General features: G+C 53.6%; 2 protein-coding genes across 2 annotated transcripts; one reads left to right on the forward strand and one right to left on the reverse strand.

The window, feature by feature from the left end:
• The first annotated feature begins 20,661 nt into the window (after window positions 1-20,661).
• FAM240C (family with sequence similarity 240 member C) lies at window positions 20,662-26,666 on the forward strand. Its single transcript, XM_060301542.1, has 3 exons — window positions 20,662-20,709; window positions 24,390-24,574; window positions 26,552-26,666. The coding sequence occupies exons 2-3, from the start codon at window positions 24,429-24,431 to the stop codon at window positions 26,664-26,666; spliced, it is 261 nt and encodes an 86-aa protein (XP_060157525.1). The 5' UTR covers window positions 20,662-20,709; window positions 24,390-24,428.
• Window positions 26,667-39,249: 12,583 nt separating this feature from the next.
• On the reverse strand, window positions 39,250-43,538 carry RTP5 (receptor transporter protein 5 (putative)). Its single transcript, XM_030851890.2, is given in 6 exon segments — window positions 39,250-40,913; window positions 40,916-41,174; window positions 41,177-41,256; window positions 41,259-41,594; window positions 41,597-41,730; window positions 43,336-43,538. Coding segments are annotated over 6 exon segments (1,620 nt in total). The 5' UTR covers window positions 43,488-43,538; the 3' UTR covers window positions 39,250-40,254.
• Window positions 43,539-52,672: the final 9,134 nt, after the last annotated feature.

Genomic DNA, 52,672 nt, shown 5'->3' on the forward strand with positions numbered 1-52,672 from the left:
GGTCCTGATTAAGGCCCTGATGCTCTCAGTAACCAATGTCTTCATGCTATCCCTAGCTCATTTCCTGACACTATCCCTGGCCTGGAAGCTGACTCTGTCCCGAGCTAATTTCTTGCCTCTTATCCTCCCTGAAGCCCTAATGGTCTCCCTAACTAAGGCCCTGACTACTCCTAACTAAGGCCCTGACACTGTCTCTGACTAAGGCCCGGAATCTGTACCTAATATAGGCCCTGCTGCTGGCAATAACTAAAATCTGGACAGTATCCTGAGCTAATATCCTGACCCATTCCTAACCAAGGTCCTGACACTGTCCCTAAGAAAGCCCTGTCGCTGTCCCTAAGTGAAGACCTGAGGCTGTGCCTAACTCAGGCCCTGAAGCTATGCCTACCTGAGGCCTTGTCACTGTGACTACCTCAGGCCCTCATCATGTCTTTAACTAAGACCCTATTGCTGATCCAACAAAGGCCCTGATGCTGTTCCTACACCATGCCCTGACAGTGTTCCCAGCCAAGGGCCTGACGCTAGGCCTCACTCAGGCCCTGTCACTCTCCCTAAGTCAGGCACTGACGCTGTCCCTACCTGAAGCCATGATACTGGTTTTAAATAAGGCCCTGATACTCTCAGTGACTAAGATCTTGACACTATCCCTAGGTCATTTCCTGACACGATCCCTAAACTTTACCCTAACCCTGTCCCTAGCAAATGTCCTGCCTCTTATGCTAACTGAAGCCCTTACACTGTGCCTAACACTGACCCTGAATTTAGGCCCAAGGCCCTGACACTGTCCCTAACTAAGGCCTAGATGCTCGTCCTAAATCCGGCCCAGAACTGTCCCTCACTAATGCCCTAACACTATTCCTAACTCAGGCCCTGACATGGTAGCTAACAGAGGCTCTGATGCTAGTCCTAAAGCTGGCCCTGACACTGTCTCTAACTAAGGCCCTGCTGCCATCAATATCTAATGTCCTGACACTATCCTGAACTAATTTCCTGACCAATCTCTTACCAAGTTCCTGAAACTGTCCCTAAGTAAGCCCTGATGCTGTCCCTCAGTGAGACCCTGAGGTTGTCCCTAACAGAGGCCCTGATAATGGCTTTAGCAAAGCCCCTGAGGCTGATCCTACCGAGGCCCTTATGCTGCTCCTAAGTCATGCCCTGACACTATCCTTAGCTAAGGCCCTGACACTAGGCCTCACTCAAGCTCTGTCACTCTTCCTAAGTCTGGCTGTGAGGCTGTCCCTACCTGAAGCCCTGACACTGGTCCTTAATTCGGCCCTGATGCTCTAAGTAACTAAGGTCTTGGCACTATCCCTAGGTCATGTCCTGACACTATCCCTAGACCTTAACCTAACCTTGCCTTTAACTAAGGTCGAGTCTCTTATACCAACTATATCCCTGACGCTGTCCCTAACTAAGGCCCCGAAATTGGTCTTGAGGCCGTGAACCTGTCCCTAACTGAGACCTGGAGGCTCGTCCTAAGTCAGGCCCTGACACTGTCTCTAAGACCCTGCTGCCATCAATATCTAAAGTCCTGACATTATCCTGAGCTAATAACCTGACCCATGTCTTACCAAGGTCCTGAAACTGTCCCAAAGTAAGCCCTGACCCTGTCCCTAAGGGAGGTCCTGAGGATGCCCCTAACAGAGGCCCTGAGAATGTCTTTAACGAAGACCCCAATGCTGATCCTACAGAGGTCCTTATCCTGCTCCTAGGTCATGCCCTGACACTGTCCCTCACTCAGGCCCTAGAGATAGGCCTCACTTAGGCCCTGATAGTTAGGCTCTGACGCTACCCCTACATCAAGCCCTGACACTGGTCCTGATTAAGGACCTGACACTGGTCCTAACTAAGGCCCTGATGCTCTCAGTAACTGACATCTTCACGCTATCCCTAGCTCACTTCCTGACACTATCCCTGGCCTGGAAGCTGACTCTGTCCCGAGCTAATTTCCTGCCTCTTATCCTCACTGAAAGCCTTAATGCTCTCCCTAACTAAGGCCCAGACTAGTCCTAACTAAGGCCCTGACACTGTCTCTAACTAAGGCCTGGAATCTGTCCATAATATAGGCCCTGCTGCTGGCAATAACTAAAATCCGGACACTATCCTGAGCTAATATCCTGACCCATTTCTAACCAAGGTCCTGACACTGTCCCTAAGAAAGCCCTGTCGCTGTCCCTAAGTGAAGGCCTGAGGCTGTGCCTAACTCAGGCCCTGAAGCTATGCCTACCTGAGGCCTTGTCGCTGTGACTACCTCAGGCCCTCATCATGTCTTTAACTAAGACCCTATTGCTGATCCAACAAAGGCCCTGATGCTGTTCCTACATCATGCCCTGACAGTGTTCCCAGCTAAGGGCCTGACGCTAGGCCTCACTCAGGTCCTGTCGCTCTCCCTAAGTCAGGCTCTGACACTGTCCCTACCTGAAGCCCTGACACTGGTCCTAAATTAGGCAATGATGCTCTAAGTAGCTATTGCCTTGACACTATCCCTAGGTCATTTCCTGACGCTATCCCTAGACCTCAACCTAACCTTGTCTTTAGCTAATGTCGAGTCTCTTATGATAACTAAATCCCTGATGCTGTCCCTAACTAAGGCCCTGAATTTAGTCCCGAGGCTGTGAACCTGTCCCTAACTGAGGCCTGGAGGCTGTCCTTAACAAAGGCCCTCAACTTATCTTTAACTGAGGCCCTGAAACTCTCCATAATTAAGGACTGAGACTGTCTCTAACTAAGGCCCTGAGTCTGTCTTTAACTAGTGGCCTCACTCTTTCGCTAACAAAGGTTCTGACACAGTCCCTAACTAAGACCCTGATATGGTCCCTATAACTTCAGCTGTCCCTCATTAATGCCCTGATGCGGCCCATAAATGATGTACTGAAGACGGCACTAAGGTCCAGACAATGTCACTAATGACCCAAAATGTCTCTTACTAAGGCCCTCAAATTACCTCTAACTGAGGCCCTAATGATGTCCATAACTAAGTCCCTGACACTATCTCTAACTAAGACCCTCAAGTTATCTTTAACTGAGGCCATGACAGTGTCCCTAATGAAGAACCTGACACTGTCTCTAACTAAGGCCCTGAGTCTGTCTTTACCTAACAGCCTCACTCTTTCCCCAACTACTCCCTGATGCTGCCCCTACCCAAGGCCCTGACGGTGTGCCTAATTGCCTGAGCTGTCTTTCACTAATACCCTGACCCTGTCCATAACTAACGCCCTGATGATGTCCCTAACGAACAGCCTGAAGTGTCTCTTACTAAGGCCCTCAAGTTTTTCTCTGAGGCCCTGACACTCTCCCTACTTAAGGCCTTGACACTGTCTGTAAGTAATGGCCTGATACAGCTCCTACCTGAGATGCTGATGCTCTCACTAAGACCTTGAAGTCTCTAGCTGAGAAGCTGACACTGTCTGTAACCAATTTCCTGACTTTTTCCTTAACTAACATCCTAATTTTGTCCCTAAATAACGCCCTGACACTGGTCCTAACTACGGCCCCGACGTTGACCATATCTAAGGCCCTGACAATGTCTCTAATACACTTAGATGTCCCTCACTGGGGTCCTGATCCTGTCCATTACTAAGGCCCTGAATATGTGCCTGAGGACGTCTCTGACCCTGTCCTTAGGCCCTGACCCTCTTTCTTACTAAGGGCCTTGATGCTGTCTCTACAGAAGGCCCTGACACTGCCCCTAAATAACGGCCTGACACTGGTCCCAAGTATGGACCTGATCCTGTCCATAACTAAGGCCCTGAAGATGTCCCTCATTAAGTCTCTGACACTGCCCTTAATAAGCCCCTGACACTGTCCCTAGCTAATGGCCTAAGCGATAATTTACAAAGTCTCTAACACTATCCCCAAGACGCTGACACCCTCCCTAACTTAGGCTTTGATGCTGTCCCTTAGTGCCTAAGCGGTCACAAAATAACACCCTGATTCTGTTCCTAAGGCCCTGAATATATCCCTAAGAAAGTCTCTGTAGTGTCCTTAACTAACGGCCTAAACTGTCTCTTACGAAGGCCCTCAAGTGATCGCTGAGGGCCTGACAACATTGTCCCTAACTCAGGCCCTGTTGCTGGCCCTAACTAACGTCCCGATGCTCTTCCTAACTAATCGGCCTTGATGCCGATTCTACCTGAGGCCCTAAAACTGTCTGTAACTAATGACCCGACTCTTTCCCTAACTAACACCCTAATTTTGTCCTTCATTAATTCCCTGACACTGGTCAACACTACAGCCCTGATGCTGGCCCAATCTAAGGCCTTGACGATGTCCCTAATAGGCTTAGATGTCCCTCACTGTTGGCCTGACCCTGTCCCTCCCCAAGGACCTGACCCTCTTCCTAACTAAGGCTATGATGATGTCTCTACCTGAGGCACTGTCACTGTCTATAATAACGGTCGACTCTTTCCCTAACACCCTGATGCTGTCCCTAATAGCCTCATGTATCTCTCAATAACGCCCTGATCCTGTCCATAACTAAGGCCCTGAATATGTCCCTAAGTATGTCTCTGACGCTGTCCTTAACTAAGGCCCTGATGCTTTCTCTACCTAAGGCACTGACACTATCTATAATAATGGCCTGACTCTTTCTCTAACTAATACCCTGATGCTATCCCTAATTGAGGCCCTGAAGATGTCCCTAATATCCTTAGGTGTTCCTCTGTATCACCCTGATCCTGTCCATAACTAAGGCCCTGAATATGTCCCTAGGTAAGTCTCTGACGCTGTCCCTAACTAAGGCCCTGATGCTGTCTCTACCTCAGAATCTGAAATTCTAATGTCCTGACTCACCCTAACATCCTGACGCTGCCCCTAAGTGAGGCCTCGACACCTTAACTAAGGACTTGCCGCTGTCCCTACCTAAAACCCTGACACTGTCTGTAACTAATGACCTGACTCTTTCCCTAACTAACACCCTAGTTTTGGCCCTAACTAACGCCCTGACACTGGTTCTAATTATGGCCATGATGCTGGCCTAAGGCCCTGAAGATATCCCTAAGTAACGGCCTGAACTGTGTCTAACTAAGGCTCTCACATTATCTCTAAGTGAAGTACTGACACTGTCCCTAACTTAGGCCCTGATGCTGTCCCTTATAGTCTAAGCTGTCACTAAATAATGCCCTGATCCTGTCCATAACTAAGGCCCTGAATATGTCCCTAAGTACATCTCTGATGATGTCCTTAACAGCCTGAACTCTCTTCAAGTTATCTCTGAGGCTCTGACACTGGCCCTTCCTAAGGCCTCACCCCAGGGTTGTCCCAGGCTGCTGGGCAGTTTTCTCTTGTCCGCATCTCTAGCCAGCTGCCTGCCATCAGCTACTCTAAGATTCTGCGATGCAGTGGTCCCACGTGGGATGTGCCTGTGTAGGCTCACCTGCGGGAGGAGAGTCATGGCCACTCCGCCCTCCAGGGGGCTGCGGCTCATGGTAGGAGCCTCTCAGCCAGTGTCTGGACACGGGGCTCTGTGTCCTTGTTTGTTGTAAATCCCTTGGAGTTACCTCTAACATTTTTTAAATGGATATCCCCCCCTCTGCATATTTATAATATAAATTATTTACCACACTAAAATCCAGGAATGACATTATTAGAATGAGCAGGAGAACACTGGATGTCCACCCCCCCGCAATGATCTATTACTTGGAGGATTTTAAATTCTAATGAGAAAACACTGAGTCTCCTCACCCTCTTGGGCATCAGCACAAGGCGGGAATCAGCTGCATCCTTTATTTATCCCTCTGATTTTCCAGAACATTTCCTTCCAGGAGAAATCTCTGGGTTCTGTGGGAGCTGTGAGTGGTGGCCGTCAGGTAAATCTGAGACTGAAAAGCAAGAGGAAGAGAGACAGAGGAGGAGATGAGAATAGGTGATGGGGAGAAGCAGGGGCGTCCACGTTCAATCGCAGGCTGAGAGTCTGGGTTAGTCTCCAGCGAAGCTAAGGACCACCAGGTTCTGGCCCCACTGGCCTTGTCACCTGGTGTGGGGACTGGGGACAGCCAAACCACCATGGCCACTCTCAGAGAAATCAGGAAGGTTGGAGGGCACCCCTGAGAGCCAGATTGAAAATGGTCATGCTGTGAAATAATAAGATGCCCTTTCAGAAAAGTGAAGACGGTTCTCTTGGTTCTCAAAGACTTGCAAATACTCTGTGTCCTTCTGGAGGCATGCTGAAGCCTTCAGCCTTTGAGGGCAGTAATGGGAGGGCATCTGGGCTCAAAACCATCCAGCTCTCACTCCCTGAGGGTGCTGAGGATGACCCGTGTCCACCCCTCGGGTGCTGTGGGGCCTGAAATCCCCTGATCACCGAGGACGGGAGGGGCCGCACAGACACTCCACTGGACCACGGGGGGCTTGGCTGCTGGGCTACAGTCCTTTATCAGATACATGGTTTGCAAACATCTTGGGCCATTTTGGATGGTGGATTATCTTATTCCTTGCTCCTTTTATACACAACTGTTTTTCATTTTGAGGAAGTCCAATTCATCTATTTTGTCTTTTGTTGCTTGTGCTTTTGGTAGATCTATGAAATCATGACCAAATCCAAGGTCATGAGATTTACTCTCATGTTTTCTTCTACGAGTTTTATAATTTTCGTTCTTGCATCTAGGCCTTTGGTCCATTTTGCATTGATTTTGTATATGGGGTCGGGGGAGGTAAGGGTCCAACTTTACTCTTCTGCATGTGGGTATCCAGTTGTTCCAGAACCTGTGCTCACTGTTTGGGAGAAAATACCTGCAAATGATGCGACCAACAAGGGTTTAATTCTAAAATATACAAACAGCTCATACAACTCAAAAAAAAAAAAAAATAGGCAGAAGGTCTAAATAGACATTTCTCCAAAGACATACAGATGGCTAATAGGCACCTGAAAAGACACTCCACATCACTAATTATTAGAGAATGCAAATCAAAACTACAGTGAGTTACCACCTCACAGTGGTCAGAATGGCCATCATTAAAATGTCTAGAAATAAATGCTGGAAGGGGTGTGGAGAAAAGGGAACCCTCCTACACTACTGGTGGGAATGTAAATTGATGCAGCCACTATGGGAAACAGTATGGAGGTTCCTCAAAAACTAAAAACAGAATTACCATATGAACCAGCAATCCCACTCCTGGGCACACATCCAGACAAAACTATAATTCTAAAAGATACGTGCACCCCAGCATTCACAGCAGCACTATTCACAACAGCCAAGACATGGAAGCAACCTTAATGTCCCTCAACAGATGAATGGATATAGAAGATGTGGTACATATATACAATGGAATATTACTCAGCCATAAAACAGAATGAAATAATGCCATTTGCAGCTACATGGATGGACCTAGAGATTATCATACAAAGTGAAGTAAGTCAGACAGAGAACAACAAATACCATATGATATCACTTATATGTGGATTATAAAATGAGACCCAAATGAACCTATCTACAGGACAAAAACAGACTCACAAATATAGAAAGCAGACTTGTGGTTGTCAAGGGGAAGACAGGGGAGAGGGATGGATTGGGAGTTTGGGATTAGTAGATGCAAATTATTATATATATATAGGATGGATAAACAAGGTCTTACTGTACAGCACAGGGAACTGTATTCAATACCCTGTAATTAGCCATAATGGAAAAGAATATGAAAAATATGTATACATGTGTGTATGTACATATGAATCACTTTGCTGTACAGTAGAAATTAACACAACATTGTAGGCCAACTATACTTCAGTATCAATTAGTTTGAAGGCACTTTTATAAATCAGGTCTTATTTCTCTTGTCCTTTCATCCTGGGACAAATGTATAACAGAAACTAACCTGGATTACTCCGGGATGAACTCATATCACGCAGAACTTTAATTGTTGAACAAACCATGAATACCAGTTACACCATGGGAGGTCCTGATCCAATATGAAATTTGTAAACCTTGTATCAAGCCTGCAGAATCCACTAAATTTGGAAATTCAAACTGAAATGAAGCCACCTATCCCGTGACTTCTCCACAACTAGTTATACACCATCAATTGGAAACCATATACAATCAAATGAATGTAGACAGAAACAACTATAGCCTTCCTGTTTTTTCCTTTTAGATGAAGACGGTATTTAAGGTGATGTCTTGGGCCGTTTCAGGGTGTTACTCAATTTCCTGGGTATCTGCCATGCACACAGGAGGTACACATGTTAGTTAACTTGCTTGTGCAACTATATGAAGGTAGTTAATACCACAAAACTGTATACGTGAAGTGAATTAAATGCTGAAGTCGTGTTTTGTATTTTTAATGACAATGAAAAAGAAGTGCAGCGCTGATATTTGTTACAAAAATGAACATTAAAAACATTCTTAGTGAAAAAAGCCATACAGAAAAGGCCACCTAGATCCCATATCCATCTTGTCTGCTTCAAATCTATCACGGTTGTCCAAATGAGGGAGAAACTCAGTAATGGGTCCAGAAAAAGAAAACCGGATCAGGATGGAAAAAGACATCTTCATACAGTTGGGACAGCAGGTGAAAGTTGAAGTGGGGCTGAGTAATAAATTATAATGTGGACATCAGGATTTCTTCATTTAGGGGTTATGTGCTGGTTCCGTGGGCAAAACACACTGAGCATTTTGTGTGAAGTGGCAAACGTGAGTACTTTTTGCCATTATTGCAACTTTTCGGTACATTTTAAATTACTGGAAACTAAATTACTTTTCTAGACAACCATGTCAGTATCATGCCAGAAAATCAGATAAGACAGACATCAAATTTTGTTATAGAGGACAAGACTTACCCAGACCACGTTCAACCAAAGTTGTGATACTTATTTCCCTTGTAGGAGTCCGCACGGTATGAAGAGGCACCATGGGAGGAGTATATTAGTAGCTACCATCTCTTGGGTCCTGTGGATTACCTGGGGTACAGTAGAAACTGTGAGATTTTAGTATTGCAATTTTTCACATTACTTCAAAAAATATGCTAAAAAATAAATTCAGTAAAGTTGCAAAATATGGAATCAATATACACAAATCACTTTTGTTTCTATACACTAATAATGAACCACCAGCAAGAAAAATTAAGAAAACAATCCCACTGACAAGTCCATCGAAAAGAACGAACTATTTAGCAATAAATCTAACCAAGGACATGAAAGACCTATACTCAGAAAACTATAAAGCATTGATAAAGAAACTGAAGACACAATAGAAAACAATACTCCATGCTCATGCATCAGAAAAATTACTATTATTAAAGTGTTTGGGAGAGGGGGAAGATGGCGGAAGAGTAAGACGCGGAGATCACCTTCCTCCCGACAGATACACCAGAAATACATCTACACGTGGAACAACTCCTACAGAACACCTACTGAACGCTGGCAGAAGACCTCAGACCTCCCAAAAGGCAAGGAACTCCTCATGTACCTGGGTAGGACAAAAAGTAAATAAATAAATAAACAGAGACAAAAGCATAGGGACGGGCCCTGCACCAGTGGGAGGGAGCTGTGAAGGAGGAAAGGTTTCCACACACTAGAAGCCCCTTCACGGGCGGAGACTGCAGGTGAGGGAGGGGGAAACTTCAGAGCCGAGGAGGAGGGCGCAGCCACAGGGGTGCGGAGGGCAAAGCGGAGAGATTCCCGCACAGAGGATCAGGGCCGACCGGGCACTCACCAGCCCGAGAGGCGTGTCTGCTCCCCCGCCAGGGTGGGCGGGGCAGGGAGCTGAGGCTCGGGCTTCGGTCGGAGCGCAGGGAGAGGACTGGGGGTGGCGGCGTGAATACAGCCTGCAGGGGGTTAGTGCGCCACGGCTAGCCGGGAGGGAGTCCGGGGAAAAGTCTGGAGCTGCCGAAGGGTCAAGAGGCTTTTTCTTCCCTCTTTGTTTCCTGGTGCGCGAGGAGAAGGGATTAAGAACGCTGCTTAAAGGAGCTCCAGAGACGGGCGCGAGCCGCGGGTAGAAGCGCGGACCCCAGAGACGGGCATGAGACGCTAAGGCTGCTGCTGCCGCCCCCAAGAAGCCTGTGTGCGAGCACAGGTCACTATCCACACCCACCTTCCAGGGAGCCTGTGCAGCCCACCACCGCCAGGGTCCCGGGATCCAGGGACAACTTCCCTGGGAGAACGCACGGCGCACCTCAGGATGGTGCAACGTCACGCCGGCCTCTGCCGCCGCAGGCCCGCCCCGCATCCGTGCCCCTCCCTCCCCCCGGCCTCAGTGAGCCAGAGCCCCCGAATCAGCGGCTCCTTTAACCCCGTCCTGTCTGAGCGAAGAACAGACGTCCTCCGGCGACCTACACGCAGAGGCAGGGCCAAATCCAAAGCTGAGCCCTGGGAGCTGTGAGAACAAAGAAGAGAAAGGGAAATCTCTCCCAGCAGCCTCAGGAGCAGCGGATTAAAGCTCCACAATCAACTTGATGTGCCCTGCATCTGTGGAATACATGAACAGACAACGAATCATCCCAAATTGGGGAGGTGGACTTTGAGAGCAAGATTTATGATTTTTTCCGCTTTTCCTCTTTTTGTGTGTATGTGTATGCTTCTGTGTGAGATTTTGTCTGCATAGCTTTGCTTCCACCATTTGTCCTAGGGCTCTATCCGTCCGGTTTTTTTGTTTGTTTGTTTGTTTGGGGTTTTTTTTTTAATTTTTTTCTTAATAATTATTTTTTATTTTAATAACTTTATTATATTTTATCTTACTTTATTTTATTTTACTTTATCTTCTTTCTTTGTTTCTTTTTTCCTTCCTTCCTTCCTCCCTCCCTCCCTCCTTTCTTTCCTTCTTTCCTTCTTTCTTTCTTTCTTTCTTTCTACTTCTACTAATTCTTTCTTTCTACTTTTTCTCCCTTTTATTCTGAGCCGTGTGGATGAAAGGCTCTTGGTGCTGCAGCCAGGAGTCAGTGCTGTGCCTCTGAGGTGGGAGAGCCAACTTCAGTACACTGGTCCACAAGAGACCTCCCAGCTCCACGTAATATGAAATGGCGAAAATCTCCCAGAGATCTCCATCTCAACACCAACACCCAGCTTCACTCAACGACCAGCAAGCTACAGTGCTGGACACCCTATGTCAAACAACTAGCAAGACAGGAACACAACCCCACCCATTAGCAGAGAGGCTGCCTAAAATCATAATAAGTCCACAGACACCCCAAAACACACCACCAGACGTGGACTTGCCCACCAGAAAGACAAGATCCAGCCTCATCCACCAGAACACAGGCACTAGTCCCCTCTACCAGGAAGCCTACACAACCCACTGAACCAACCTTAGCCACGGGGGACAGACACCAAAAACAACGGGAACTACGAACCTGCAGCCTGCAAAAAGGAGACCCCACACACAGTAAGATAAGCAAAATGAGAAGACAAAAAAACACACAGCAGTTGAAGGAGCAAGATAAAAACCCACCAGACCTAACAAATGAAGAGGAAATAGGCAGTCTACCTGAAAAAGAATTCAGAATAATGATAATAAAGATGATCCAAAATCTTGGAAATAGAATAGAGAAAATGCAAGAAACATTTAACAAGGACCTAGAAGAACTAAAGATGAAACAAGCAATGATGAACAACACAACAAATGAAATTTAAAATACTCTAGAAGGGATCAATAGCAGAATAACTGAGGCAGAAGAACGGATAAGTGACCTGGAAGATAAAATAGTGGAAATAACTACTGCAGAGCAGAATAAAGGAAAAAGAATGAAAAGAACTGAGGACAGTCTCAGAGACCTCTGGGACAACATTAAATGCACCAACATTCGAATTATAGGGGTTCCAGAAGAAGAAGAGAAAAAAGAAAGGGACTGAGAAAATATTTGAAGAGATTATAGTTGAAAACTTCCCTAATATGGGAAAGGAAATAGTTAATCAAGTCCAGGAAGCACAGAGAGTCCCATACAGGGTAAATCCAAGGAGAAACACGCCAAGACACATATTAATCAAACTGTCAAAAATTAAATACAAAGAAAACATATTAAAAGCAGCAAGGGGAAAACAACAAATGACACACAAGGGAATCCCCATAAGGTTAACAGCTGATCTTTCAGCAGAAACTCTGCAAGCCAGAAGGGACTGGCAGGACATATTTAAAGTGATGAAGGAGAAAAACCTACAACCAAGATTACTGTACCCAGCAAGGATCTCATTCAGATTTGATGGAGAAATTAAAACCTTTACAGACAAGCAAAAGCTGAGAGAGTTCAGCACCACCAAACCAGCTTTACAACAAATGCTAAAAGATCTTCTCTAGGCAAGAAACACAAGAGAAGGAAAAGACCTATAATAACAAACCTAAAACAATTAAGAAAATGGGAATAGGAACATACGTATCGATAATTACCTTAAATGTAAATGGATTAAATGCTCCCACCAAAAGACACAGACTGGCTGAATGGATACAAAAACAAGACCCATATATATGCTGTCTACAAGAGACCCACTTCAGACCTAGAGACACATACAGACTGAAAGTGAGGGGATGGAAAAAGATATTCCATGCAAATGGAAACCAAAAGAAAGCTGGAGTAGCAATTCTCATATCAGACAAAATAGACCTCTTTAAAATAAAAACCATTAGAAGAGACAAAGCAGGACACTACATAATGATCAAGGGATAGATCCAAGAAGAAGATATAACAATTGTAAATATTTATGCACCCAACATAGGAGCACCTCAATACATAAGGCAAATACTAACAGCCATAAAAGGGGAAATCGACAGTAACACATTCATAGTAGGGGACTTTAACACCCCACTTTTGCCAATTGACAGATCATCCAAAATGAAAATAAATAAGGAAACACAAGCTTTAAATGATACATTAAACAAAATGGACTTAATTGATATTTATAGGACATTCTATCCAAAAACAACAGAATACACATTTTTCTCAAGTGCTCATGGAACATTCTCCAGGATAGATCATATCTTGGGTCAAAAATCAAGCCTTGGTAAATTTAAGAAAATTGAAATTGTATCAAGTATCTTTTCCGACCACAACGCTATGAGACTAGGTATCAATTACAGGAAAAATATCTGTAAAAAATACAAACACATGAAGGCTAAACAATACACTACTTAATAACGAAGTGATCACTGAAGAAGTCGAAGAGGAAATCAAAAAATACCTAGAAACAAATGACAATGGAGACACGACAACCCAAAACCTATGGGATGCAGCAAAACAGTTCTAAGAGGGAAGTTTATAGCAATACAATCCTACCTTAAGAAACAGGAAACATCTCGAATAAACAACCTAACCTTGCACCTAAAGCAATTAGAGAAAGAAGGACAAAAAAAACCCCAAAGTTAGCAGAAGGAAAGAAATCATAAAGATCAGATCAGAAATAAATGAAAAAGAAATGAAGGAAATGATAGCAAAGATCAATAAAACTAAAAGCTGGTTCTTTGAGAAGATAAACAAAATTGATAAACCATTAGCCAGACTCATCAAGAAAAAAAGGGAGAAGACTCAAATCAATAGAATTAGAAATGAAAAAGGAGAAGTAACAACTGACACTGCAGAAATACAAAAGATCATGAGAGATTACTACAAGCAACTCTATGCCAATAAAATGGACAACCTGGAAGAAATAGACAAATTCTTAGAAATGCACAACCTGCCAAGACTGAATCAGGAAGAAATAGAAAATAAGAACAGACCAATCACAAGCACTGAAATTGAAACTGTGATTAAAAATCTTCCAACAAACAAAAGCCCAGGACCAGATGGCTTCACAGGCATATTCTACCAAACATTTAGAGAAGAGCTAACACCTATCCTTCTCAAACTCTTCCAAAATATAACAGAGGGAGGAACACTCCCAAACTCATTCTACAAGGCCACCATCACCCTGATATCAAAACCAGACAAGGATGTCACAAAGAAAGAAAACTACAGTCCAATATCACTGATGAACATAGATGCAAAAATCCTCAACAAAATACTAGCAAACAGGGCTTCCCTGGTGGTGCAGTGGTTGAGAGTCCGCCTGCCAATGCAGGGGACACAGGTTCATGCCCCAGTCCAGGAAGATCCCACATGCCACGGAGTGGCTGGGCCCGTGAGCCATGGCCGCTGAGCCTGCGCATCCAGAGCCTTTGCTCCGCAATGGGAGAGGCCACAACAGTGAGAGGCCCACGTACCGCAAAAAAAAAAAAAAAAGAAAAAATACTAGCAAACAGAATCCAACATCACATTAAAAGGATCATACACCATGATCAAGTGGGGTTTATTCCAGGAATGCAAGGATTCTTCAATATACGCAAATCAATCAATGTGATACACCATATTAACAAATTGCAGGAGAAAAACCATATGGTCATCTCAATGGATGCAGACAAATCTTTTGATAAAATTCAACACCGGTTTATGATAAAAAGCCTCCAGAAAGTAGTCATAGAGGGAACTTTCCTCAACATAATAAAGGCCATATATGACAAACTCACAGCCAACATCGTCCTCAATGGTGAAAAACTGAAAGCATTTCCACTAAGATCAGGAATAAGACAAGTTTGCCCACTCTCACCACTCTTATTCAACATAGTTTTGGAAGTTTTAGCCACAGCAATCAGAGAAGAAAATGAAATAAAAGGAATCCAAATCGGAAAAGAAGAAGTAAAGCTGTCACTGTTTGCAGATGACATGATACTATACATAGAGAATCCTAAAGATGCTACCAGAAAACTACTAGAGCTAATCAATGAATTTGGTAAAGTAGCAGGATACAAAATTAATGCACAGAAATCTCTAGCATTCTTATACACTAATGATGAAAAATCTGAAAGTGAAATCAAGAAAACACTCCCATTTACCATTGCAACAAAAAGAATAAAATATCTTGGAATAAACCTACCTAAGGAGACAAAAGACCTGTATGCAGAAAATTACAAGACACTGATGAAAGAAATTAAGGATGATACAAATAGATGGAGAGATATACCATGATCTTGGATTGGAAGAATCAACATTGTGAAAATGACTCTACTACCCAAAGCAATCTACAGATTCAATGCAATCCCTATCAAACTACCACTGGCATTTTTCACAGAACTAGAACAAAAAATTTCACAATTTGTATGGAAACACAAAAGACCCCGTATAGCCAAAGCAATCTTTAGAATGAAAAATGGAGCTGGAGAAATCAGGCTACCTGACTTCAGACTATACTACAAAGCTACAGTAATCAAGACAGTATGGTACTGGCACAAAAACAGAAAGATAGATCAATGGAACAGGATAGAAAGCCCAGAGATAAGCCCACGCACATATGGTCACCTTATCTTTGATAAAGGAGGCAGGAATGTACAGTGGAGAAAGGACAGCCTCTTCAATAAGTGGTGCTGGGAAAACTGGACAGGAACATGGAAAAGTATGAGATTACATCACTCCCTAACGCCATACGCAAAAATAAGCTCAAAATGGATTAAAGACCTAAATGTAACGCCAGAAACTGTCAAACTCTTAGAGGAAAACAGGCAGAACACTCTGTAACATAAAACACAGCAAGATCCTTTTTGACCCACCTCCCAGAGAAATGGAAATAAAAACAAAAATAAACAAATGGGACCTAATGAAACTTCAAAGCTTTTGCACAGCAAAGGAAACCATAAACGAGACCAAAATACAACCCTCAGAATGCAAGAAAATATTTGCAAATGAAGCAACTGACAAAGGATTAATCTCCAAAATTTACAAGCAGCTCATGCAGCTCAATAACAAAAAAACAAACAACCCAATCCAAAAATGGGCAGAAGACCTAAATAGACATTTCTCCAAAGGAGATATACAGACTGCCAACAAACACATGAAAGAATGCTCAACATCATTAATCATTAGAGAAATGCAAATCAAAACTACAATGAGATATCATCTCACACCAGTCAGAATGGCCATCATCAAAAAATCTAGAAACAATAAATGCTGGAGAGGGTGTGGAGAAAAGGGAACACTCTTGCACTACTGGTGGGAATGTGAATTGGTACAGCCACTATGGAGAACAGTATGGAGGTTCCTTAAAAAACTACAACTAGAACTACCATATGACCCAGCAATCCCACTACTGGGCACATACCCTAAGAAAACCATAATTCAAAAAGAGTCATGTACCAAAATGTTCATTGCAGCTCTATTTACAATAGCCCGGAGATGAAAACAACCTAGGTGTCCATCATTGGTTGAATGGATAAAGAAGATGTGGCACATATATACAATGGAATATTACTCAGCTATAAAAAGAAATGAAATTGAGCTATTTGTAATGAGGTGGATGGACCTAGAGTCTGTCATACAGAGTGAAGTAAGTCAGAAAGAGAAAGACAAATACCGTATGCTAACACATATATATGGAATTTAAGGGAAAAAATGTCAAGAAGAACCTAGGGGTAAGACAGGAATAAAGACACAGACCTACTAGAGAATGGACCTGAGGATATGGGGAGGGGGAAGGGTGAGCTGTGACAAAGTGAGAGAGAGGCATGGACATATAGACACTACCAAACGTAAGGTAGATAGCTAGTGGGACGCAGCCGCATAGCACAGGGAGATCAGCTCGGTGCTTTGTGACCACCTAGAGGGGTGGGATAGGGAGGGTGGGAGGGAGGGAGACGCAAGAGGGAAGAGATATGGGAACATATGTATATGCATAGCTGATTCACTTTGTTATAAAGCAGAAACTAACACACCACTGTAAAGCAGTTATACCCCAATAAAGATGTAAAAAAAAAAATACGTGGTGCCTCATGGTCGTCAGACGTGGCAGAGCGAGGCCGGCATCCAGCCGCCGCACACATCTGGGGAGAGCCGGCCCCAGGAGACGGGCGCTTAGGAGGCTGAGGCAGCGGAGGGGTCAGTATTTCTGTGCTTCGAGGGCGGCCCCTGAATCTGCCTTGAGAACAACGTGACATCATCTGGCTTCGCGGAAGTTTACATTTTTCCCTAATATCCCCCAAGTCTGGATAAACAGTGTTTCTATTTCTTCCCTTAGAAAGCAGTTGATTTATTTACCTACAGCAATTAATTTCATTTAAGGGGGCTGATAGAAATACTTATGATGTATCAGGATGAAAAATTAATGGATGAAAAAATCAGAGTAGGGCTTCCCTGGTGGCGCAGTGGTTAAGAATCCGCCTGCCAATGCAGGAGACACGGGTTCGAGCCCTGGTCCGGGGAGACCCCACAGGCCGCGGAGCAACTAAGCCCATGCGCCACAACTTCTGAGCCTGCGCTCTAGAGCCCACGAGCCACAACTACTGAGCCTGCGTGCCACAACTACTGAAGCTTGCGTGCCTAGAGCCCGTGCTCCGCAACAAGAGAAGCCACTGCAATGAGAAGCCCGCGCAACACAACGAAGAGTAGCCCCCGCTCACCGCAACTAGAGAAAGCCCGCGTGCAGCAACAAAGACACAACGCAGCCAAAAATAAAATAAATAAATTTGTTTAAAAAAAATCAGGGCCAAAGGAAAATAAAGGCAGATCAGTTTGGAGAAGATGGCAGTCTGATTTGATTCGTGGATGAAATTCAGATTATTTAGAATGACGGTAATAGTCAGATTACTCCCAATAATGTTTTCGAAACACATGCCTCAGGGTGTTGATAGGGTTTCTAAAAAAAATAGAGGAGGGTCCTGTTATCAAATACATTTGAGAAATGTAGAGTCAGACAGAAAAACAGGGGCCACCTGCCCCAGAACCCTTTTTCAGAGGATTCTCACACCCTGCATGTAATCTTCCTGAATAATGAGCATATTAAAACAATTAAAACAACAAGATCCACCATCACCACATGCAGAACCCCTGTTCATGTGCCACTCATATGTTCACTCAGACCCCTTTGTGCCCATTGCACAGATGGGAAACTGAGACCAGAAACCCCTCCCCAGCCCCGGGTTCCAGGAACTCATCCTTGGTCAGAATTGGCCAGGAGAGTGTCAGCCACACCTTCTGACAAGAGCCCTGAGTGAGGGGTCTGTGCTCCTTCGTGGGGGGCAGCCCCCCTCAGAGTCAGCCCATTGAGGCTGGGACCAGGCCCTTTATCTCAAGAGGGGTTCCCAGGGTCCACTTCTCACCACGGCTGAGCTTGTGCACATCAGACCTGCCGGCCCCCTGCATCCTCTGGGCAGACAAGCAGCTAACCAGCAGAACACACTGGCAGGCTGGGCAGACTGAGGAGTCGGTACGTGGAGGGGAACATGTGCGTGCGTTTCCCTCATCAGGGCCTTTTGCCTGAGGGAAGTTTGCCCCATTCAGGTGGGCAAAACCTCAGGAGGAAAACCCACGTCCACTGGTGTGAAGACCCAGAAATGGCTGGGTGACCACAGCAGCTGGAGACCAAGGAGGAATCCCAGAAAGGGGAGATCTCACCCCAAATCTCCCACTGACCCCAACACATGTGCAGGACTCCAAGTGGCCATGAGAAAACCTGTCAGAGATGGCAGGGAGACAGAACTTGGGGTTTACCTGATTGACCTGATTAAACAAAAATCCAGACGCTCATGGTGGGAGGCAGGATCTCCACAACGCATTGTCCGAGATGTGCAGGATGCAATCGAAACTTACTGGACATACAAACAGAGGGAAAACTGTGGCCTACCATCTGAACAGACCTCCAGCCCCAGTGACCAAGATTCCCCTGGGCTCAGAGCAGAGTCAGCCGGGCTGTGCCGGAGGTTAGCAAATGCTCCAAGTGGGCTCCCCAGGACGAAATGCACCTGGACATGCCTCCTGCACCATTTCCGTCTCGAGGCACCCCGCTGTCCGGGACCTACGAAGAGCATCCAGCCCAAGCTTCGAGGTGAGCCACTGTGCCCGGGGCCTGGCCGTCCACCCTCAGGGTTTCCCTGCCGGCCTGTCCTCTGCGAGGGGCACACGCCTCCCCCCAGGAGCCAAGAGCCGAGCCCGAATCTGGACCCGGCCCCGGAACTCTTGTCCCACCTCCCTCCCAGTCACTGCAGTGTCCACCTGGGGGTCCCCCTCCCGCCCTTCCCTGCCTCCTGCCCTGCAAAGGCCACCCCAGGAGGCACCTTATTTCCCTGGCGAAGGGCTCCTGGGGCCAATGTACATGACCACACTCAATATAAAATTCCCACGATGAGCTAAGAAATAAGAAAAACGTTACTTATGGCTGAGTAATAGTCCACTGTATACATGTGCCACATCTTCTTTATCCATGCCCCTGTGGATGGATATCTAGGTTGCTTCCATGTCCTGGCTATGTACATAGTGCTGCTGTGAACACTGGGTTGCATGTTTCTTTTCGAATTGTGTTTTTCTCCAGACGTATGCCCAGGAGTGGGACTGCTGGATCATATGACAGCTCTATTTTTAGTTTTTTAAGGAACCTCCATACTGTTCTCCACAGTTCACATTCCCACCAACAGTGTAGGAAAGTTTCCATTTTCTCTACACCCTCTCCAGCATTTGTTATTTGTAGACATTTTGGTGATGGCCATTCTGACCGATGTGAGGTGATACCTCATTGTAGTTTTGATCTGCACTTCTCTAATAATTAGTGATGCTGAACATCTTTTCATATGCCTGTGGACCATGTGTACGTCTTCTTTGGAGAAATTTCTATTTAGGTCCTCTGCCCATTTTTTGATTGGGTTGTTTGGTTTTTTGGTATTGAGCCACATGAGCTGTTTGTATATTTTGGAGACTAATCCCTTGTGAGTCGCATCTTTGCAAATATTTTCTACCATTCTGTGGATGGTGTTTTCATTTAGTTTATGGTTTCCTTTGCTGTGCAAAAGCTTTTAAGTTTAATTGGTCCCATTTGCTTATTTTTGTTTCCTTTTCATTACTCTAGGAGGTGGATCCAAAAAGAATGAAATCATGCCATTTGCAGCAACACGGATGGACCTAGATATGATCACACTAAGTGAAGTAAGTCAGACAAAGACAAGCATCATAGAATATCACCTATATGTAGAATCTTAAAAAATGATACAGATGAACTTATTTGCACAACAGAAACAGACTCACAGACATAGAGAACAGATTTGTGGTCACCAAAGGGGGAAGGGGGGAAGGGATAAATTAGGAGTTTGGAATTAACAGATACACACAACTATATATAAACTAGGTAACCAACAAGGACCTACTATTAGCACAGGGAACTCTACTCAATACTCTGTAATGACCTACATGGGAAAAGAGTCTGAAAAAGAGTGGATATATGTATACGTATACCTGAATCACTTTGCTGAACACCTGAAACTAACACAACATTGTAAATCAACTGTACTCCAATATAAAAGAAAACTTTTTAAAGAACGCTATTTACGATACGGCTGCCTTACTAGGAGCGTGATCGTGTGTTGTTTGGAGGCCTTCCTCTCATACATCTTAAGATAAAGGGGGTTTGATGCCAGCAGTTTTTTTTTTTAAACCTCAGCCTACGAGGCGTCTCAGGAGCAGCCCATCCGGAAGAGACGGCGGTGATTTTGGTAACACTATCTTGCCAGGAGCCAGCGAGCAGGGAAGACTCCCCGGGCTGCCCTCCGGTTTCTGGCCGAGCAGCCGAGGGACGCGTGCCTGCCACGGCCTGCGGCGGGAGCCCATCGTGTCTCCAGGGGCCGCCAGACTGAAGGCAGCTCGTCTTTCCGGCCTCTGACCGGACGCCAGGCACGGTGTCGCCAAGCCCGTATAAAAGCGAGGGGCAGGCACAGTCCAGGCGCGCTGGGGACACGGGAGGACACCTGCCTAAAGAAGCTGCGCCGACCGGCCCGGACAGACCTCAGAGTAAGCCTGGGTGATGCGACCACGGGGCTGGGCCGTCCGCGGGGTGCGGGAGCCAGGGCCGCACACTGGCGTCTTCTGGGGATTTAACTTTGTTAGCAGCTTCTGCCATTCAGCCTTCCGGTGACAAAGCCCGGGATGGAGACCGAGCCGCCGGCCCCCTCCCCCTTCCTCCCACCCCCGCCGACTGCGGGGACTGTTTCCACTGTCCGCTGCTGGCTTTCTGGTGCCCCTTGGCTGGCTGGCTGGCTGTCCGTTGTTTCTGCTCCGTGAGGGTTTGAAGGGCTGCACTGCAGGGCTGGTCTTCCCGAGAGTAAAAGCTCTGATACCCCGTGTCTCTGGGAAGCCCCGCAAGGAGAACAGCCAACTCACCTCAAAATGTCAATTTTTCCCTCGGTCAGAAGGAGTCCAGCGCCAACCCCTGGTCCCTCCCAGAGGCAAAACCCTTGAGTGGATGCACCCCAGCCCCACACACACAGTCGCCCACGTTTTCACTTTTTTTTTTTTCGTTTTCACTCTTTTAGTTCACCGGCAGCACTGCCAGCAAGGATTCGGCCCCTGGGGGATAAACTGCGGCGTTTCTAAGTCCTCTGGTCTACGGGGGGCCCCCTGGGGGGATAGGAGGCTCTCCAAGATCAGCAAGGGGTCTGACCCAGGCCCCTTCAAATTACTGCCGCTGCCCTGGGTCTGGGAGTGCGTGAGATTTTGCCTTTAAGAGCAGAGTCTAGTACCCACAGCCCTCTGGCTCTCTTGAAAGTAAGACTCGCTGGCCTTCAAAGCCAGACATTCTGGGGTTCATCTTCCTGGTGCAGGACCCCCAAGCTGGAGAGCTAACTGTGGGGCTCAGACCCCTTGCTCCTTGGGGAGAAACTCTATGATCGTGAAATCCCTCCCATTTGTGGGTTGCAGACCCAAGGGTGTGGGTCTTGACTATACTGTGTCTCCGCCCCTCCTACCTGGCTGGTGGTGGTTCCTTCCGTATAGCCTCAGTTGTGGAAGGTCCTGCCAGTCTTCTGGTCACTCTCACTGACAGCTGCCCTGTGAATAGTTAGAATTTGCACGTGCTCACAAGAGGAGGTGAGTTCAGGGTCTTCACCATCTTGACTCCTTCCCCATCATTGCTAATTTTGGAGTTAACAGCCTCCTTTCATGGAGTTCACTTATTTCTTTATTTGCTCTGCAAATATACGTGTGTATCCTGGTGCCACAGGGGGCCTGCGGTCACCTGGAGACACACCGAGGCCCATGGGACCCAGAGGAGGGGCCCTGCCTGATTGTCAGGGGAGGCTGGGGTCCTCAGAGTGTGGACATGACAGCGGAGTAGGGCTCATCCCTGGAGGCTGGGGAGGGGCTACATTCCAGGACGAGGAACAGACAGCCACGCAGTCACACACAGTGAGGAGGGGTCTCCCCTCATGCCCATGGCATTCTGCAATTTCACTGTCACAGTAGACCCTGTCCCCAGCTGGGCTGCACTTGCTCCCAGATCCAGCCTGTCCCCACCTTCTTGGTGAGAACATGGTGAAGACAGCCCAGCCCCACGTGCCAGGGTGAGTACCAAAATAAACGATGGCCCTGAAAGATGGGTTCACGGCAGGCTGTCCCATCCCTCGGGCTCCTGGCGTGGAGGGCAGTGACCAGGAGGAGGGTGGCTCGCCCCGCGGCTCGGACAGGACAGCCCTCCCCGCCGTTTCCCCGCCTCCCCCGCCCTCCTGCCCAGACCCTCCCTGCCAGCTTCACCCTCCGCCCTTGAGGCCTGCAAGTGTCTTTTTTGTTTCTCCTTCAGAATCCACAGCAGGTGCAGGCTTGGCGCTCTGGGGTTAGTCACGCAGCTGCGTAAACCCCGACCCAACAAGCCAGCAGCCTCGGAGATTTAAAGTTGTTTTAAGGGATCTGCTGCCGGTCTCCAGGCTCTGTGGTTTCTTCTTTAGTTTTTGTAAGCATCCTGCACCTGAGATGCTTTTAGACTGCGAAGCGGGCGGCTCATCATTCTTCCTCTCTCCTCCCGGGCTCCTGCACCAGCGTCATCTCCTTCTCCCACACTGCGCCCTGGGTCCAGCTCTGGCCACAGATGTGAGCAGCTGTCCCTATGGCCAGCCCTCTGTCCCGAGGGTCAACCAGTGTCCAGAGCACGGAAGTTGCTCCCCAGTACTCACGCCCATGCACACAGGCACGTGTGCACACGTGCACACACATGCAGCATGTGTTGACAGGCTGGCACTGGGCCCCTTCTTCACTAGAAGCTGTGGACTAGACGCCGTGCAGGTGGAGCAACAGAGGAGCCAGCGCTGTGGGGCTGAGGGCTGGGCCTCCCCCCCGCTGCCCCCACCCCGCTCCCCCTCTGCCAGCAGGGAGCAGCCTGGTTGGCCCTTCAGTGCACGGCCTGAGGTTTTAACAGCAGCCAACTCTACATGAAAAACAAAAGCTCATTCTGTCCCCAGAAACTTACCTTGATCTCGATTTCTAATTAAGCTGGAGGTGCCCTTCCAATGATCTCGGCTTGTTTCAGGGGTCCACTGGGGTCCTGGAATCTCCCACCGGGCTTCTCCTGACCCAGTGTCCACCTGTGTGTTCTGAAACATGGGGTCTTGATAGAACACGTGGGGTGCAGCCAGGCCAGCAGGTCAGGCTGTGACTGCCGTTGAACAGACAGTTTGTCACTCATGGTCCCCAGAGGAGGGGGCACGCCCCACACTGCATGGCCTCCCGGGGAGCGGCAGGGTCAGCTGGGGGGCAGGGACAGAGGGGGCTGTGATTTCCATGGGAAGGCCCAGATGAGGCAGGGCAAGCTGAGGAATTCCAGTGGCCCGGGGTGCAGGGCTGTCCCTGGTTTCTGGTACCTGGTCCTGGGTGATGAGGGCAAGTGGATCGTGGCCCGGAGTGTGGCAGCCCACAGAGGGAGCCTCTGGATTGGTTGGGGTATGTTTGAAAAGGCACCCAGGAGACAGGAAGCCCAGGCACAGCACTGGGACGTCCAGAAGAAGGCGTGTCGGGGTCGTGTGTGCAGGGTAGACACTAGGGCCCCGAGCTTACAGAAGCTGGAAACCTGGTCATGCAATGAGGTGCTGGAAGGTACCACAGGCTGATGCAACAGACACTGAACGTCTCCATCCTGGAGGCTGGACTCCAAGAGCCAGGCGTGGGCAGCGGGGTCCCCTGAGGCCTCACTCCTTGCCGTGTGGGCGGCCGCCTTATCCCCGGGTCTTCATGGGGCGCCCCTCTGTGCGTGTCTGTGCCCTGACCTCCTCTTCCTATAAGGGCCCCAGCTCTACTGGGTCAGGGCCACCCTAGTGACCTTTTCTAGCCTTAATTACCTCCATCACGTTCTGCAGTCCTGGGGGTTGGGACCACCTAGGACTTGGAGGACACGGTTCAGCGACAGCTCAGGGTGCTCAGGAAGGGACACCTGCCACGGGGAGCCATATGAATTGCTAGCCGTCCTCACCCAAGACCACCTGCATGAAACATCCAAAGACCCAAAATGGGATTTGCCATCAGCTGCTACTTCCTCTAATACAGGAAACAGTTCCAGAAGGTGGCAGGGCCGCTGGTCTTAGGCCATGAGGGGCTGACAGTCCAACTCCCCAAAAAGGTGTACAGGGTGCCTGGGAAATGTCTGGGGCCAAGCCAACTTCTCTGTTGTTAACAAGCTGGTTTCATGTGCTCTCGCACCAACACGGCAGAAAGTGACTGAGGTCCTGCAACCCTCCTTTATCCCGAACATGAGTAAAAGCTACACCTTGAAGAATCCGCCAAGGGTGTCCTACGATGCTGGCGTGATAAAGATGTTCTGGGAGAACAAAATCGAGCTTCACACTAAACAGCTGCAGAACGAGGACATGAGGATCCGCAGGAGTGCCCTGGACAGGTGAGCACAGTGCCAGCGACCTGGGGGCACAGAGACACACCTGCACCAGGGTTGCTCAGCCCTCAGGATGCAGGCGTCCACAGACCCACCACCACCACCCGCTTCCTCTCCCCAGATCAGTGTCACCGGAGAAATGGGTACAAAACACTGAACACCAGCCACGTTAACTCAGATTCAAAATCACATTATTGAATCACTAGTGGGAGAGAGGAACACCCCCTCCCTCCATCACCCCATCCCACCATCACCCTGTCCCTCCTTCACCCCGTCCCTCCTTCACCCCGTCCCACCATCACCCCGTCCCTCCATCACCCCGTCCCTCCTTCACGCCCTCCCTCCATCACCCCCTCCCACCATCACCCCATCCCTCCTTCACCCCCTCCCTCCATCACCCCGTCCCACCATCACCCCCTCCCTCCATCACCTTATCCCTCCTCACCCCGTCTCTCCATCACCCCGTCCGTTCATCCCCACTCTCCTGAGGGTCTTGTAGGAAGCTGTCGCCCAGGATTAGTCTGGCTTTGTCTGTTTTCTGACAGTTGTTCCCACTGAGTTCAGGATAAAACAACGTGTCCCTTCTACTCCTTCCTGCACATTTGCTTGACTTGCAGATACAAAGCCACCTCTTTCTTTACTGGGTGGACTCCAGGGGCCTGTGAGTGCTGAGGGCATCTCCCTGAGCTCAGGTGACCCTGAGCAGACCCAGGAGTGACCGCTCGTGGACAGCTAAGACGGCGTATTAGCACCTAGACAAGGATTCAAATGGCCAGAAAATTCCAAAGCGGGCGCAGCCTTAGCCCCCAGATAGCATCAGCAGCTGCCGCCCTGGAAGCTGGGCTGGAAAGGAGGATTCTTGGGGGCCGCGGCGGGACCAGGCTTGCACTGACCTTGTGAGCAGCCAGAGGTCTGGTTGGCGCGCTGGGCGCCCCCCACCTGTCGTCCAAGGCTTCTGGCCACTCGGCACAGGCATGGGGGCCATGACATCTCCTGTCCTCACGGTGAAGGCCCCAGAGCTGGTCACTGCACCCACCTGGCCTCCGGGGGCAGGGGTCCTGCACGGAACCGTCACACGAATGGTTCCCCCCCACCCCAGGCTCCCTCCTGGGTCTCCGTGGCCTTGTCCCTGTCTTTCATGTGTCATCAGGCCCTGGGATGTTCTGGGTCTTTGGCCCATGGAGGCAGGTCCCAAGAGTGGGCCACGGGTCAGCACCGGCCCGGTTAGTCACCGAGGTCCTGGACTGCTAGGGGCCAGACTGGGGAAGGGGGTGACATCTTCGCCTCTCTGGAGAGAAGTGGCTATTACGGAGCCTCGGACCCCTGCCAGCCCACACCTCACTCCTGGCCGGCAGCAGCTCTGGGCCACGTCCCCAGGGCCACCACAGCCTGGTAAAGGGCAGGAGCGTGGCCGAGGCGCGGGGCCCGGCTGTCCCAGCCTCTCCATGGGCTGCTGGGAGGCGCCCTCCTCACCTAGGTCCCTGGGCACTGGGACAGGTGTCTGCGGGGACTCTCGTTACCAGTCTGCCCGCCAGCCCTGGAGGTCAGTCCGGGCCAGGCGCCCCCCAGACTGCCTCCCTCCAAAGCAAACCACATGCTCACACGTGGCCCACAGGCAGGTGTGACCCCTTGGCCAGGCCGTTCCCGCCCGGGGCACACCGTGTGTTGTGCTGTGGTCACCGCAACAGGCCACCTTCCCAGGAAGGGACCGCCCAAGGGGCCGGCGTGAGGGCGCATCCAGGCCTGGGGAGCACAGGTGACTGCAGTGATGGGCGCATCCCCAGGTGCGAGTCAGGACGCAGCTGGATCCCCGCTTTCCCTTCTGGGAGGAGCCCGAGTGAGATCCTCCGTGGCAGGCGAGGCCTGAAGCGCGGGCACCAGCTGGCAGGGAGGGGGCAGCTTAGCTCGCACGCGGCCAAGGTGCCAACACACGGGCCCAGCTGACCCCAGCCCTCCCTGAGCCCAAACGGTCGCCCGCCCCAGGCTCCGCAGCGAGTGGGCTCGGAAGCTGGAGAGGAGGAACCAGATGATGCTGAGCAGCCAGGAGGCGCCCCCGGGGCCCACCCCGCCCGGCACCCCCGACCGGCCCGCAGCCTGAGGCCCGACCTGCTTCCCCCGACGCTCCCGCCGCGGCCCCCGCGCCAGCAGAACCGCTTTGTGGTTTGGCGTCTCTAGCGTGACGCAAGCGCCCAATAAAGTCTAAGCTACGTGGATGTTTGGTGCACATTTGTCTTCGCGTCTGTAAAATGTACACAGATTAAAAGCGACAGTGACGCCACTAACTTACAACAAGCCACAGAGAGAAGCCACTGGGCTGCAGGGACTCGTGCAATTTAAACACAGTTTCATTCACCTTTGATCAAAATGTATGCAGAAGCCCAGCCTCAGGATGATGCCTGACGTGAAGGTGTGCAGAGCATGTGCTTCCCCAGGATTCCTTCACACTCTTTACTCATTACCAGGAACATCTCAGGAAGCTAAGCAGCCCTGTCCTCGCAGTCAGAAATTTCACTCGGGTCTGGAGGCACCAATCTCCTAAGTCCGCAGAGGCCATCCGAGCCGGGATTCGGGGCTTCGGGTTCAGTCGTGTCCCCCCCGAGCCCCCCAGCGGGGGCTGTGACCACCGCAAACGGGCAGGAGGACCGAGCATGCAGCAGAGGCCGGGCCGCAGCAGGAGGACCTGGTCTGTCTCATCTCCTGATGAGGCCCAGACACCAGCTGGTGCCTGACCCTCTCCGCCAGCCTGCCTGTGTGCGCCCAGCAGTGGCCACTGCGGCCCCTCGTTGGCGGTGCAGGACTGCCGGTATGGGGCTGGGGTCTAGCTCACGTCACCTCTCCAGATTGAGTAACAGGGAAGGACAAATCTGACTCGATATTGGGTCTGTTTCTTTAACTTTTGTATCTTATTGCTTTTGCTACAAGTTAATCACTGAAAGAGTGTTGCCTATAACCTGAAATATACAGGGTAGCCCATTCTCAAGGCTCTGACCTTTAAGGGTACAACACTTTTCATTCATATAAAGAGAAAAATTTGCAGGACAGAGAATACCACTTGTCTTGTTGGAGGTTTACAGGAACATCCTGACCTGACCTAGGTGGACAGCTGCAAGAACAAAAGGTGCTGACACGAAGAAGTCTGCAACAACCAGCCACGCCCCTCCCCTTTTAGTATAAAAGAAGGCTGAATTCTGACTTGGGTGAGACAGTTCCCTGGGACATGCATCTACCATCTTCTCGGTCTGCCGGCTTTCCTAATAAAGTCCCTATTCCCTGCCCCAGCACCTGGTCTCTCAAGTTATTGGCCTGTCGTGCAGCCAGCAGTGCAAGCTCGGACTCAGTAACTATTGGGTTTGGATTCTGTTCTGTTCTGACCATCTGGTCCAGTTGGCAAGCAGAGGGGAAGGAGCATGGCTTCACCAGTTTTGGGAGCCTCTCCAGAGACTTAACCAGACAAAAAACGTTGACACCAATGGCCACGTGACACCCTGTGACATCCACGTGACATCCTGTGCTGAACACAGATGCCTTGTAGGGCGTTTCCAGAGCTGACCACACAGAGTGGAAAGGCAAGCGAAAGTCCAGCAGGAAAGGCCCAGAACCTGACACAAAGCGTGGATGCTTAGCTCCCCAAATGGCCCAGTGGAGAGAACCTAGCAAAGGTCCCTTACGACACCAACTTGCAAACACATGTTCCTTGGGTCACCTCGTGGGCTGTCCGTTATTGCTCGTGACTCAGGACATTCCATTGATAAACATGCTGGGAACGTGGTGATTAATTGCCCTAAAAATAGTTGGAGAACAAAAGTCCGTCACTAAGACTCACAAAGCCCCAGGCTGCTGGAAGGTAATTTCATCTGATGATGGGCTTAGAGCTCCGTGCTGTCAACACTGACAAACAGAGCCATCAGCTTGGACCGTTTGGGGTGGAAGGGCGTGTCGGTGCAGCAGCCCTAGTTGTGAGGCTGTGCGCAATCTCTGTCCTCACTGCCTGTCATGCTGTGGTCACTCTGCAGTGACCCAGTGACCTTCCCTTCGTGGCAAAAGCCAAAATGGCATGGAGACAAGGCTCTTCACCAACCGCATCTACTCTCTTTATCGTTGATCTTGGCCTCAGGCGAAGCCAAGCTAGACTCTGAGGTCAGAAGGCACTCGGTGAGGGAGAGGGTGCTGCAGCGAGGGCGGGCGGGCAGGACCCCAGCCCCAGGGGCCCACGTGGGGGCTCAGGACCGAGCTCTCCTCACACCTGGCTCTTTTGTAATTTTCCACGTGTGCAGAGCATGTTTAGGGGCTGAATTCCAACAGAATATGCACTCCTTCCTCTTCTGGAGGAGAATCTGAGACACAGAGAAGTGGGGATGGGGCCCCAGCCACGCAGCCTGGAGAAGAGAGCAAAGAGAGCCTTTCTCTTCTCTCCACAAGCCTTCGCCCCTTCCCGGCATCGGGAGTAACTGAGGGAAGGGCCGTGATGGCAGAGGGTGTGGGGTCACCCGGGCTGCCTGATGTGAGGGGCGCCCCGAGCCCGAGGCACTCCCGCCCTCAGGTTGGGCACAGACACCTGCTCCCAGCGGGTCTGTGCAGGCACCTGCCGCTCTCGGACCTCCACGGGGCACCTGGGGTCCGTCCACTGTGCCCATCAGCTCTTCCCCGAAACAGCACTGCGGCTCAGGCCTGGCGTCCATCCTAGCACAGCAGGATAACTCCCAGTGGCTGGCTGGGTTTTCCTGCTGTGCCATGGAAGGGTTTCCGAAACCCACGCCACGTTTTGCCGAGCTCATTAAGGCCGAGCAGAGCCACGCGCTCGGAAGAGTAACTGTGGCTCTGAGTCCACGGCTGCCCGCCCTCCAGAACCAAGCTGGGGCCAGGCAGTTAGGTGACGGTCCGGCAGAGCCTCGTAGGGCCGCCCGGGCCCCCAGCTTGCTGTGCTGTTCCTCACCCGAGAGTCCCTTGCTCCACCTGCATGGGACTCAGTCCCAGTTCTAGCAGGAACCACAGCCCACAGCCCACAGCCCAGAAATTCCTGACACCTGTGGTCAAGCATCTTAATGTTTCTGCCGGGAAAACACAGGGAAGTTTCCTCTCAGTGTAATATGAGAGCGTCTGGCTGACAAGTGAGCTACAAAGAAAGCGTCTACTTTTCAGAGCTATGTGGACCTGGGCACTGCAGACAAGGGACAGAGGGGCTGTCATTGCGGGAAGTGAAGCCGCCCACGCAGGGCTGGCCTCCGAATTGGAGACCCCGTGGCTCGAGACCCCATGGGCGGCACCCATGGAGGCTCCCTGGACGAGGGTCCCCCCTGCAGAGTAGTGATGCTGGGCTTGCCAAACCAAGAACAGGGCTCATTAAACGAGGAAGTTAGTCATCCTTAGCGGTGGCTGGCCGTGTACCGTTTCTCTTTCCCTCAGCACACGTCTTGTAAGAATAAGAGCGTTTCTCAGCCTAGGCAAAATTAAGCTACTTAACAAAAATGTGTAAAGATTCCTTGACACCAGTTAATGCTGAGTCCTTTTTCGAATGCACCCAGTTACCCCCAAATTCCTGTGACAGGTTTGTGTGAACAAGACTCGCATTGAGCAGGTGACTCTACTTCCGGGGGGAGACCAGCATCCTGGGGACTGTCCCCCAACCCCGTCCTGAGGGGCCCCTTCCTCGTGGTGTCATTTGTCTGCTTCTCTATCCTCTTAAAGATGGAAATTCCCTCCAAGGGCTCAAGAGGTTCGAGCTAAACATCAGGGCTACGTCACCTCCCTCCCAAAGACCGGCACCTGGGCGTCCTGTGCATGAGGCTGAGTCTGAGTCTGCGTCCGGGAGACACGTGCCCCTCGTCTCTCTGATGCCAGGTAAGCCCAGGTCCCCAGCAGACACTCCTGAGGATGTGACCACAAATCCCCACCTTGTCCAACCGGTCACTTCTAGAAAGCTGACAAGGGGGACTTGCTCATCTGTCACCACTTTTATGTCCACTAGACAACATCCCTTTTTCAAGTGGGTTCTTCCTTGTGAGTGGCGTGGTTTGGTTAGACTGCCCCTCATGAGTGCAGAAAGCAGGATAATGTTTCATTTTCCCTTTGCCACCAATATTCAAAATGAAAAGTTGGCTTAATATCTACCTTGGATCTATTTCTCAGGCTTTCTATTGAGCATCACCATGGATTCATGGATTTACATAGACTGGATGCAGTCAGTCAACTCTGAGCATCACTTTAGATGCTTGAACTGTCACAGATTTGACCAGTGGGACCTTTCAAAGGATTTTCCACTCATCTTGAAAGTTCCCTTGCTTTCTGAAACAACAAAAGGTCCTAAGCTTGTGTGTACCGCAGCTGCCCCGGAACAGAAAATGAATAAACAAATTGTGGTACATTCAATAGTAAAATAATAGGAATAAAAAGTAACAAACTGCGGATACGTGCACCGAAGTGGCACGTGTGGTGAAAGGAGATTGGGGTGTGATAAAAACGTGCCCATCCTGCAGGTGACATCCCAGAAGGGGCAGAGAGAGTCATGGTGAAAGCGGGACTCCGGTCCCCTCCGGGCAGGGAATCATCTCTGAGCAGCTCAGGGGCGGAGTGGGGGTGGAGATGCTCCAGAGCTCGTGCGGGTGGAGGTTACATGACACACAGTCCTCACGGCGCCTGGAGCTGACCCTTGGGTGGTGCACTTTACTGCATGGGAATTTCATCCCAGTAGAAACGGTTTACAGTGAAGGCTCAGGTGCACCCCACCTCTGCTGCTGACCGGTGGCGGGGGGGCACATCCCATCTGAAGGGACGCGTTGCCCCCAGGGAGAGGCCACTCCACCCCCAGGGAGGGCGAGTGCTGGGCCCTGATGGGGGCGGGGGTGCTTATCCCACCCAGGGATCTCAGGTCCCCGGTCTCATGCGTTGCCCACCAGGATCCACTGTCCCTCTCCTCCCAGTCGGACCCTGATCTGGGCAGGTGCTCCTGGGACCGCTGAATGGCCCTTGGGTTCAGGATGGGGGAGGGGAGGGTCCTCCTGGCTTCACACGCGGCCTTTGACTGACGGCGCCTCGACCAGCCTCGTTCTGTCCCTCTCCAGCCATCTCACTGCCCGCACACCATCCACCAGCCCTACTGTCCCTCCCTCGCCTGGTCTGCGCCCGTCAGCATTCACTTCCTGGACCCCAGCCCACGGCAAACATTTGTGGGGTCCCCTGGTCCTGGGATGGAAATGCCACGAGGGGTGGGTCCTCACTGCCAGTCCCAGGGGCCTGGGCTGTGGGATCCCAGGGGCAGACAGGGGCCCCATTAGAGCAGGGTGAAGGCTGCTGCCAGGGGGCCCTGGAAGACGGGAGGTCGGCAGGGCTGTGCAGGGGAGACATGGGGCCGTGGCCAGTCCCTGAGGGGCTCTGAAGACATGTCCAGGTGAGCAAGGGGCCGGGCCTTACACTCGTGCAGAGGGCGAGGTCCAGGCCAGGGCGGCAGTTGGAGAGGGACGACGGGGGAGGGGCAGCCCTGCACTGGCCCCACCCAGGGAGCAGTGCTTGACGGGGCTGGGCGTGCAGCCCAGTGGTCACTGCGTCCCTCATCAGCTGCTGCAGAGAAGGCCGGTGTGAGAAAGATTAATAACTCAGGCTAGAGCCAAACCAAGGGCTATAAATAGACTTTTCCCAACCTGGGGAAGACAGAGACTTTGTGCAGAGTACAGTGTTTTGTGAGCTGCTAACTGTTCAGGGCCATCTGACTCGTGCTGTTGTCGGCAGGACAATGCTGCCCCCGATATCCACGTCCAAATCCCCAGAACCTGTGCATTATGTGACCTTCATACAAAGCGACTTCTCAGATGTAATTAAGTTAGGGGTCTTGAGATGGGGGATTATCCTGGGTTATCCAGATGGACCAATGTCGTCACATGGGTCCTTATAAAAGGGAAGCTGAGGATGTGGGGGCAGGGGGTGGCGCTGGCCTGATTCCGGCTCCTGGATGCCTCTCTCCCTCGAGGTGCATCTGTGGGCCACGCATGGGCGCAGCTCACCCTTCAGGGGTAATCGACTTAGAAACACGTTTCAGAAAATCCATAAACAAAAGCAGTTATTCCTGCGCACAGAGGGGAGAAAATACAATGGGCCGTTTTCCCAGCTCTGCACAGAGACCTCCGGGCAGGTGGCCAAGCCTCCAGCGTACCCGCCCCTCGGATTCAGCCCAACCCCCTTCGCAGCACAAGCTCAGTGGACTCCTGTCCCGAGGACCTACCCGCCCCCCAGCGCCCCCAGAGATCCAACAGAGCCGTTCACCATGAGACCTGAGGACAGGTGATGTGGAAGAGCACGGAAGCTTGAACTTTATCAGGAAGAAGTGACAACACAGGGCTTGGGGCTCCGAAAGCCAGGCGTGAGGGTGTCTGTGAAAAGCCATAGCGCACCTCCCTGCTTGCATTGCAGGCCCCAGAACAGAGACCTGCCCTCCCTGCCAGGATCCTTCTTGGGTTAATCCCGATTCAGGTGAGAGGACCCGACTTCTAGTTCACGCGCTGGTAGGGGTGCTACCTGGGAAGGACCTCGAGGGAGCCGCTGAGCGTAGGAGCTCCCGCCTGGGACAGCCCCATCTGTGGATGAGAAGGCAGAGCACGCAGTGGCCGGGCTAGGGGACAGTGGCCCTAGGTCAAGACCGCCGGTGGTCACCAGGTGGACAGCCACCTGGGAAGCCTTGACTCCTCTTATCTCCCCGCGTGTGGGTTTATCGCCCTCTCCGAGGGTCTAGCCACTCAACACCAGCCCATGTGATTCACCCCCGACCGCAGCCCTGCATGAACGCCCCGAGTGCCCCCCGCTGCAGCCCTGATCGTCTCGAATCCTTTGAAGCCCAGGTGCATGATTTCCTGCCCAGAACCCAGGCTGGGCAGCTCATGGCTGCAGCTTTGAAAGACACGCTCAGAACGATGCCTAAGAAAGTGGGGCATTGCCAGAGAGGCCCCCATGAAAGGCGCTGAGCTGGCCCAGGAGCCCAGAGGAGCCGTGACCTCACTGAGACCAGCACCAGCGTCCCGGCCTGCAGACACTCCTGGGAGCCGCAGCACAGGGCACGAACAAGAACCGCCACGCCCTAGAGCAAGGGCCACAAGGGGACGAAAATGGAACTAAAATGGACCCGACAAGCAGCAGACCAGCCTCCTCACCAGTCAGGGCAAAACTCAAGCTCCGAAGGAAGGAAGTGGATTCTCGGCCCCAAACCTGGCCACCATCAGCAGCGTCAGGACCCCAGGACGGGTCGCCAAGGAAACAGGGATATGTCAGTATTTTGACTGTTAAAGACTACACCCCAGGGCTTCCCTGGTGGCGCAGTGGTTGAGAGTCCGCCTGCCGATGCAGGGGACACGGGTTCGTGCCCCAGTTCGGGAAGGTCCCACATGCTGCGGAGCGGCTGGGCCTGTGAGCTGTGGCCGCTGAGCCTGCACGTCCGGAGCCTGTGCTCCGCAACGGGAGAGGCCACAACAGTGAGAGCCCTGTGTACCGCAAAAAAAAAAAAAAAGACTACACCCCAAATCCCATTTTGTCTTATCTAGAGAGAACTGCTGGATACTGCTGGATAACGCAGAAGAGAAACTTGAAAAAACTGCAGACGTCCCAGGAAGCAGTTCTTAACCTTCTGTCTCTGGGAGCTAGAATTTTTTGTTTACTTTCATAATGAAAATGGACCAAGTAGTTCAAATCACAAATACACAAATACTAATGGTATTAGTATTAATACTACAAATAGTAATGATATTAGTATTAATGGTATTAGTATTAATACTACAAATAGTAATGATATTAGTATTAATACTACAAATAGTAATGATATTAGCGGTTCAAATCACAAATACTAAGCGTGCAGTTCTTGCGAGGCCCCCGGAGCAGCAGCGCCTCCCAGAAGAAAGCCCACACCCCGTGTCTAGAGTCACATTTCCTGGGAAAGGAAGCAACATGGCCCTCTGTCCCACCCACTCCTCTCAAGGCCACGCGGGGGTCAGGGCACACTCACCAGCCCCTTTCTGACTAGAGCTGTATAACTTTCTAGATGGGAATGCCAGACCGCCCTAGCGGGTGAGAACATCTGGACTACAAAACAGATGTGTTTCCTAATTGACAATGAAAATTAACCAATAGTCAATCCAAGAAAGAAACAGAAAATTTTACTCTAGCCAACCTCAGGATTATAACTGCAGAGAGTCTTTCAGAAAGCTCTGGGGAGTGCTCTGCCCATTAGAAATCAAAGCCCATTTACATAAGGTCTTGAGACAGTTATGCATCAAGTGACGTATTATTGACAGTTTACGTAATCCAGACCTGCACGTACAGAGTGAGTAGTGGGGCACAGGTCCTTGTGGGCCCTCACAGGATTAGGAAGGAAGGTTCCCTCCTAAGGAGGTCTGGTTGACGCAGACGCACAGCACACACTAAAGGGGAGGGAGGAGGCCCAAACGGGCAAGGAAAGGTTTTTGTTTAAAATTTTTCTCATCTTGTCGTAAAATATGAATTTTATTTCATCATAGTGAGAGTCAACAGTCTGCCGTCTAATCTTTCAACTAAGAGAACAGGTGATGAAAAGATGGGGCAGCTCACACCCGGTGCAGCCCAGCCGACCCCATCCTCGGGAGGGGCACCAGCTAGTCAGGTTTGGCCAGATCAGGCCCCCTGCCCTGCGTGTGGTCTCCTGAACCTGCTCTGGAAACAGGCTGAGGAGAGGAGGGGTTTGTGTCCCCGACCGTGACCCTATGGCCTCTCCCTAGAGGGCAAGAAATCAGGAAATCGTTCACACTTAAGTACCCCATCCTTGCTTGAACTAATAGCAATTACATTTGAAACGTGTCTGCCTTTAGTCCTCCTGGCCCAACGTGGTCACTCAGGCTGCACAGGGGCTGGGGCGCCGGCTGCCCTGGATTTGAGCCCCAGGCTCGCCCTTGGCGTTTTATCCAGTGTCCGCGAGCCTGAACTTCCCTTGACCGCGCACTCACATAGCCCGCACGCCTGAATGGGGGGGGGGGGGGCATGGGGGCGCACAGGTCAAGTGTGGGTATTGCTCTCGCTTTCATCGTATTCCTGAATCTTAATTCTGAATGAATTATTAAGTAATTAAATGAGTTTTAATTATTTATGAAACCGTGTGCTAGTGATGCTGACGATGGGTGGAGTTTGCTGGGTTTTAAGGAACCTTCTGATTAAACAGTAAACAGTTAAAACAGTTAAAACAGCGGCAGAGCCTTCCCGCCTCCCCCATCGCAGGACTGCGCTTCCCGCCAGCGGCCACTCGGGGGCGCCGCAGGACAACGCGGGCGGCCGGGCGGGGGCTGGAGGAGGGGCCGGAGCTGGGGGCGGGGGCCTGGGGCGGCAGGAGACCGAGGGGCTGGGGAAGGGTGGGAGGGGTGGGGCTGGGCTAGGAGTTGGGGAGGAGACTGGGAGTGCCTACTGAGGACCCCCGGACCCGGAGGCGCTGCACCACCCCCCTTATGCCATCCGTGATGCCTCCCTCTGCCCACTCCCTATTTGGAGGACCCTAGCGCTCCCCACATTTTCTGCTTCCGGCTGGTGTGGGCCTTACTGAAGTCCCCGTGTGCTCACACCTAAGGGGACACCGCTCTTCGCAGGTTCCTAGGGCGAGGGGTGCTGAAGACCCAGAGGGGCCATACGGGAACCCGACCCTCCCTCTCCCTGCACGTGCGCGGGCCGGGCGGGCGACGGGAGGGACAGAGATGAGGTCAAGGTGTGTGGCCAGCAGGGCCCGGGGAGGCACAGACCGTTACCGTGAGTCCAACAGGCCCAGGACCGCCCGCGGCACAGCGCTGGCCGGGGATGTTGGGGGAGGGGCAGGTTACCGTCCGCCCCGGGTGGCCCAGCTGACCACCAGGAGGTCCCAGAAGCCAGGAGCTGGTGCAGAGCCCACCCATACGGGAGGGAGGGGGTTGGGTGGTGGTGCTGGGGGCAGATTCCGCACGCCTACCCCAGGGCCGGGGGTGACTCCGCCCTCTGAGCCGGTGTGGTCAGACTCCTGGACTGAACACCTGTTATGCACCCACAGGAAGAGTGGCCAGCACTGAAATTCTCAGCTGTCACAGCATCCAGTTTAATCCACCCAGGCAAGCTTTGCATCTGGGAAATAATTTTAGTTTATCTACAAGTTGGAAACCATGGAGGTGACGCTGCAGTTTGGCCAAGGCTGGGGAGGGAGAGACCTGCGCCAGCAGAGGTCACACTGGAACCAGGAACAGAGGTGACGCCTCTATGGACAGCACAGCCTCCACGCAGCCATTTACGGGCAAAGCCAGAGAGCCAGAGGCCGGGGGCCCCTGACACGTGGGGGCAGAGGGAGCCCACCCAGTGTCCATGCTGAGCCCAGCGCAGGAACTGCCATCAGAACCCCCTTTCAGTCAGAACCCCCGATTCAGCAGAAGTGCTTTATGCACACTTAGCATATTATCAGTTAGAGAGGGGCAGGACTGAACCTCTGGGAAAACAGACCTCAGAACTCGGAGTGCTCTCAGAGCCATGGGGGTTGGGCTTCTCAGTGTAGAGCCAGCAGTTCGGCCCTGGGCTCTGTGAATGGTTAATGAGCCCAGGGATTCCAGTTACTAGAGTAATGATTTTCTGTTTTGGCGAGGGGGGAGGGGGGCGGGGTGTTTGGTTTGGGTCTTGGTTTTGTTTTTCTGGCTGCGTTGGGTCTTTGTCGCTGTGTGCAGGTTTCTCTAGTTGCGGCGAGCGGGGGCTACTCTTCGTTGCGGTGTGCGGGCTTCTCATTGCAGTGGCTTCTCTTTGTTGCGGAGCACAGGCTCTAGGTGTGCAGGCTTTAGTAGTTGCAGCACGTGGGCTCAGTAGTTGTGGCTCGCGGGCTCTGGAGCGCAGACTCGATAGTTGTGGCGCGCGGGCTTAGTTGCTCTGCGGCATGTGAGATCTTCCCAGACCAGGGCTTGAACCCGTGTCCCCTGCATTGGCAGGTGGATTCTTAACCACTGTGCCACCGGGGAAGTCCCTAGAGTAATGTTCTACCTCTAGTGCCAGGTTGGCTAGCCATGGAGGACTTTAATTTGGGCATGAAATGGCCATGGTCTTACCAAGGAGGTGATCCAGAACTGTAGGTTAACAACCTAATCTGTGGTTTCCTCTGCTGTATCTTCAGGAAACACCATATCTCCTGGGGCTGGATTGAGATAGGCAGCCCAAAGCAGTGTACAGGAAGGACCTAATTCTTGGAAAACAGGTAGACAAGATTATGGGTAAGAAGACAATGCTGAAATCTAGTCTAAAAGCCAAGGCAGGGTTGAAAGTGGAAAGTGAACAATGAAGGCCGAAGTCAGGACAGGGGAGAACAGACAGAAGGAGGAAGCGACTGAAAAATAACTTTGTGCAAACGCTGAAGAAATAAAAGCCCCCTCGGCGCAAGAGTTCAAGGAGGCAATTGCCTCCGAGTATGTGACGTGGGGCTTAGAGACAGCTCCCTAAAGGAATTGTGCAGGGCCGAAGAGGACAGCTAGGCGGGGGAAAAGACTACCTGAAGCTAAAAGAAAACAGAATCAGAAAAGGTGGCCCCGGGAAGGGAGCTAAGAGTCAGATACTAATTGCAAGCAGAGGCCGATGGGATCCTGTGTTGTTTCGGATATGCATATTCTCCCCCGTCTCTGTCTCTCCTCTGCTCTTTGCAGTGAACTGGAAACAATAACGCTGTCTCCTCTTACTCATTCTCAGCCCTTTGCACTCAAATTTCATCCCCCGCACTCCACTCATCATTGTGAAGGTGGTTTCCTAACTGAAGTGGCTTCCTAACTGAAAAATCCTATAGACTGACTTATTTTAATCCTCATTTTGCTACTTTTATTTCCATCAAGCCTCTTCTCAAAAGTCTCCTAATCAAAAGCCTTCTCTCAAAAGAGAGGCCTTTCCTGATTCCCCCAAATAAAACAGAGCTTATGTCATAAAAAAATAAAAAATAGGGGCTTCCCTGGTGGTCTAGTGGTTGAGAGTCAGCCTGCCGATGCAGGGGACGCGGACTCGTGCCCCGGTCCGGGAGGATCCCACATGCCGCGGGGCGGCTGGGCCCGTGAGCCATGGCCGCTGAGCCTGCGCATCCGGAGCCTGTGCTCCGCAACGGGAGAGGCCACAGCAGTGAGAGGCCCGCGTACCGTAAAAAAAAATAATAATAAAAGTAAATTAGAACCCCAACCACCACAGACACCACCCAGCTAGGTCGTCACACCACAGTGTAGACGGGAAAACCAAGGTGGGAGGCTCAGTCCTGCTCTCAGGTGAGGGTTTCACCCAGTGTAGACAGACCACTAATAGTGGAAGGGTGGATCCTGCACAAAGGGTGAGGATCTCACCCAGTGTAGACAGACCACTGAAGGTGGGAAGGTGGTTTCTGTCCTAAGAGTGAGGGTCTCACCCAGTGCAGACACACCACTGAGGGTGGAGGGTGGGTCTTGCACTAAGGGTGAGGTTAGCACATAGGCCACCTGGTGACCTGGCCTCGTGCTGTCTGGTGAGGCTCTGCTCAGGCTGGCTGAGGTGTACAGGCTCACGTCCTGTGCAGGTTTGGCCTTCCGTGTAGGGTGGAAGCTTCCGTGGCTCTGGTGTCATGTGGGGTCTCTGTGAGCAGGCCTGGGGAGGGCACATGCCACCCTGGTGCTGAGGTAAAGCCCCCTCCTCCCCTGCCACCTCAGGCAGCCCTGTCTGTGCGGGAGCCCCGCCCCGCCTTCCCCACTCACCCTGACGGCAGGCCTGAGGGCAGACTCTCCAGTGCCTCTGGATTCCGTCCACTCAGCCCTCCCCACAGGGCAGGCCTTCCCAAACTCTCATCCAGCCAGGGGATGCAAGTCTCAGACCTCGGGCTCTGCAGACAAACCCCCCACCAGGGTCCTGGGGCCGGCTCTGCATGGGGGGCTACAGGGCGGCCTGACCCAGCTGCCCGCTGTCACGCCCCCAGCTGCCTGGGACCCACATGGCCCAACACCCCTGCCCCTTAGAACCGGACCTACGGCCTTTAAGATGGAAATCCAAGGTGTGCATACAAGTGACAGAACAGTTTTCTGACCTACAGCACAGATGGAGTTTCTTAAACCAAAACAGCGCTGTGGATATAAATGCTCCAGGGGAGCCGTGAACAGAATCCGGTAAAGCGCTGGCTGGCCTCCTGCCCCTCCTGTGGGGAAGCTACCTCCTCAGCTACTGGGACCCTGGTGTTGGGGGGGCGGGGGGGAAGAGGCTTGCCAACCACACCTCAAGGGGCTTTCATCTTCGCAGAGTGGGTGGTGTAGGACCTCTTCCCCCCACCGCCCACCCCGCCCTGACAGCCTGTGCTGAACAGATCCGAGCGTCCCGTCCGGGGATCCAGGAGCCATCGAGGGAAGGAGACCCCGCGGGGACTGGGACCCAGGAGTCGGCCCATGTGCCCACCTCGCCCTCCCACCTCACACCTTCAGCTCAGCCCGAGTGCCGTGTGGCTGCTGCTTCCTAACTTTTATTTTATTGGAGTGTAACACACGTACAGAAAAGCGCCTGGAACACACACGGTCAGCGCGGGGGACGATCACGGCGTGAGCTTCCACGACACCACAACTCATGGCAGGAGACAGAACACGGAAGCAGGGGGCGGCCAAGGCGGCCGGGGGCTTGCTGGGGGGACAGGGAGGTCACTTGGCTCGCTGGCTGCCCGGGCGGCCCTGCTGGGGGGTGAAGCAGGGACCGACGAGAGGCGCCACACTTCACACCCGCGGGGAGTGGTCAGGGCTGAACTTGTACAGGTACATTATCCAGAGGATGTGGACGGTCATGGAGACCCAGATCCAGACTTCTTCGTAGGGGTCGAAGCGGAAGCCTACGGCCCAGCAGAAGTCCTCCTCCCAGTAGCACCCAGGGCCGGACTTGCCCGCCCTGGGCCCCGGCTGCCTCTGCTTCTTGGAAAAGCCAGGGGTGGCAAGGCCATTGCTTTCAGGGCCACTGTCATCACTGCTAGAGCCCTTGCTCTGAATGATACTGAGGACGGAGAAGGGGATAGTGACGGAGCCCTCGCTGATGGGGACAGGGCCACTGGCATTGGTCCCCAGAAGGGGCTCACGGCCAGTGGTGGCAGGGCCGCTGCCGCCATCCCCCTTCCCTTTGCCTTCAGTGACGCCAGCAGAGGACGCCCCGCCTTTGCCCTTGGTGGCGAAGATGAAAGGGAAGGTGAGGGAGCCGTAGATGAGGTCAAAGGGGTCCTCGCCTTCAAGGACCACATTGGTCAAGGAAGAGGGGAAGGTGACGGAGCCCTGCCCGTTGTGCCTGAGGCCGATGATGTAGGTCACTGGCCGCGGGCTGTTTCCATCAGTGACTTCAGTGACGGCACCGCTGCTGCTGAACGCGGGGCCCCAGCCATCGTCTGCATCTCATCTCCATCAGGGTCGGAGATGCAGCCGTGGCCTTTGTAGATAAAGCCTGTCATCTCCTTGGTGCCGCTGAGGACGAGGCCTTTGCCGTGGAACACGGGGACTTTGATGTTCACCGGGAAGCGTTTGCCTTTGGACGTGGCCTTGGAGCTGGTGGGCAGGTAGGGGGAGCCCCTGCCAACAGTGAGAGGCCCGGTGGGGTCGGCCACGGGCCCCTTGTCCTCGCGCACAAGGGAGAAGGGGACAGTGACGATCTCCTCATCCTCTCGCCGAAGAAGTCCCTGCTCTCGGAGAGGGGGTTCTTGATGAAGTCGGCCACGGAGAGGGGGACCGTGGTGGAGTTGGGGTGTAGCCCCTGGAGCGGTCCACCATAAGCCTGCAGCCAAGCATGCGCAGCTGTTGGCTGGCGGTGGGGGCGTCCACGTTGCTGCCACCACACAGGGTGAACCTGCCCTTGCTGGTGCTGGGGCTCTTGACCTCGGGCCCCCAGGCGGGGTCCGGGGGCTTCTGGAAGAAGCAGACCCCCAGGTCGCAGGCATCGCGGTGCTCGCCGAAGCAGATCTCGGGGCACTGGTCGGAGCCTGGGCCCTCCCCGTAGCACTTCTGCGCGATGAACTGCACCAGCTTGTTGAGGAAGAGCCGCACGCTGAGCAGGCTGACGTGGCAGGCGGCCCCGCCCGCGGGCACAGCCGGCACCGCTGGGCCCAGATGCGCACATTCACCAGCCCCTGCTGGGCATCCTCGTCCCACTACAGGTGGAAGAGGATGTGCACGTGGGCCGAGGACCAGCCCCACTGGCAGCGGCCACACTGGAGCCTGGGGAGGAGAGAGGGGGTGAGCGGGGCCGGGGTGGCCCTCCCCCGGGCCCAGCGGAATTCATGACCCCAGCCCGTGTGTGCACATCCCTCGCTGCACCCACAACCTGAAAAGCCAAAGCCGGCGCCTTTCATCCATTCGGCACCAAGACGCTCTCAGCGGCAAAGCCGCGACTGAACGCGCAGGGCCGCCTCTGCGCCTGCTGCTGCCGGTCTGTCGCCTGCTGACCTGGGTCTCAGCTGCTCGAGGAGACGCCACCAGGACAGTGAGGAAAGGAAGAGCTTCTGTGATGCCCAGTGAGGGGGCGGGGGGCTGCAGAAAGGACCTGGGGAGCCCACCCCACGGGAGAGAGGCGATGGGGAGGCTGGGGGCGGGCAGAGGAGCGTGAGGAGAGCGGTGAGGGTGCCGCTCCGGAGGCTGAAGGCCCTGTGTCCTTCTGTTTCCAGACTGTCAGGTCACAGGTGAGTGACCCTCTGACCCTCACCGGAACTTCCCCTGATGGTGGGCTTGTCCCCACTGCGCCCCCGCATGCAGCCTCCAGCACACGTGGCCGGGGAGCACCTAGACACGATGGTGCCCTGGGGACTGAACTTCCTCCTTTGTTAATTAATGAGCGCGTCATGGCTACACGTGGCCAGTGGCTGCACGTGGAGAGGTGGGTCTGCCCTAGTGACCATCCCACCAGCTGGCATTTCTGTCCGTGAAAACAGAAAACCAAGATGTACTCAGGGTCCTCGTCCCACCTGTGTAGAGCGGCTCCTCTGTGGGGCCCGGGTACCCACAGAGTACCGGGTTGGAAGGGGCCCCTCAGATGCGCCGAAGGCTGTTACTTCCTGACACCTGGGAAAGCCGGCATCCCAGCGCACACCTGACTCCAGGGATTTCGGACGCTGGGGAACTGGGGCGGGACTGGTCTGCGAGGCCCCCTCTCCCCTCAGCCCCCTCCCAGCTGGCCCCTGGGGGACCAGGCTGCCTGGCTGGGCAGGGCCCCTGCAGGTCTGGCCCGTCCTGGCTGCTCTGACGGCAGCTGGCATCACGAGGAAGAGCGAGGCTCACGTGGTAACCCATGGTCCCGGGGGCTCGTGACGCGGCCCGCACTCGGCCACAGCCCAGGCCGGGGACATCCTCCTTCCTCTGGGGCCCGTACCCCCTTCTTCCATCCCCTCAGGCCTCCCTGCAGTGCAGGGCCGAGCGGCGACCGGGTGCCTGCCCACACCCTGCTCCCGCTGTCAGCGCTGCCACAGAAACGAGGAGATGCTGCAGTGAACAAGCAAAGTCCTCCACGCAGGGGCAGCATCACCACGCCAGCTGCCCCTTGGCAGGGCCCCAACTGGCCTGGCAGTGCCGACACTGCCAGGCAGGGCCTCAGCTGGCCTGTGCTGAAAGGCAATGAACAGACTGCTCCCCCAACACCCCCACTTCCCGGAAGGGAGGAGCAACACCCGACCCACCCACCCACCTGTTGGGTGCCAAGGCCAGGCAGACACACGGACCCCCCCCGCCGCCTTCCTCACCGGCCAGGCCACACCCAGCCTAGCCAGTGGTTAAGTAGCCTCGGCCCCTCCCTCCCAGGACCCCACAGGAGACCCCCCCCCCCAGCCGCACCTCGAGAGCCCCCGCAGCCGGTACTGGAAACCGCTGCTGTCCAGGTGCCCTGAGGCCAGGTTCTCCTCGGGGACCAGCTCCCAGGTGTCCTGGGGCTTCCTCTTGGCCATCAGCTGGGCCAAGGTGGTGGCCCACACATCCACGCCGTCCATGCTGGCGCTGGGCTCCCCAGTGCGGTCTGAGGGCTGCGCTGGCTGCGGTTCCTAGCGAGCGCCCACCCGCCTCCGGCATCGACCAATTGCCGCCTTGACAACCGTCTCGTCTCCATAGCAACCGGATTTGTCTCAGAGAAATGAGAAATAGGCCTTTTTTTCTGACCCTTTTGCGTATTTTTTATCACGCAAGCAGTGGATTTTCATTTTAGGAAAAATCAGAAACATAAAAAGGACAAACTACAATATGATAAAAATCGCCCATAGTCATCATTGTGGTGCTGACATCCACGTATTTTCGGTGCCTATGCACATATACATTTCCATAATTATTTTTCACAAATAGGAAATCTTACTGAACATATTATCCTAAGGCCTGCTTCTTTTACCCACAGCGTAGCATGGACGGTGATGCCCATTCTTCTAAATATCTGATATTTTCCAGTCTGTGGCTGGGGCATGATCCACCTGCCCGGCCTCTGTCCTTGACCACGGTGCTAAGTCTTTGCCATTACAAACAAAGCTTAAGGAACTTTACTGAACATGTATCGTTGCAAATTTTCCCATGACTTTTCTTTTTCTTTCTTTTATTTATTTATTTATTTATTTTGGTGTTTGTTCAGCTGCGCCACGCACGCAGCTTACGGGGTCTTAGTTCCCCGAGCACGGATGGAACCCCCGTCCCCTGCAGTGGAAGCGTGGAGTCCTAACCACTGGAGCGCCAGGGAAGTCCCTCCCAAGTCTTTTCCTTTCTTCATACTTTTTATTGGCTAGAAATGTACATTTACGTAAAAATGCCTTAAAGGTAATGCACAGCTTCACAAATTACTCTGAAGTCTTAGCTCAGGACCTGAAGGAGCCGGCCCCCAAAGCTGTCTGCGTGCCCCATACCCGCCGCCAGCAATCCCCTCTCGGCAGGGGCACCGGCGCTGGGAGCCCTGGCCGCTCCACCCGAGATGCAGCCTGTTTGGGGGCTTTGCGCCTCCCCTGAGAGGAAGCTCCGCCCCCGCGTCTTGTGCGCATGCGTCTGGCTCCTGCGCTGTCTGTGGGCCAGCTTCGCCCCCCACCCCACCCCCCCGCCCCGTGTGTCCAGTACTTGGTGAAGGTGCGAGGGCGACATGGCTCGAGGAAAGAGCCAGCCGAGGCCGGAGGGTTGAGCAGAGCCGGGAGGGGCCTGAGCCCGGGGCGGTGGGGGGAGGGCTCAAGCGAGCTCCCAGGGGAGGCGGCACCCAGCGCCCTGTCCACTGGGCAGCGTGGCTCCGCCGAGGAGCTGGCCGGCCCAGTGCCACGGAAGCGGGTTTCTCCGTGGGTCCAAGGCTGTGAATCGGCAGCTCATGTTGACGAGAGGAAAAGCTCTGACCAAGTGAAACAGGGACATGGACTGTCGGGACGGTGCTCAGCAGCCAGCAAGTCCCCCAGCGCCACGGCTGGCGGGAAAGGATGCTCCTCCAGGCCGTTCGGCAGCTCCCAGGCCAGAGCGGGCCTCATCCGGAGCACCCCGCCCGGAATGAGGGTCGTGGACCCTGCCCCTGGGCCTCTGGGCAAGCGGCAGTGCCCACAGCAGCGAGCTGCCTGCTCTGTGTCCCCTGCCGAGGGCTACGGCACCTGCCGGGCAGCCGGCTCCAGGTTCAAGAATCGCTGCATCCACCCCTGCTGGGAGCGGGCCTTGCGGACCTTTCCTGCAGCCTGTTCATGCCCAGACCCACCTAGAAATTCCAAGGCGCAGACTTAGCACAGCCTTCGCCCCCAGTGAATGCTCTGCCCATGGCCTGTTCACCTCCCTGTGGGCCTCCTCCCTATATCCACCTGTCTCGTGACTCTGCCTCTGTACCCTGCATGCTGAGCAGTTTCTTCTCATTTTTCTCCCAGTTCCTTGATTCTCTCCTCGTCTGTGTCCAGACTACAGCTGATCCTGTCAAGTGACTTGTTCATTTCTCAAACTTCCTTTTGGCTCTCTTTCAACTGGATGACATCTTTCTTCCTTGCAGCTAAGTGTGACAATGAGATAGAACAGGAAATTATTGGAATGTGCTTTGGGGAAGGTTCTGTAATATGGGACCAGGTAACCAGGGGAAGTCCAGCTTTTCCCATTCCACTTCCACCTTCTCTGTTCATCAGTGCAGAGGTGATGGCTGGCACTCCTGCAGCCACCTTAGACCATGAGGTGACCTTGCAGATGGAAACCACATGCTGAGACCCTGAATCCTTGAGGGCAGTTGGAGTCACGATACCACTTCAGGGTCGCCTACCTCTGGAGTTCTTCTTCAAGAGAGAAATAAACTTCTAGCAGCCATTTTCTGGGAGTTTTTTGGTTATCACCCAGCCAATCATAGCAATTCTAAGGTCCTGAATTTTGCTGGTCAGTCCAGGGCCATTGTGTGTATGTGGGCACCCATGCTGTCCTGTCACATGCCTGTGCAGGGGGCTGAGGGGATGGCTGTAGCCCTGGCCCAAGGAGCCCCCACCGAGCTCTCCCTCTCTGGTAGCGCCTCCAGGCACAGCGGCCCTGGCTGTGCCTACACCGTGCTGGGTGTGGGCACCCTCGCTCTGCCCAGACTGGACCACAGCCCTGTACACCAGGCCACCCTGCAGGCCTCTCCGCTCCGAGACCACCAACTGTCTCTGACTCTGGGGGAGAGTCTTGGAATCATAACTCACCACCCCCTGCCCTGGAAAATAACCTTTGGGTGATGAGACGGACCCTTTCAAAATGGAAGGAGCCTGTCGCCTCCAACCTTTCTCAGGACCTCCTCAGTCTGGCCCAGAGCCTGATCCAAAGGCCCAGGTGCAGACCCCGGGGAAGTCAGCCTCCACGTACCTCTATCCGTCTGCCCATTTATGTGCTCCCCAAACCCACGAGCCAAGCCCCCTGCAAGAACTACTTACAGGGTCAGCTAACAAATTCTTCAGGCATAAACATCCCCTCCTTTTCCTTTTGGCCAGAGAAACGACGGGCGAAGGAAAACGCACACACCACTCCGTACGTGATTCCTGGGTTGTGCGGCGTGTCCTGGAGCCACGGGTCCGGCTGTGTGACTGCGCAGCCCGTAGGCGGGGTGGGAGAAGCCCTGCCTCGGAGCCGGTGCGAGGACGCTGGCGCCGCTAAGGACAGGCTCTATGAACGAGGCTCGGAGCCACGCCCTCTGCCTCTACGCTGCCCTCCACCTTCTAACCTATGACAGCCTCCCTGGGGCGCTGATGGCCCCAGTCCGGGGTGGGGATGGGTGGGGAACGGTGTCAGGGAACCAGGCGCCATTCCTATACGATCGCCCCCCTGAGGGAGACGCCGAGGCCCCTCTCCCCATGGACACTCTCTGGCCTCCCCCCTCACACTCACTGCCCTGATCGGAGGGCAGGGGCAGCCCTCACACTGGGGGCTTCCAGGTGGAGCATGTGAAAGCAGACCTTCCGCAGCCCAGGTGAGACACGAGGACAGTCTCCTGCAGGAGTGTCTGTCACCCTCTTCGCCTGGCTGGCTCCCCTGAAGCCCCTCACTGCGACCCTGGACGAGGGAACTGCCCCCATTTGGACCGGGGGTGGGGAGGGGGAGGGTGGCAGAGGCAGGACCGCACAGCAGGGAGGCCTCAAAGCTGGCAGCCAGGTCAGGGTCAAGGGGTCGCTGGGTCCAGCACGAGGCCAGCCGGCTGATTGGCTTTGCTCTGTCAACAGGGCCCCACCTTGTGTGTCTGGACAGGAGAGGTTGAGACAGACAGGCAGACAGACAGACAAGAAGAGAGACTTGGGCAGAAGCGTGGTGCTCAGCTCGTGCTGGGCTCACCTCAGCCCCCCAGACCTCAGCAGAGGGGGTGCAGCTTCAGGAACATGGGCCACTCCCCGAACCCCAGGCCGTGTGGCCCCCCGGGAGGCCCGAGCCCAAGCATGCCGTCGAGGTGTGTGTCCGGGGCCTGCAGGCAGCAGGAGGGGGTCCTGGCCAGCAGCCGGGACAGCAGCCCCCACCCAGCCGGTTCTGTTCCTACAGGCGCTTCCCGCCATCCCAAGTTCCAGCGTCCAGCCCAGCTGCTGCCGAGCGAGGGGCCGGCACCTCCGCCAGGTCCCGGAAGGAGCCGTGGCATCGGGCAACAGAGGGGACGGACAAGGGACACAGGCGAGGGGGCACCTTCGGGGTGAGCCGGCACAGGCTAGGCAGAGGGGACCCGGCCCTCCAAGTTGAGGACAGCCTGCCCAGAGGGCAGCAGCTCTTGCATGCCCACGGGGGCGGCTGCACGTCCACCCACGTCAGTCTGGCACTGGAGCCCGCGGGGCAGCACCTCAGCTGCCTGGGCGACCAGCCAGCAAGAAGCGTGAATGACACCCAGTGGGATAGGCCAGGGAAGTGTTCACACACGTGTACTACACACACATGAACACACACCCATAAAACACACATACCTATGCACACACAAACACACCACACACATATACACATATACAAATACCAACCCACGTATAAGCACATGCACACACGGGAACAGGTACCGGTGAACACACACCACACACAAAACACATAAACACATGAACACCTACACAGGCATGAACACACACCATACACATGAACACATACACCCAAACACACACTTTTGGAAATTTAAAATATAAATTTGCATTTAAACTCCCAACAGCATTCTAGAAAGTTTAGAAATGAGGGGGTAAGAAATCTGGCAACCCACCACCTTAACAAACAAGCCAACTATTATTCTTGTGTACAATAAATGGTGAAAATATTTTGTCCCTATTTTTTAATTTGATTCTTAAATTGGGCAGATAAATTAGGCGCTCTTTTTTAACTTCTGGGAAATGCTTCAGAAACAGGATAGAGCAGAAAGTTTGTATTTGCAATCACTATTAACCATTTCCTGTTCCAACCTCAGACTAGCTGTGAATCCACCGCCCTCCCGGGCTGTGGGGCATCATTTCCACTGTGCTCCTCCCAGTCTGGGTCAGAGGTCACTGACACCACCACCCTCCAGCCCCTCGGAAGCAGTTTCAGGATGATCCTCCCACTTGCTGTGTTTCTCCTGTGAATGGAAACGTCCCTCCGGCTCTGGTGGTGCCTCAGGAGCACGGGAGCCCCCTCTCCCCCACTCTCCCTCCGCTCCTGTCCGGCTGTGCGTGTCACCTCGGCCGGCACACCTGGAAACTCTCGGGCCCCTCTTCTCAAGGTAGAAGGGTGGGTGGCCCGAGTAGGGAAATTTCCCCAGGCTCCTAAGAGCTAGACCCTGCGTCCTCAGTGCCCGCTTTGCTGAGAACCTTCTGGGCCGTTGGCTTCCTTCACTGCTGGTCCCTGGGCTTCTGCAGTTGATCGGGCAGGAAGCAGCCGGCAGCCTGATGGACTGGGTAGAGGTGGGGTGCCCCGCAGACACAGAACACACACCCCGCGGCACCTTGCACCCAGCCACCCACGGATCCCAGGACCAAAGCTGCTGCTCACCCAGGCCCTGCACGTGGGATCCTCCCAGCGGGACCACCCCAAACTAGATCCACCCAGTGCACCTCAGCGGAGAAGAGCCAAGTGTGCCACCTGCCACGGAGCACATGCGGGCACAGCGACGATCCCAGTGGAGACAAACGCATGCGTGGACCACTGTCCATGGGATCGTGCGGCATGGGAGACCCACCCCGCGGGCCACTGCCGGGCCATCCCACTGTGTGCTTTGTGGAGACAAAAGTATATGCTGGAAGATGGACCAGTGGATGCAGGGTGAGAGCGGAAGGGAGATGGGTGTGGCTCAGAGAGGCACAGGGTGTCCCGTGGTGACGGACCTTGGCATCATCTCAGAGGGCTGGATGCCAGGGCTGTCACATGGCTACATCGTACAGCACTAAACACACACAAGTCAGTGAACTAAAACAAGGCCCTCTGCACTCCTCTGCTGGGCCGTACCCATGGCAGCATCCTGGCTGTAATAGCAGATGGCAGTTGTGCAAAATGTTATCACAGAGAGAGACTCGGCCCCACGTGCAGAGCCAGCTCTGTTATCCTCACAACTGGGAGCACACCCGCAATCACCTCAGTGACAACGACACACAGCTGTCGTCACTGGAAAGCCCACTGAACTGGGGGTCCCCTGTTGGCTCTGATGAACCCCGTCCAGCGCCTGGTCATGTGAGAGGGTAATAGGTGGGACCAGGGGAACGGAGGCCCAGGCTGGGACCCCGGCTGGAATCTCCCAAACCTGAAGGGGTGAAATAAGGACGCAGGACAGAGAGGACAGGGCCAAACATCAGGGGACACAGAAAGGAGACAGATGGAGCCCTGACCTTCCCTCTTCCCTCCATCCAGGAAGCCTATTCTGTCCCTAATGAAGGATGGTGAGGGAGGGGGACAGGTGGGCACAGTGTGTGGGGTGGGCACGGTGTGTGTGGTGGGCACAGTGTGTGTGGGGGGGGACAGTGTGCATGTGGGGGACGGTGTGTGGGGGGGACGGTGTGTGTGTGGTGTGACAGCATGTATTTGGATGGGGGTGTTTGGGGGAGAGTGAGCTGATAAGCACGGGGGAGCTGACTTTGGGGGGCCAGCACCCCGGAGGCTCTGGGGCTCCTACCCCATCCCTCACTTGCCTGCGTCCCTCCCTGGCTCTGACCCAGTTGCTCTGCTGGTCCTGCCGACCCCAGGCCATGTGCACCCCCTCCCCACCTCCACAGTCTCTGGGCCCCTTTCAGCCTCCTGAGTCTGGGTCCCCCCCGCCAGCCCACAGTCCCAGGGGTGTCAGCGGGGCAGGGGTTAAGAGGCCGGAGGGAGGGGAAAATCAGGAGGGGAGAGGAAGGGAAGGGGGGGAGAGGAAGGGAATGGGGGGAGAGGAAGGGAATGGGGGGAGAGGAAGAGAATGGGGGGAGAGGAAGGGAATGGGGGGAGAGGAAAGGAAGTGGGGAGAGGAAGGGAAGGGGGGAGGAAGGGAATGGGGAGAGAGGAAGGGAATGGGGGTGAGAGGAAGAGAAGAGGGGAGAGGAAGGGAAGGGGGGAGAGGAAGGGAAGTGGGGAGAGGAAGGGAAGGGGGGAGAGGAAGGGAAGAGGGGGAGAGGAAGGGAAGGGGGGAGGAAGGGAATGGGGAGAGAGGAAGGGAATGGGGGTGAGAGGAAGAGAAGAGGGGAGAGGAAGGGAAGGGGGGAGAGGAAGGGAAGTGGGGAGAGGAAGGGAAGGGGGAGAGGAAGGGAAGGGGGAAGAGGAAGGGAAGAGGGGGAGAGGAAGGGAATGGGGGAGAGGAAAGGAAGGGGGGAGAGGAAGGGAAGTGGGGAGAGGAAGGGAATGGGGGGAGAGGAAGAGAAGGGGGGAGAGGAAAGGAAGGGGGGAGAGGAAGGGAAGTGGGGAGAGGAAGGGAAGGGGGGAGAGGAAGGGAAGGGGGGAGAGGAAGGGAAGGGGGGAGGAAGGGAATGGGGAGAGAGGAAGGGAATGGGGGTGAGAGGAAGGGAAGAGGGGAGAGGAAGAGAAGAGGAGAGAGGAAGGGAAGGGGGGAGAGGAAGGGAAGGGGGGAGAGGAAGGGAAGGGGGGAGAGGAAGGGAAGAGGGGGAGAGGAAGGGAATGGGGGGAGAGGAAGGGAAGGGGGGAGAGGAAGGGAAGAGGGAAGAGGAAGGGAAGGGGAAGAGGAAGGGAAGAGGGGAGAGGAAGGGAATGGGGGGAGAGGAAGGGAAGGGGGGAGAGGAAGGGAAGGGGGAGAGGAAGGCAAGGGGGGAGAGGAAGGCAAGGGGGGAGAGGAAGGGAAGTGGGGAGAGGAAGGGAAGGGGGGAGAGGAAGAGAATGGGGGGGAGAGGAAGGGAAGGGGGAGAGGAAAGGAATGGGGGGAGAGGAAGGGAAGGGGGGAGAGGAAGGGAAGCGGGGAGAGGAAAGGAAGGGGGAGAAGGGGGAGGGACAGAGGGTGAGGGAGGGAGGTGGGCGGGTGAGGAAGGGCCTGCATCGCCCTTTGTGGACACAGTCTGAGCTCTCGCAGATGGAACTGAGGTGAGGGGTAGTGAGGAGACCCCCCCCAGGGTCGGACAACACCTCCCAGCTCAGAGCACACCCCCACCCTCCAGCCCAGCCTCGTCCAGCCCTGGTCCTCAGAGGAGAGCTGAGTCCCCCAGAACAGAGCCTCAGGGCCCCAGTGTGAGTGCCACATGCCTCACGGGGACAGGGTCAGCAGCGAGCAGAGTGCTGGGTGCCTGGAGGCCCTGGGCTGACAGGAGCCCCCCCCCCAGGGCTGCAGCCCCCCGAGGGGAGGCCAGGGGGGAGGGTTTGCCAGGAGATGCCTGTCGGCATGGGGTGTCACAGGGGTCAGCTGCGGCCACTCTCTCCCATACCAGCCACCTGAGCCATCTGGCCAGCTTGCCCCCCGACGCTCGACGCTCTCGGAGCGCACCTGGTCGGCAGGGACCCCTCCCACGCTCCAGGCGTCGCCGTGCTGGGGCCTCAGCAGCTGAGGCTTGGGGAGTGGCCCTCTGTTTGCCGCTGAAGCCTCCTCCGCCAGCGGCGCGCCCAGACATCGTCTTTGATGCTCTTTTCCCAGCGTCTCAGCTTTCTTTAATGTTTTCCCTTCACAGCGAGCCCTGCGTGTCTCAGAGCCGGAGCTGAACAGCAGCTGCCGGGCGGTTTCAGTCTCTGTCATCTCAGCCGACGAGACCTACGCATTACGCCCCTAATATCGGCAGCTTCATGTCTCCTGTTTTCCATTCATTAGAACTAAACGCTTAGGGCGAAATGCGGTGAACAATCCAATCACTTCACAAATGTTCCGGCTGTGCGGGGGCGGGGGGGGGGGGGGGGGGAGGCGGGTCACGGACCCCAGGACCTCCCCCAGCCTGAGGCAAGTCAGTCCTGGAAGGTGAGGTCTGCATTACCCGTCAAGGCCCGGCACTGGAGGGGCTCAAGAAGCTGCTGATAGTGGAAAGATCTGGAAACGCGGCCGCCCCCAGCCCCGACGCCCCTCAGCACAGGGCTAGCAGGGTCACCATGGGGGCAGGGAGGGGCCCAGGACCCTGGGTAGGACCAAAGGGAAAGGGTCTTAGGTGGGCCTGGAGGAAAGGCCCCAGACCCTCACTGCCCACTGGGGGCAGCAGTGTGACCACTGCCCACAGCCCGCCGGGTGGCGGGGGCGGGCAGTAGAGGCCTGGTGGTGCCTGTGGTGCTTCAAACACTGTGGCTCCAGGGACCTAAGCCCAGAGAGGGCAGAGGGACGGCTGGGGAAGGGGAGCAGAGAAGACCCTGCACCCCCTCC

The sequence above is a fragment of the Globicephala melas genome, chromosome 7 (assembly GCF_963455315.2).
Source record: "Globicephala melas chromosome 7, mGloMel1.2, whole genome shotgun sequence".
NCBI lineage: Eukaryota > Metazoa > Chordata > Mammalia > Artiodactyla > Delphinidae > Globicephala > Globicephala melas.

Bases quoted from the DNA above. Each gene is read 5' to 3' on its own strand.
- FAM240C (XM_060301542.1), top strand. From the start codon at position 24,429: ATGAGTAAAAGCTACACCTTGAAGAATCCGCCAAGGGTGTCCTACGAT. The intron at 24,575-26,551 runs GTGAGCACAGTG...CGCCCGCCCCAG, and splicing joins CGCAGGAGTGCCCTGGACAG to GCTCCGCAGCGAGTGGGCTC.